The 72,089-nt window shown below is 39.9% G+C and overlaps 2 protein-coding genes across 7 annotated transcripts; one reads left to right on the top strand and one right to left on the bottom strand.

Annotated features, from left to right (window-relative positions):
• Positions 1-13,107: 13,107 nt before the first annotated feature.
• Positions 13,108-64,268, bottom strand: tfec (transcription factor EC). 6 transcript variants are annotated; one of them, XM_046379321.1, is made up of 12 exons: positions 64,054-64,268; positions 62,406-62,541; positions 59,842-60,069; positions 59,531-59,551; positions 49,310-49,554; positions 20,942-21,196; positions 20,055-20,156; positions 17,835-17,955; positions 16,742-16,798; positions 16,529-16,604; positions 15,449-15,596; positions 13,108-14,418 (listed from the first exon to the last, which is right to left on the bottom strand). In XM_046379321.1, exons 5-12 carry the CDS (start codon positions 49,538-49,540, stop codon positions 13,930-13,932), a joined length of 1,479 nt encoding a protein of 492 aa, XP_046235277.1. In that variant the 5' UTR covers positions 49,541-49,554; positions 59,531-59,551; positions 59,842-60,069; positions 62,406-62,541; positions 64,054-64,268; the 3' UTR covers positions 13,108-13,929. The 6 variants fall into 6 exon arrangements, with proteins under 6 accessions (XP_046235277.1, XP_046235278.1, XP_046235279.1 ...); XM_046379322.1 differs by having other exon boundaries at positions 17,910-17,955; XM_046379323.1 differs by lacking the exons at positions 49,310-49,554; positions 59,531-59,551; positions 59,842-60,069; positions 62,406-62,541; positions 64,054-64,268 and adding exons at positions 21,754-23,265; positions 24,294-25,161.
• On the top strand, positions 63,704-68,763 carry LOC124053810 (aldo-keto reductase family 1 member B1-like). Its single transcript, XM_046379327.1, has 10 exons — positions 63,704-63,906; positions 64,895-65,062; positions 65,215-65,331; positions 65,495-65,572; positions 66,509-66,631; positions 67,536-67,642; positions 68,060-68,141; positions 68,350-68,433; positions 68,533-68,615; positions 68,718-68,763. The coding sequence occupies exons 1-10, from the start codon at positions 63,841-63,843 to the stop codon at positions 68,758-68,760; spliced, it is 951 nt and encodes a 316-aa protein (XP_046235283.1). The 5' UTR covers positions 63,704-63,840; the 3' UTR covers positions 68,761-68,763.
• The last annotated feature ends 3,326 nt before the right edge of the window (positions 68,764-72,089 follow it).

Genomic DNA, 72,089 nt, shown 5'->3' with positions numbered 1-72,089 from the left:
GCACTGGGCAAAGACTGGGCACCCTTAGGTACTATGTGAAATTAAGAAAGCTTAAGAAGCAAGAAAGTCCGGAAGCAGTGCTTTGGTACAAGGCTCACTAAATGACCAGTTAGGGAAAAAAGAGCATGTTGGAGACGCAGAGGCTGAGAGACACTCAGAGAAACAGATGTCGGCAAATTAGCAAAAACACATAGAGTTAGTTCGACACTTGCAGTCAAAATGGGGTTCCACTTGAGGTTTCCACCTTACAGAGACCTCCAAAAATCCAAATATACATACAGTCAATGTGTAGAACGTAAGCATAAGCAACAAGAAACAGTGAGTTCCTGCTTTGTCTTCAGATCAGGGTCAGACTGAAATATGGGAGCTTACAGAAAATACAAAAGCCAGATGCTATATTTAGTCTTGGTGAGACATAAGCAAAGGGAGCGTCTTCACCTCTTCTTCTCGTTACTCTCTGTCTGTCTTTACTGATACACACACTAGGTGGTTATGATGACAGCAGCCTTGCATCGCAAGGAATGTAGACACATGTAGTCAAAATGGGGTTCCACTTGAGGTTTCCACCTTACAGAGACCTCCAAAAATCCAAATATACATACAGTCAATGTGTAGAACGTAAGCATAAGCAGCCAACATATGCGATTAATGTCTGAGACAGTGTATTTTCGATTTTTATCCATGTCATTGGCGCTCAGATATCTAAAGCAGGTGGAGTGCCTGCTGAGAGGTAAGCGAGAGGCAAGGAGGTGTTGCATTGTCCATCGGGGGCTGACATTTATTTTGGCTCGGACAGCTGATGTAATTAACTTTTAGACTTTCCTGTTCATGGCTGCTTCTCCGGGCAGGTGTGCCAAAGAAAACAAGCCAAGACTACCCACCCTCCCATTCACCCTTAAAAACACATCCATATTAATTTGCACACACACACACACACTCTCTTCTCTTGTTCCTCTTTCCCCACTTTTCCCTCATTCTTTACCTTCCAGTCTGCCCTTATTCTCACTTTCCTGCTCTGTCTTTCTTCGCGTCTCCCTCACAGTGCAGCGGGGTGTCTTCAGTCTTCGAGTCCTTGCAACCAGCTATAGTAGCTTTCAGTTTCTCTCCATCAACACAAAAGTGCTTCTGTACTTTGTAACAAGTTTGCACTCTTGGGAAAAGTGCTCTGCAGGCCCACAAGTTAACTTCAACTGCCGTGACACTCCAGACTTGCTTAACACAGCATTTTTTTTTTCATCAGTCTGGCACGTTTGCGTTGAAATGACTGACAACATACACCCATCGGCTGCATGTTTGTACGCTGTATGTGTCAGGGAGACTACAAGGCTTCTCCGTAAGTTCAACTTTTCACGGGTTGTGCTCTTCTTAGACTAACTTTGACTTTTGTGTTTAATGACAAGATGAATAATGAATGATTTTCATACGAGATAATCACATATCTTAAAGTCATATCACCTAAACTCGTTGTCAGCAGCAGCATGCGTGGCTCACCACACCTGAGAATAGCACTTGGCGTGGCCCTTGAGAGATGGAGAATGCAGCCTGGGGTCACCGTTGGCACTGCAGGTGTATTTTGTAAACTGCCCCTGCCTAAGCTGTATCATCTTTAATAATGAATAATGATGCCTGAGCTCTTTTGTTTATTTGCTGGCCTGGAAACAGGATCTGGCTTATTTTGCATGAAGGCTGATACGAGGCAGATACTTTGCTTATAATGGTTGGCAGATGCACTGGCCTGTGGCGGGCTACAGTGAAACGGAGGTGTTTGTTTGTATAAGCTGATTTCTCAGACTAAACGGGTATCGTGTCCTACCAGCTGCTTTGGATCAAAACAGTCAGCCGAAGGGGGTGTGGGGTGGGGGGCTATCCACCTGGCAAAACAAGATGGGACCTCGGCGTGACAGCAAGTATAACATCTCCGCTAACAAACGAGCAGTTTACTGAGATGACACATCTGAGAGGCCCACGCTCTGTTGTCTTAGCTGTAAATTTAGGTACAACTCAGTCAGTGGGAGGATGGGTCAGAGAGTTTAAAAAAAAAGAGACAAGAGGAGAAACAGTGAGCTCCTGCTTTGTCTTCAGATCAGGGTCAGACTGAAATATGGGATCTAACAGAAAATACAAAAGCCAGATGCTATATTTAGTCTTGGTGAGACATAAGCAAAGGGAGCGTCTTCACCTCTTCTTCTCGTTACTCTCTGTCTGTCTTTGCTGATGCACGCACTAGGTGGTTATGATGACAGCAGCCTTGCATCACAAATCTACTTCGCTGGGACATGTTAAGTTCAGTAAGAGCACTTGTATAGGCATTTGGTTTACATTAAACCGTGCTTTCATTGCGCACATGAATGCATCGCTGTTTTTGCTGTCATGCACTGCTGGTCGCAGTCAGATGCCATCAATTCGGTGTCGCTGGGTCTGAAAGAAATAGTAAATCACATTAGTTATTCAGGTAAACAAACGCAGCAATGGCACCCCAGAGGACTGTGGAGTTCACTCAGCAATGGCACGACGAGAAAGAAAAACAGAGTGAATGTGCTCATTTAATGGCAAGCCGTGTGTTAATTTTAATGACAGGTTTACTCAGTGCACAGGTGCGTGTAGGCAGAGATCGCGGCAAAGAAGTTAATGCTCTCAGTACCTCGCACAAATTTTAAGCATAGGGAGCAAGCTGGGGGAAAAGTTTGGAAAGAGGAGGAAAAGGGGAAGAGAGGAAGAGGACAAGCAGAAGACTTTGAATGAGTTCTGTGTGTTCCAACAGGTTTCTGCATCTCAAGGAAACCTGCTGGTCTCCTTGGCCAGCAGGCCACTGCCTTGGGGGATACTGAGGAAATGTCCTCATTTTCTGTTTTTGGAGGCACACCTCTGTCTATGTGTGTGCGTTAGTGTGTGTGCAGGTGCAGGTGAGCTCTCTAGAAAATCGTTTGTAAAAGAGAAATAGCACGTTGTAGCTTTTATTGACTCAAGCTCGATTGTCTTTAAGAAATAAGAGCAGCATTTCTTAAGCAATCAAGTGACATTGTTGGTGATTTTTATATTACCAGATACTATATTGTTTATCTCCTTGTTTTCTGGTAAACACAGCTGCATTGACTCCACCAGCATTTTCTTGCCAATTAGCAATGTCAAAACACAATGACTCCTTATACATACAGTTGATGCTTTCGTGAGCTCAGCATTCCTCAATTACTGCATTAAGACGTACTGATGTCAAATTATACACCCTGTCTTTTCACATCGTATTAAGCAGGAAAAATAACTTGATTACAGCTGATTATAAATAAATATCTAATTACCTCAAAACAAGCATATTTCACTCCGCAGTTAGTGAAGAACACAACTAGCGGAAGAGATTATTTCTAAATTCCAGCCAATCCATCCAATCCAAAATAAGACAATGAATAATGAACAGAAAAAATCGTGTTTTAAGTTCAGTGAGCATAATTAGTAAAGTTGATTAAAAGTTATTAGCAACTTTTTTTTTTAATTTCAAGAAAAAACTTGACTAATGAACGTCACATAACAGTTTATTTATATCGCCTTGAAAACCCAAAGTAGTTATGATAGATAAATTCCTGCATCGAGTGAATTATCGCGTCTTCTCCTCTCGGGCAGCAGTATTTACCTCATCCCTCCTGTTCCTCACTCACATGGTGAGCATGCAAACGTCAAATAGTATCAATCTTTTAAAAGCCATAAGGATAGCATGGCTGCAGGCCACGTCATGGCATCCAGCTTTGCTGCTCTATCTCCTGCTTTATTGCCTGCCTGTTACTGCTGGTGCCACTTCATAAATAAAGCCATTACACTGGAGAGAGGCGGGGGACAGGACTGTGTGTTCACATCGACAGACACGCACAAATACGCTGACACCCAAACACACACACATGCACACTCTGGGCAGGTACTCAGTCTCCCGTCACTGGGGAGCTTTAACCCTGACCAGCTTAGTTCAGAGGTAAGGGGCTTTATGGGGCATTGGGGAGCAGCTTGCATGGAGTAAATAGAATATCCAGTGGTGTCTGTCCCAATCTCAGATTAAGCCACCAATATCTCAATGGTTTTTCACTCTGACAGCGGCATGTGAACACTTCCACCACACACTTTGAACACACCAAGAAAAAAAACATACACAGAGCAGTATCTGTGAGTGGTCCCAGTGCAGCTCAGGGTTTTATGCTGACACGAAAGAATGTGTTCATCTAGGAGTGAAGGGCCCCTCTCTCTCTCTCTCTCTCTGTCTGTCTGTCTCTCTCCCTCTCTCTGTCTCTCTCTCTCTTCCCGTCTGTTACCTGTCTCTCTGTCTTGCAGACGAACTAAGTTACTGACTGACTGATTGACTGAAGTGTAGTGTAGTGGGGATCTGACATGGATCTTCATGTGATCCGCTGCAGATCCCGAAGGGCCCAAAGCTAAAGCTGGGCTTGCAGGGTGGGCTCAGAGCTGAGAGAGCTTTGTCCCTCAACTGAAAAGTCCAAAGAACATGTGTGTTTTGTCAAAATGTGCTTTGATGAAAGAAACGCCATTTCCCTTACTGTTTCGGTCACTGGTTGCTCTGGTTGCCTCGACCTTTCTTCTGTATCTGTGCAGTAGCGCAAACCAGGAGGTGAATGATTCAAAGCAAAAGTTGGAGATTGTTTGAAGAGGACTGGCCTTCGTCAGATCTGCGGTCGACAGAAAGAATTGGACTTTGTTAGAGATGGTGGGGAAATGAGAGAAACGGAGCGCACCCAGCAGTTTCAGAGCAAGCACAAGATTAAATCTCAGCCACCTTCTCCGTGTTTTCTACCACCCGGTTGTGGAGACAGCGAGTTAGAGAGAGTAAGGGGTTGAGGAGACGTAATTCATAATGCGAGCGAAGGGAGTTCGTGAACCGATCTTGCTTGAGAACGAAAGAGTCAGGAGCCACAAGCCGTGAGGAAAAGAGTTCAAAAAGGAGCGGAAACTTAGGGACAGAGAGGAGATAACCGGAGCAAAACAGACAAATAGCGGTGATATTACTGAGGAGGGGGGAGATGACAGGAAAGTAGGAGAGGTGGTGTACGTGCACCCCGGAGCATCCCTGCAAGAAATAGCCAGCGAGAGACTGGTAAAAGCTGATTTGGGGGGAAAAAAAATTCAATTTGGTTTGACGCAGTGTAAGATCTAAATATTTATCTTTCTGTCTCCTTGTTAGCTCAGACGGCTCTGGAAATACTTTTACAAGTCACTGATAATATTTATAGTTTTTACATATGGGCTTGCGGCACGTTCACAAGCGGTTTAGATTTCTCCATGACACGGGTTTTCACACAGCGCAGGGCATGATTGAATTCCAGCCTTGCACGTAAATGTTTTTTGATCTACTAGGCTTGATCCTTGCACACCAAGGCACCACCACACATGTTACACTGTTTACACGCATGTGTACACGTACATCACATTATACGGCATCAGCTCAGGCTCAAAGTGGATCATTATTTACTAAACAGGTTGCCTAACAAGAAAAGACTGATTCCCCTGCAGGCTTGCATGAAAACCCTGGAAGCATGGCGGCGGAGCAATATCCATCATAATTGATGTGTTGCAAAGCAGATTACACACATTAACGCACACTGTTCTAGCTATGACAGCTGCAACTGAACATGACAAATTCCATAATGTGGAAAAAAAAAGGCATTTTACTCTCTCTGGGTATTAAAAGGCACGACAACTAACAAAGAGGCATTTGCATTTGCAGCATTAAACGTGAGAGTTTGTGTTTGTGCATGTATATGTTAGTGCGTGTGCGTTCTTGTCGAACTACACCTCCTCCACGCTCTCATCTCTCCTTAATTACATTCTATTTGTTCCACTCGGGGCGGAGGGTCCTGTAAACTCTTCAGAGCTTTGCACAGCTTCCCTCTGTTCGGTGACAAGACTTCATTCAACAATGCTAATCCTAAACATGGCGTTAGCTACGTGGAGGATGTGTTCAAGGCCACCGACAGCCTTGGCATTATTTACTGAACACAGCACAACAGATAAGCCCATTGAAACTGCGGCGGCTCGTTCATTGTGCGGAGGCGTTAAGAGTGTCTGTAGCTGCCTAATCAGTGGGCTGGATGCTGGAGGAATAAATAAGCTTTGGGAAGAGGGGCGGCTTGACTCACTCACTCACTCACTCCCTCCTCTCCTCTTCTCTTACTCACTCACTCGCTCGCTCGCTCTCTCTCAGTCACTCTCCTCTCACTCTTCTAATCAACTCCACAGCATTACGACATATCTGCTACTGGAATTCCTTCTGGCAGCCTCTATTTCTGTTTGAGTGTTATTAAATATGCTATTAAATGTAAATAATGCATCACCGATTTGCACTTGACGACATTTTACTTTTATGTTGTTATTGTTATTGTTGTTGCTGGTTTTATGTTGGGTTTTTGTGGTCTACTCAATGGCAAATAACAGTTACATTTTTTCTTATTTTGGCCAGTAATTTTAAATGACTTTGCTTGCAGCTAACTGTATCAGTACCAAAGAATGTCCTTCTTCACAGCCACAGCTTCATCTTTGCTAAGCCTGACATAGTGTCAAATGGAGTCTGACATGTCAGTTGTTTTTAAATACATGGCTTCTGATATCTGAACAAAAGTAATCATTTAAATATTATTTCTACAATGTTCTTTGAATTTTCTTGAACATATCCCCTCATTCTGTGTGTATGTAGGGATTATTTCATGTTCAGAATTCTGATTCTCTCTCTCCCCCTCTCTTTCTTCTTTTTTTTTTGTTGCCTTTGATTAAACCTAACATACAAAGAGATGTAATTTAAATGATTTTCCTCGGCACTAATTGTAAAACTCATGTTAATTGTAAAAGAAGGCCTGGGCTGCGCTGTGTGTTTATGTGTGACCGAGCTGTTCGGAGCCATGTCGTTAGCCACACACCCACTCCTGACGACCCACTAATTAACACCCCATGTTAATCACCCTCAACCCAGCCAATAACCACTGACATGCCATCATGCAGATCACTACATCATACCACAGCACAGCAGTACCTCCAAGACGAGCCATATTTTCCCTTTCTCGTCAGTGTTTTGCTGTAGAGACATCTCAGTGTGTATTATGACTTATTTGACAGTACAAGAGAGAACAGTTTGAACTGTTTTCCTGAACAAGAAGTTGGTATTTAGCAAAACTGTCATTCACAAGGTGATACTGAGGCGATATTATTGCTTGAACGGTGACAAGGAAACGTATCACCTTCACCTTCTTCTGTTCCCTCCGAATCATCTGTGGCTTCATATTGACCCTGTATGTTTCCCGTAGCACTATGATTTCTAATGGCACATTTATTTTTGTCACCACACAGAGATCCACATGTTTTAGATCTAATCCATCAGCTCGATCCTACTTTACATACACTGGTTTAAGTACATGTTGGCGATATATCTTCCCACTGAATCTGCCGTTCTGGCTGAAAATAATGATTTTGATATAAGTTAAGCTGATTTGCCTAAGCTACCGAGTAATTAACTGAACTTAATCATTTCATTTCAATTCATTTCCATTACCTGAATTATTTTGCCAGTCTCTCCTATCTCCTGTAATGTCTGTGTCTGCTTTCAGCTCACCGTTGTCTGGCAGTGAAAGAGAGGGGCATCTGAACTCTGTTACAATACTGACCTCTAGTGTCAGTTTGGCCCAGCTCTGGCTGCTGTGTGAGTTTTAAATGTGACATTTTAGCAGGCTCATTGGTAGTCCTTTCTAAGGTAATGAATCCGCTTTGGACAAAGTGCCTGGTTTGAAGCTTTAGCCTCCAAACGCCTGGAGCAGGGATTGCCCAGGATAGGGCAGAGGTAGATTAGGAGTCCATGTAATGAGAGGCAAAGCATCTCTTTAGCTCACCCTTTGTCTTTGCCTCCATCCACCAAGCCTTGGAGGAGAAGGAGAGAGATACCTCTCTGGCCAGTGGCAGCCACACGGGCATTGACTTTATTTTTCATCATCCCACTTTCCTCTCCTCTCCACTCCTCCCTGTTGACTTGCTCTTCTTTTCCTATCGGAACCTGTTTTTCCTTTCCTTTTCTCCACCCTCAGCCGTGAATGCTGACACTTGCTCATGCCAGTGCGGCCTCACCTTGTCGATTGGGGATTCTCAGATCTCCTTGAATATGGAGAAACACAGACGCTTGCCAGTCACACTGGTGTGCAGCACATGGGTAATAGACATAATAGGGTCAGGCCTGCATTTAATAAACAATTACCCATCTATAATAGATGAGTCTGGATCCTAAGGCCCAGCGCCCGGCCTGGGTCGAGAGAGGGAACAGGAGGGAGAAAATAAGAGAGAGAGAGAGAAGATGAATGAATAATGCAGACAAGATGCCCATCAGAGCGCTCAAACGCAGGGGCCCATGCAGCGCCAATTATCTTCCCCTGCTAATGATGATCATCTCAATGCTCTCCCCCAACACCCTCCTCACCCTCCCCACCCCGCCAACCAGCCCCCCCCCATGTTGAATTCTGACATTTGCCCAGCTGCCGCAGCACTTCACCAGTGCGTCCCTGCTCCCTAACTCACCCAAATAGATGAGAGAAGAGTCAGCTGTTTTTAAGTATTGCTCTTCATTTTGTTTCTTTTATTTTTGTTTTACCGAGTGACAGAGAGGTGTCCTGGTGGTAGGGTGACGTGGGGTGCTGCGGCCATTGGTCTGCTTTTGAATTACAAATCATTCAGGGACCTCTCTTCAACAGCTTCCATTCAGTCCAAGGTCACCCAGATTACACAAGGTTAAGGTGTGTGTGTGTGTGTGTGTGTGTGTGTGCATGCAAAGAGAGGGAGAGACCTGGGGGTGTAAGGGGGGGTCACTGGTTGGATTAGCATACGACTCTGACAGAGCAGGGGAATTAAAGGCAGCACAGAGGTACGATGGCTGGGCAAAATGATCTCTGCTCTGTACTGTATTTGAATAGGCAGCCTAAGACACGTGAAAACAGAGAGGCACCGAGGAGACGCTCTTTGGCCCCCAGGATCTGAAGGGCGGGGGACCTGTGGTGCTCAGGCAGACTGCTAGTTAAGTAGATAGGGCCTCAGTAGACTGCTTCAGTATGAGCTCTGGGAAAAATACACAGGCATTTGGGCTCCCTCAGGACCCAAGTCTCTGGTAATAATGTGATCAGAGCCATGACCCTCCCAGGACACCGTACCACTTCTGGATATTCTATTAGTTTCCTGTGCTGTGAAAAGAAGTCCGTGCTCAGCTACTTTTCTCACTCAGAATCACATTTGTTTTACTTTTATGTAGTTTTAACAGCGACTAATCAAATTATTTAAAGTTTCCAGGAAGAGACTTCATTAACAATTGAACAGAGTGCAGTGCTGCTTATGACTATTGTAAAACCTTCTAGCATATAAAGCTATGTATTGTGGATATCTTCTAATCATATCTAATGTACTTTATGCATGCAAGGATATTGTAAGCTATTAACATATGCGCCAAAAAAAAGCGAGCCCCATAATTGTTCCTTTTTACCATTTAATCCCGGCACTGGAAGATACAGCAGAGATCACATTAACATTTACATTTGTGAATCCCCCACCTCCTTGATACAGCTCCAGCTTTCAGCCCCAGCATCTCATCTGCCTTTACATAATATCAGGCTGTATTAATGCTACATACGGAGTTCCACTGTCTGGTGCTGTGTAGATTTACATTTTCCTAATGATGTGCTTTCATATTTCCTCCTCTATCCCCCTGTCCTTCCCTTCACCTCGAGCCCACAGCCCACGGTGATTTAAAACACATACAACTGTACTGCCGTTTTACTGCGGAATAACACAAAGCGCGGGTTGAGACACCTTTGGTCGCCCCGGCCCCATCTGTTGCACATCTGGAAGTGGTGCGCCGCACCAATAATTGGGAGTCAATTTGTTTGAAGTTATGTATTTGGCATCTGGTTTGATCCATAAAAACTCTGGAAATCGCATTAATTTTATAGCATCTCAAAAAGGCCTGGCCACTTTTTTTTTTCATCTCTCTTGTGTTCCGTCGTTAATGCACGTGGGGCCTCGCTAGTCTAGTGACGTGGGAGTTTGTCGAGCACTGGTCAGGGTGTGGTCCCTTAATAAAAGCAGCATGGAGACTAACGCCTTATAGAGTCATGGGTTGATTTGCTGTAATGCAGTGGAAAGACAATATAGAAGCTGCTTGGGTTAAATGTAAAGTTCAAATTTTGAGATAAGTTTTTTAATTTTATCTTTAACTTTGACCTTAAGCTCAGATCATTTCTTATTTCTCCTGAAGCGAAAAACTCATCCGGGGCCTGTTTTGCCACATTTCCAGTAGATGGGTTGACTGATTGAGAAGCAGTATGGTATTGTTTGTCACACAGCTCTGAGTCGTGGCTGAAAATAGATATGACACTTGATGTTTGGTGCCTCACTCCCAGCTGTCATATTGTTATTCCCACTCAAATTTCACCTAATTTGTGCACAAGTCTTGTCACAGTCCAGATCCTGATGAGGGCTTTTAGGTGGTTATTTTTTTTCCCCCCTTAGCTTCCTTGTACATGTGCCAGCGAGGTGCAGCGAGATACACACCTGTGCATGTATGTGTCTGTGTGTGTTTGTGCTTGCGTATGCACATTTGTATTTGCACACAAGCACATTTGATTGGGCTTGTTTGTGGGCATGAGTGTGTGCGGCCCTGTGCTCGTGGTTGTGTGTGTGTGTGCGCGTGTGTCTGTGTCTGTATGTTTGTCGTGCTCCGAAGTGAGTCACCTCAGCTGGAGGTGATTAAGAGTTGCCAATGGCAGGCTCGACAGGTGAGCGCATTGTAGCACGCTGGCAGCTGTGGCATCTGCGCAGGTGACAGCTTCTCCAGCTCAGTGGTGGTGTCAGTGTTGGTGGGTGGCAGGAGGTCTGACAACGTTGTTTTGGTGACAGAACGACTCTGCTGTGAGGTTCACGACATCACTTGCCTTCTTCAGATTTGTCTGTTTATACTGGGAAGTATAGGTAGTAGCATGGATTTAAGCATATATTGCCAAGGGACAATTCCATATGAGAAAGTACTGTTTATGAAATATGATTTTAAGATACAAAGGCATTTTACTTTATGATTATTATTATTTTTTTAATAATCCACCACAAAAGTGCTCTGCTGTACCACACTCCTGCCTTGGGTTTCATTTGAACATCTCACTGCCCAGTGTGATGATCACAGCCTATTGCTGCCACCTGCTGTTGGACATTGCACATGGCAGCAGCCCTTTCATCATGGGAGTGAGGTAATTCTTTAAGGGGAACCATTTTGCTGTGCACGCAGTAGTAACAAAAAAAAAAAAAAAGGATGGAAATATTATTTTACAAGGTGTACAGTTTTTGGCAGATATTGTAACAAGCTCGACACCAATCTGTTTCTTATGAAGGGGATTGGGTAAAGAGCAGAGGAAGTGAGGGAGACATGGGGAAGTTTGACAAACTTTCTCAAATTAGTTTTGCATGTTCAGATTTATGCTCTGCTCTTAACACATGCATCTAATGTCTCTAACATGACAGCGTTATCAGACGCCTGTGCCGTTTCCTCAGTCCACTGTAGACACTTTTATTTCCTGCGAGTTTCCAAACCTTGGGTTGATGAACTGTGATATTCAGTATAAAAAGTCACTTGTTCTGATGTCACTGTTGCCTCATCCGACCACATTTCCTTTTGAAGCCTGTGAATGACTGGCCTTGAACTTTGTCCATGATAGCCTTTGATATGGAGAGAAATGAATTAATTAAGGAGTTTAAACAGACTTCCTTTTTCAGGGTAGAATTCTTTGTCTCTTGAGGTAGCCTTTGGAGTGTTATGTGAATATCTCAAGGTAATATTTTTAAATATTCTTTTTTTTTTAAATTTTCTGTCAATAATTTAATTAAAGTAAGCAGTATTCATTTGTATTCTTCTACCTCTGACTTTGATTTAATTTTCAACAGTTCCTGTTCTTCATTAATTGGATTTGTGTATTCTTTTTTTCCAAACCGAGTAAGATTAGAAAGGCAAAAAAATCAAAATGTAACTTGAGCCTTTAGAAATTTCAGTCATGTTGATTTTTTCTTAGATACTTTCTTTTTTAACATAGTGAAAATCTATATTTACCTTCCATAACTGCTCTTGCCAATTACTTGTAAACATCATTCACCACTTTGTAGCTGGAGTGACTTTACTCCGACATGATTGATCGGTTCAGTCTTGTTTGCATCGAAAGAGGAGATGCGAGCGAGGAACGTTTCGATTTCATTCCAGAGAAACATGCGGTAATAACACTCTAAAACATTAATTTGAGGAGGCTTTGATGAGAAATCCATTTGGGAAGTGCTGCCTTGTTTTTTTTTTCTTTTTTTTTAGACTGGCCTGTTTGTTCTATTATTAATGCATGACTTGAAGATTAGAAAACTATGTATATATGATTTTTGAATGATACAGCAGCACAAAACAGTACATTTTTAAGATATGTGGCCATAACTAGGTCAAAGTTTTTGATGACTATCATAAACAAACTTTCTCAGCAAACTGTTCTTATGACGCAGTTTATGATCATATTCCTACAGTATGAAAATTACACATCTCATCATCCCGCTTACCTCAAAAGAAACTTTCTTCAGCTAACAGCTCTCATAGCAACTCTTTATCCCTCGCTGTTATTCATCCTCAAGGGCTCATCAGCTCACAGTAGACTCATCAGAATTATTACTCCTCCTCTACTTGTCTTTATTATCCAATTTCCCTCCTCTCTCCTCTTGTCTGCCACTCGTTGCCAATCAGCCACCTTGTGAGCCAGTCCTTCACCTTCCAGTATGAAACTTTTCAGGCTTTGTTCACACTTTGAGCCCTGTTGTTGTCTTTCAGCAAGAGCAGTTTGCGCTCAGTTTACCACCGGTCACACTGTCCACACCCTGATGTGTTGAGCTTAATAATAGCACTGAGTTACAAGTGAGGGAAAAAATGGGGGAAATTTCTGATTTGTATTTTTGCATTCAGAATTCTATAATTATTATTATGATTTAAGTTTATGATGATATATGTGACAAATGGGACTGTAGTTAAACTTCTATATTCTCTGTGTTTTCGCACACCCTGAGTAAATAATGAAGCCAAAATCAGGTATATCAAAAAAGGGGGTTTATTATATTTTTTCCCACCCCTACTAAGAATAAAAAAGTTAACATGTTAGGTAACATATACATATATATATATATATATATTATGAATACATGGATTAAAACATACATAAATACACAAACACTTATTTAACAAAAACACTTAAAAGGCACGGACAAGACCAACAACATGTTAGGCATCGCAGTGAATACATCAGTTAAATGTTCATATCTTTTTTGTAAGACAGAACTGGAAGTTCCAATAAGGCACATCACACAATCAAAATCCCGACTGTAGTATTTTCATTTTTTTTTTTTTAAAAAAAAAGGACAGTTTTGCATGTTACAGTGTACAGCTACCAAAGTGTTTAAAGGAAAAAAAAAAGGTCATTTACGTAATGTACTTGAAGGCTGCTGAGTGTCTCCCTTTTTCTTGTGAGTCTGTTTCTGCTCTGTATGGGAGGCAGAGAAATATATTGACATTGTAAAGTTGAAAAAAAAAGAGCAGGTGGAGGAGAAGGAGGTCCATCAGCTGTTCCTGGTCTCACTGAGCTTTGGAGAATGCAAGCTTTTGGGCCAGTTGTGCTGTTACACCCACCTGATCAACAAGAACTACACACTTTATATACAAATGTCACTTTGGGGGGCTGTGTCAGGTGTGTTAGCTGTCAATTAAATTACTTGCAACCCTGTGATCGGTCATTATTGTATACCTGGAGCCGCCAGTCAGTCTTTTAAGGGCTCTGTGCATGGCCTTTACCACTGAGGATTACAACCGAGTTGTCATGAGGACATTGGAGCGTTTAACTGAAGAGGGCACCCTTATAGGTCGTCACCCTCAGCAGAGCTGAAGCTGCTCCTGCGGCTGCTATCCTTGGACGCGGCACCAGGCGAGCCTGCCGAGAGTAGTGGGTCGGTACCAAAGGGCGACAGCGGATCATCCATCAAGATCTCATCCAGCCGATGCTCCTCCTTGAGCGTGGCGCTGAAGAAGTCTGTGAAGTGGGAGAGTGGATCAGAGAATGTGGTGCAGCCATCAGCGCCGGGGATGTGATCCTGTGGCCCGCTGGCGGCGGGGACGGATGGCACAGCAGCTAACACTATCCTCTGAAGGTATTCGCTGTTGGGGTCCTCCTGGTAGAGGGGCGGCTGCTGTGGTTGTTGGGCCTGGGGCGACGACTGCTGCTGCTGCTGCTGTTGTTGTTGTTGTTGTTGTTGTTGTTGTTTAAGGAGATGGGAGGATAGTTCAACTGTCCCCAAAGCTGCAGCCATGTTTGGGAGGCCGTGTGCTCTTGCCTGGATCTCAAGCTCCTGGAAAACAAATGAAGAGAAACCATGAGTTAAAGATCTATCTCTGTTGTTGTTATCTCTCTTGTTAGGAAAGTTACCTACATATCTATTGCATGTTAATCTAGATAAGACTTAAATAAATAGCCTCAAAAATGTGTGAATGTCGGAAAAGTAACATCCTAAAAGATGAGCAGATTTGACTACACAATGCGGTGTACCACTGAGACAATGACCACACCTTCTCCACATCCCCTCCACATACTGAGGTTGGGCTGGACTGAGTCACAACTGGGGAGTTTGGGCGATGACACACTCTTCTCCCACACACGCTCTTACCACACAGTATATGATCATCACTTATCAGTGTTATCAAAAAGCTCTGTTTGACCTTTGTAAACTTCTGTTATCATCACTGGTGGTCAGAGTTTCCTGGACAGTTCTGTCATCTTTGAAGATGATTACAGATTTTCTGTTCTTCCCATCAATGGAGGAAACTAAGATAAACCACAATCTGTGTGTGCGTCAAAGAGTGCAGGTGTATGTGCAGTCCACTGTGCATGTATATGCCATTAAGTAGATCTTCAGTTAGTACTCATCTATTTCAGACCTGCTATTTTTCGGCTGAGAGAGCTGTGGTCATTGTCTTCATTCATCAGGTAATTAGCATTGAGCTCTTAGATCAGAACAGAGATGGGGAGGAGTGAAAAGAGCTCGTGTAAACAGTCGGGGGAGGAGGGGGCTGTCAGGTCTAAGGTTTGGGAATTTAAAGCTTTGGAGGTGGAATTTAGTTTACGTTGTAGAATCGTCAAGCTTTAGAGGTGGAAATTAGCAGAGGTGTGAAGTACTTCGGGATGACTGAGTCAGGCAGGGTTGACAGAGTGAGCCCTCTGTCTTTACCAAACTCATCTTTGGCATAATAGAAATAGGTTTGTGATGTGAAAATGGACAGTAACATAACATAACAACAACATAGGACTTGTTTTACTAGAGCAGATACAGATTTAAGAGTTGAGGAACTCCTGATCAGCTTTATACTGTTATAGGTTATTACCTGGATCCTCAGCAGCAGTCTCCTGTTCGCTTGCTCCAGCTTCTTCTGACGGCTCTCCAGCTCCCGAGCATGCTGCTGCTCCTTCTGCAGCCACCTTATGTACTCAACCGAGGCCTTTAGGATAGTGCCTTTGTTCCAGCGCATGTCACTGCAGAAAAGAACGAATGTTAAAGATAACCTTTTACACAGAAGGCCCTGATGTCGGCAGAATACCCTCCACAATAAAATAAAAAAAAAGAAATGGGGATGAAAGTTTTAAGGTTTTTTCCCCCTTTTATGACATGAATAAGAAATGGTGATTTACATTGGGCAATTATTCATCCTTGGACATTACATGGGGACACTGAATGGGAATTTTAATAGAATAGTTAAGTAGCTATGTGGAAAGTCCATTCTCGTACCTCCTTGTTCGGTAAAATTAATCCTCGAGTAAAAATAGGTGAGGTAAAATGAGCTAAGTAGTGAGACGGGGGGAAATGGAGCACTGGACTCGAGGTGTTAGAGTGCAAGTCATTCTTTTGCAGATATTATTGCTTTTTTAAAAAAAAGAAAGGAGAGCTGCAGTAAAATTGTCCTTTTCCATACGAGTGAGACGTCGGTTTGATCAGCGCTAATAATCTCTTTTATCCTGTGTTAATGGTACGACGACAACCCTAACCTCCCCATTTAAATTTGAAGCAAAGTTCAATTGCAAAAGATGGCCGGTGGATTTCAATTCGGCTCCACACTCCATCTCTGTGTTCCAATTGTGCCTCCAACTTTGATTCAAATGGTTTGGCCTGCTTCTTTGCATTTGACCCTTTCCTCATCATTCATGCTTTGAGCTGAACTGCTGGGACCCAGCGAGAGGATGTACAGCTCTTAGAGCGTTAGACTGCAATGGAGGTTCAAGTGCACCCTTGAAATATGACTGAGATGTGAGTGCTCATTTGAATTCAATGAACAAGGTTTAGAGTGTGTTTGTGCTGAGAATTTAATATGCTTCTGAGCCAGACAAGGTCTTGGAGTTGTTTCAGTGACATAAAGTGATGTGAAGCCGGGGCATTGTTTCAATAAATACATTTAGATTTTGCAACTTACGGGTCATTCGACTTTGGTATGAGTGTCCCAAGCTCTTTAATCCTGTAATTGATGTTGTATCTTCTTCTTCTTTCAACTAAACAAGAACAAACGAAAAGGGCACAACATGATTAGGGCATTGTCAGCTGCCGTGCTCAAGGCTAGCCTTAACTCATTTCTCAGATGTTAAACTGAGGAAGGCGAGGGAATTTAAATGCAGCAGGAGACACTTACTCAAATTATGGTTGTCCTTTTTCTGCCTCTCTTTGGCTATCACCCTTGTGTCGTGTTCTGTCAGAAACAAATCACAGAGAGGAACAGATTGATTAGTAACGCACGCTAATTTGGGAACTGAAAGACAATGAAGACAAAACAACGCAAGAAGATCCAGTGAGGAGACACACAGTCAGTTGTTCTGAGGGAGTTCATTGCTGGGGTCAGCCAGAATATGGACTTTCCGTGCATCTTGTGTACAGACACATTTGGCCTCCTTACACACACACTGAAAGAGCCCAGTTTATACCCCTCTAGCATGTCTGAAGCTCATTGTGATAAAAAAGAAAAAATGGTGATCACTTTTAAACTACTTACTTCGTAATCAAGACAGTTTAGCAAATTCACTAATCTGTCTGAGAGAGAGACAAAAATGCCAGTGCATCCATATTTGTATTCACATTCTTCCAAATCACATAATTGGGGACCTGAGATTGGATTTCCCAATTTGTCTCTGTTGATTCAATCAAGACAATTTAAACCTTGTGTAACAGCCCATTGTCCTCTCCGCCCACACTCAAATGAAACAGATGGCAATTTACTTATTTGCCCGTTGAGAGTGAAGGGTTCTTCAGGCATACTTTCTATTTCCTAAATCAATTAGGCTTCTTTGCTTGATGCATGACATTAATAAGAAATGTCTTAAAGGACCCTTTGTCTTTTTTTTTTTTTTAGCACAGTGACAAAAAGTCTACACGTTTCTACGGCCTATTAACAGAACCGGTGACAAGCAGGACAGTGTTTGTCAAACGCTGCACATAAATCAGCTTACACGTTTGTCTGTTATTTGCGTGACATGTGTAATTGGACTAGATTTTTGCAGCAACAGACGCAGACAACCCATTGCCTTTTTTTTAGCTGTTGCCAACGTACTCTGTCATCTTTGAGGAAACTGTTTTTTATGAGAAATATGCTATATTTTTTGTCTTAATTCTGTAAAATGTTTAGTTTAACAACTATAATTTGCGTGATATTAACTTTTACGGCAATATGATCATGGAATAATTCATTAATTGGTTAGCTGTTTGATCAGAGCTATGGTATGAGTTCATACCTGTGTATTCCCTTTTAACAGTGAGCTTTGTGGGGTTAGATGTGGGACTCATTCCATCATTAGGGGCGTTCATACCTTGTTCACCCCCATAGACGTCCAACATGCTGCCACTGAGGGACACCTAGCAAGGAGAAAGGAGGTGGAGAGAGAGAAAGAGAAAGGATTAGTCTCAGGGGAAGCATGCGAAAACATTTGCATTTTACACACATATAAATACAGAGGCTTTCACACTGTAACAAAAGCCACAACACAAATAGTTGTTTTTAGCTGCTGTGTGGCTTTGTTTGGCACTGACAAAAATCACAAGAGGCGAGTGGAGTGATCAGAGCCTTGCAAAATGGTTGCCAGCCCCCAGCCTTCTTGCTTTGGCCTTCCCAGCAGGGAGTTGTGATGTCCACGTCTCCCTCAGCAGGACAGGGTAAAGCGGCACAGCACGGCTTTGTGGTCATGAATTGCTATTCAGATTGACACCACATCTTGTATCACAAAAAGTAAAAACAACTAAAGAAGAACTGCCAGCCTTAGACTTCAACTAAACCTGACCTCTAACCCAGGCTCGCAGCCCTCTGAGCTCTGCCTTGATCTGCTAATGTCACCATTTGCAAACCCCCTCCACTTGAAAGCGCTCCTAACACAGAGATGTGCTCTGTGTTGAAAATAGCATCCTATTAGATGACAAGCTCGCTAGGTCAACTGCTTGAACCGAGGCAAAAGTGTTTTCCTATGGGTCTCTTCTTGACTGGGAAAGCATGCATCAGATCTGCGATAAGTCGTCTTTTCACGGACTGGGGAGATGTCAAGATATAGCGTGCTGACACACATGTGTGTCTAATTCACATTTGCGCATTTATGGGAAAATGCTACTGAAGCCACCATGCATTCCAAGATGCATACAGCCAATTTTATCCATGACATGTGTGTCAAATCTAAGTACAAGACTGGTGAGAGCGATAAGGCTGCGTGTCAAGTCAAGAGACGGAAAGGAACGGAAAGCAAAAGAAAAAAAAAGAGAAGAAACAAAACAGAAGAAACTGCAGACATTTCAGATATCTGCAGCCGGTTTGGTTTGCATGTGCATTTTTTTCTCATTATCTCAACAAGATGGGAGAAGAGGAGGAGGAGGAGGAGGAGGGGACAAAAGTGCTTATCAAAATGAAAGATTGCTACAATTCCCTTACTACTCCTATTGTAATCACTTCAATCCCTCTCCCGTCTGTGTTCCTGGATGTGTTGACACGGCGAAACGACGTGATGCATCGTACTGTATGACTAATTAGGATGAATTGATCCATTTAAGCATGGTATCATTTCTGAACAAGCCCATGGGGAGTGTATGCATTAGTCCAATCCAATGGCTCAGTAACTCTCTCCAACAAAATCTCTAACTCCTCGCTCCTCTGTGGCGCTTCTGTCCTCATTTGAAACCTACTGGCTGTCCCATTCCTCCTCCTCCTTCCCCTCATGCCTTATCATTTTCTGGCCCCCACACCCCCCTCTCATTCCTCCACTGTCACAGTATGTGCAGTGTTTTGCTCCGTTATCTGTGTCTATGTTTCTTTGTTTGCCAGTCTGACTTCCTCTGTATTTAAGGAGTTAAGCCAGATTCCAAGTGCTCCCATCCCCACAAACTCTCTCTGTATTTGGTTCAGGTGTTGTCATTTTCTCTGAGCCAAATGGACCTCTTGTCCCAAGTTTTTTTTTTTTTTCTCAGAGTTTTTGAATTCCTTCTTGGCTAAGAATCTTACTGATAATGCACATCTGCAGTGCCATTTCTAGTTCTCCCAAAGAATTGACCTTACCAAGACATTTACTAAAAAGTTTGCTCTGTTGTCATAATGTCGTTAAGTGTATACCTCCATCCAAAAACTTCTCTCTTAACTGAATCTACATTGTTGATCTTCTTGAGTAATGTGAGAAATGTTGTTAAGCCCCAATGAACTTTGACTCATCTCTAGACTTAAGCTGACCTCAAACTAAAACAGGTCCCCCTTTTCCCAAGCTAGTCAAGCCAAGGGTGGAGAGACCCCACTCTCAAGTCCCCATTCAACTTAAAAATAAAGTCATTAGTTATGGAAGATGACTTGACATTAACCTCACCGCAGTAACGGGAGCAGGATATGTTGCAGAAATCAATACAACAGACCTTCAAACTGTTGACAGTCTGTCGCATTTTACATTACGTGTTAGTATGTAGCTGTAGTTAATGTGATTCATACTTACATTGTTTTGCATTATGATGTTAGGCTCCATGCAATCCAAGCCTCCATCATTGAAACCGGATTCAAGACTAATTAGGTCATCAATAACTTCATCCATTGGAAACTAAAAGAAAACAGTTCATTTCAGTGTACTCATGGACAGACCGATGATGTTTGTACCAGAATTTCAATACTGTCCAAGTGTGACCTTCTGAAGTCTCAACGTTCAAACCAAAATAGACATGAGAAAGGGGAGGGACTGTCCAGAGACTAATCCAATAACAGGCAATTTCTCCACCACCATGTCATTCATAAGTTAGTTAGCAGTGTTGGCGGAAGAAACGCGCATCTGTTATCAAACTAGTTTCCCCCTTTGAAAGGGTTCTCTCATCAGAGACTGCATGTCTGAAGTTATTGATGAGCACATCAGAGATCAACATCAGAGAGGGAGATCAATAATGGCATCACTTTGTTTAAATGATTAGCTGGATCTACTCTCTGAGATTCAAACCCAATTCATATAGAAATTTCACAGATTACTCATACTTGTGAATTATATTACACGTTAATCCAAACAGTCAGCCATGATTTATCTCTCCTAATGACAGAATTTAGAGGGACTAAGACAAAAGTCCTACAGTTGGCGTAAAAAATGAACACATAACAAAATACTTCTTTTGACAGGAATATGAAGTGTTGACAGGAAAATGTGTTAATAATGTTACGAAATCTACAAAAATTCTGACCCACAGTTCATTAGTATGTGACCCAGTCTGTGGTTCAATTTCTTTGATGTAATCTTTTCCTGTCACCAATAGACACATTTTGAGTACTCTCAATTTCAGTTCCATATATTCAGCGACATCACAGTTCACATTCATATGCTTTCTGTTTCAAAAGTCCACTCACCTCACTGTCGTGACTGGCCATAGTGAGCAGAGTAACAGGGCTGTTGGGGTTGCTGCCGTCGCTGACAGAGGCCATGTGTCCATTCCTCATGATCGGCACAGTGGCCAGCGGTTGGCCTGGGGTGTGAGGATGTGAAATGGCGTGACCCTGCCCGGCTGAAGAGGCCAGCTTGGAGCCCAGTGTTAGGTACTGCTTGACCTGCTGATTCTGGGTCTGGTGGAGGTGGAACTTGGAGTTCTCCAGGTGGCTGTGTACCTGCAGAAAAAAAACCAAAAACAAATCATAGACAAGTTCTGTTAGTTGACTGACTAGAGAATGTGTTTGTGAGGTTGGCGAGGGCAATTTTTTTCTCATAGCACAGAGACAATGCTGACAAGCAGCGTATGTACAAGCCATATCCACAGCAGCTGTCATATTTGCGAAAAGATAATCTGATTCAACACACAGAAATAGTTGCGAGTCAGAATTTCCTTCTTATTAGTCAGAGAGCAAACTTACAGACTTACAGCAGTACTGTATTTTGTAGACCTTAACACTCAGATTTAAGTGAGTCATGTTTGACACATGAAGCAAGTGTTTTATGAGAATTAGAACTCATTCTTAAGGCCTTTCCTAAAATACTGACATATTCTTAAAGTTAGTGGCTACTTTTAATTCCGATTAATCTACAATACCACATACATACAGCCAGTAGCCAAGATTGCCAAACCAGTAGCATACGCTTAAAATATATGTTAGAAAACATGATGACACTGTTTAACAAAACATTTTACCAGCTAATTCAGAAATTTTCAAAATTTCAAAATCCTTACATTTGAAGCTCTGGTTGCGTCCCGCATCATGTAGTAACTGCAGTCAGTTAAGTGTGGCATTCTCAGAAAAGCAGATAATCTTCAGATTGGTCTTATTTGGTGTAGCAGCAGGTCAACTTTAGGGATCCAGGTCTGCTGCTATCCTGTTCTGACTCCTCACTGAGTGTCTGTACTATCCAGTCCCTTGCCACTGTCTTATAAAGGGCCCTAAGTGAGCTAATTAGGCCCAAAGCTGGGGGTGAGCCTTTATGTTGCCTAGCATGATAATCACTTCAAACACTGGACTGTCAGATCACCCAGGGTTTGATCACTGCAAGATATCTGCCTTTCATTCGGACCGCCCTTTTCTGTCTCACTGACCAATCAGTGGTTAACTCCCAAAGTCCTCTGCTCCTTGCTCCAGAGCTTGTGGCAGCACAATTGACCCTTGTTCCCCGGTGGGGGGTTTTAAATAACTCCTCTAATGCCATTTTTAACCAAGTCTTTTTCATTCATTCACTTTATTCAGTGTGGACAATTTAGTATTTTCAGTTGCCCAAACAATCACAGCAATAAAGTGATTTTGACGTCTTTATTAGTGTAGATTGAGGGCTTTTTTGAAGTGAACATCTCATTTAAAAACATATAATCCTTGTCTGGTATTCACAAAGAAGCTCACTTTTGTAACTCACTTCATTAGTTCAGCTGCAGAGAATTTCTGTGGGTACTTAAAGATACATCGTTAGCAGTGTTATCATATTAATTTTGTCAGTTGTTGATGGTCTTCTTTTACCCTGATTTCTGTGCAACTTCTTCTTAAAGTAGTCTATTCACTGGTCAAAATAGTGTACCCTGTGGACCAGTGTGGTACTTAAGCAGGTTTAGTAGACTATGCAATGTGACCTAATATGTGTAAATCATTGATAAAGACTAACGTCATATTAAAGAATTCATTTTCTGCATCTGTATTAAGTGTCATTTATCAGATGAAATGACAGAATAATGAAATGCATAAAAAAGCGAGATTATGTAGGAAGAATTGTCATTTATTATCTTAAAAAGTGACACAGAAAGTGGTAACTTTCTGGTAAAAAGTATGTTTTCCGACTCTTCAGACTGCTAAATCTCAGGCACTTTTAGCTAAGGCAACACTAGTAGTTAATACTAAAAGTCAGCATTAAATTCTTCTCGTCAGCTAGACAGGCTGCCCTTATTCACCTCACTAAGAACAGGCTCATCACAATACTCAACTTGTCAGTAGTGACTGAGAGCTCCTATCTGACTTCTCCAGGCCAAACAAGATGCCAGTTGTTAGCCAATCAACATTTTTTTCCACTACGGATAGCAGGAGAGATGCCAGGACTGCTTCACACCGCATCTGCTTTGTGTGACAACAGTTTGTCCTGGTTTCACTTCAGCTTTCTCACTACTGTAAATGCCGGAGACACGCTTGTTATCCACTTAAGGGAATCCGATTAGATTTGAGAGGTAATGGTGCTTCAGTCGCCGACGCCAGCCTTGACAATGGCAGGCCTGTGCATGTGTGAAGAGGATATGCTGTAAATTATGAATGCCCACCATACATATGGAGCAGGAATGAGATAAGAATCTAATCAATCGAGGCTCAAATTTGGGATTGCAGTGACTACTTGACTGTTTGAGACAGCTAAGTTTTTCTCTTTCTTAATATGGCTACCGACACCTGCTGCAACAATTCAGGCAGTATTTGTGGTTACTGGTAGAGAAGAGGTCATAGGTTCACTTTCCATTTACACATATTTGCACAACTATTCTTGACATTCAGTCCAGTAGCAGATCATGTAAGACTAAAACTACTGATATCAGTCAATGCAATGCATTTTTGTCTTTCAAGACAATCAAGATAGCTTTGCTTATGACCACTATCTGATACAATGAAATTATCAATATTATTATTATTGTTACATATTCATTTAATTTTTTTCAGCACAATTTGCTTCAGAAAGTCTGAATAATAATATATTGTCCATTCTGCATTATTGCGTGCAGTTAATACGTCATTAGAAGATCAGCTGCATCTCTGTAACTTCATTATCTTATCCAGTGACATATAAATTACTAAAGACGTCAGAACCATCCAACATTGCTCACACATGGCCTATTTTGCTCTTTCTCTCTCAGTCAAGCTTCTCCTTAGTCTTTCACTAACATAATTTGAGTACTGACAGTGAGCTTAGTGAATGCAACAGGTCAGTCAAGTCCAATATTGCACATGTTTTTCCAGTAGACATATGTATCTGATCACCATCATAAAGCATGTTACAGCAGTGCTCTAATAACAGCTGTCTTTCCCTCAGATGAAAATAACATCCATATCTGCATTATAATGCAGATATTCCCAGTTATCTTCATAATTAAAATTATAAATTCTCTGCTAAAACAAAAACACAATTTTTGATTACAGACACATTCACCTAATGCTAGATCTTCTAAGAATTAAACTTTCTTAGAGATAAATCTTTCAACTTATGATATCTTTAGCTTCTATTCCTAAGACATATTGAGCAGTGTGTGCGATTTACCTCTGAGTAAAAAGGTGTATTTCTCTAGTCCCACTGAAATGCTGCACTCGCAATGCCATTGTAACAGACAAACTCACAGGTGTTTCTCCTAAATGAAAAACTCTTGCCTAACTCAGTTTCAGTCTTGCCAAAGTTCTCCTTTCACTTCAGAAAAATCCAGCAACTTATGAAACACTGGGTGATGGTGACATTAACTAGCTGTACAAATTAGGGACAAAACCCAGCATGAGGGTTGGATTCATTTCTGCAAAATGCTGCATTTTACAGCTTATTGACACAGTTAGGGAATGCAGGGTGGTAATGCTCAGTTATCTTTTTTTTCCCATCTTGAATCTACAGAGATAAGATGAAAGTGGAACAAAAAGCCTTCTCAAACACGCTTACTGTATTTTTGCTGAGCCTGCTAACCAGTAAATAGCTTTAACCACACACCCTAGATTGTGAAATATGAGGGAAGATAAGACTGAGATAGCTAACTGATCCCAAAGTTTGCATTCCACAGTGGCTACTCAGTTTTTCTGGTTGTAGATGCATGAGTTTTAATAAAGCATAGACAGTTTCTCTTGCATGCACTTACAAACAAACACACATGCGTTTCTAAAGCTGATGTTCCCGATATATATTCCCGATTTCCCTGGCCTGCAGTTAAGTCGCTCCCCCTACCTGTAGAAGCTGGATCTCTGTCAAGGTGATCACTTTGACCACACAACAACGACTCATGGCTCCCAGAGTGGCAGCGTCTCCCACCACAGGAGCTGCAAATTCTTACAGAAGAACACAAACTGTCACGGCTACAGCTGTGCCTCACTGAGATGGGGGGAGAAGAATAAGAGGAAGAAGAAGAAGAGGGGTTGCAGCCTTTTTCCTGAGCTTTTGCAGAAATATCAGAAGGCAAGACATGACACATCAGCCTATTTGGAAGCCACACGAGCTGTTTCCTGTGTGTGTGTGTGTGTGTGTGTGTGTGTGTGTGTGTGTGTGTGTGTGTGTGTGTGTGTGTGTGTGTGTTTGGTCAGGGAAAGGCCTGACAGAGGCAGAAATACAGATGACAGTTGGGGGGGGCTGGGAGTGTGTGTGTGTGTGTGTGTGTGTGTGTGTAGGGGTGTAATAAGTTGACAGAATGTGAGTTCCTGCTTGTGGATCACCACACTTTCCTTCCTGTAGAACATCCAGTCCAGCTCAGCACATTCTCCCAGGTTATCTTCATGACACCCACTTCCCTTGGAAGGCCCAACCATCAAACGACAGTCACAGATTCAACTCGGGGCAAATGTGCAAAAATGCAATCTGCGTATGTGTGCAAATATGCTAAAGCACACAGATGTACACTCACACAAAGTTGTTATCATGTCCCAGTCACTGTCAGGCCACAACAGACCTTCCCAGAATGGCTCTCAGAGAATTCCTCAACACAGCAAAACTGAACGAGGTCATTGTAAATCCTCTCCTGTAGTCCCAGATAACAAAAACAATCAACTAAATCAGAAGCCAAGAACTTTAGGACAGTACAGGACACTGAAGTCAAACTTTAAATTTAAAATATAAACGTTCTAATTCTAGGTTGGAAAAACAGATAGTTGAGATATTTCTGCTAAAGTAAATGCTGTAATAACTTTTGCTTTTGTTTCACTTGCATCATGTTCACCTATTAAAGTGTCAGCATTATCATTTATGGCGCTGACTGAAATCCCACAGTGACTTCAATGGGTGGTCCTGTGTCCTGAGTAATTGACAACTACAGTTTTATGCTCAACCGATTTAGTGATTACTGCAAACATTAACTGAGGGCTTTAAACATTTTGATATTCTTACTAACAAACACATCACAACATGAATTTAGTACACTGAATGTAATAAGGCAAATCCAATCACAGTGGTTCATAAATCAGGCCAGTATAGATAATGTTTAAAAGATAAAGGATCGTTTCAACACTGCAATGCACAGAGGTCTCTTCTCAGCTGTCAAATTGCAATTTGTCCTACACGTGTCCATGGTGGATGATTTTATTAAATATATGATGCCAGTTTTGATATTATCTTTACAAAAGATGTTCTCATCTCATTTAATACCCTGTGCAGTCAGCTGGACTGAACTTTATGCTGCTGTTAATACTCGATATTTCAAAGTACACAAGGCGACTCTTATGCGTACTTTGTTTTCTGCCTGTGTCCACACATGACTGCGTTTTGTGTTCTTACGACTGAACCTTTACCCACGTGTATATTTTCTTTATTTGATGTCTCCTGTATGGGCACTCTGTCAGATCTAGAAAAAAATCCTTGCTGGCCATTTTTGACTCAGCTTGGGGAAGGCCACAAGTGCTCACCTTTGTTAGTCCCCCTGCATGGCATGTTTTAAACATCAGGGACTTCCTGTAAGAGTTGGCCTGCTTCTGAGACAACACATCAAAGTGCAGCTCCCACATCTGAGGACTGTTTTATCCTGCTAGAAAAGGAATGCATAATGGACACGGCACCAGTGCACTTTTAATGATTCTCATATGAATTAAATATTACAGCCATTTTAACTGGATTACATGTGAAACTATGTGTGTGCGTATGTGCTTGTTACCTTGATGAAATATTGAATTAGTGAAAATAGTCTGCCGCGGCTGTGGTGTAAAAAATAGTCAAGTAAAGACAGAATGGACCTTAGGTAACCGATGAATCCTAACTGTAAGCATTTATTTACGTTTAACATTTTTCCAAAAAAACAAAAAACAAAAAACAACACACTGGGCATATTATTAAAGCCAAAAGGAGTTTCAAAGAGTATTTCCTACATCCACATAAACATTTGCCAGGCATTTCTTTGTTATTGTTGTTTTGTAATGCTAGAACACCAAATACAAAAAAATATATATTATCTTTAAGCTGTGACTCTGAGAAAAGAGAAAAGTGGTCTGCCTGTGCCATGATGTTAAAAATCTCAACTACTTTGTAAACAAGCAGCTGTTTCGTTGATTATCTCATTCCGTGGCTACAAATTTGATAAGAGGATAAACCTGTCAGAACAGTGTGTTAGTTATTAGAAAACAAGCACATTTGTTCGTAAGTAGTAGTTTGAGTGATTGTGTCAATGTTTTTGTTCTGCTTTGTTAGACTGTCCGTCAGCATGAAACTTGTTGGAAGGCTGTGGGATGGGCAAAGGAAGAACCCATTATATTTTGGAGCAGATCTGAATCATAGGGCTGATACACAAGTTATTTTTTGCTTTCACATGAGTTGTGAATGAGTTGGATTGGGTTGAGCTCACCTCGCCGCCTGGAGAGAGCAGTGTCAGAGTGAGCTAGACCGTTCGGGACAACAAATCATTGAAATAAAAAGTTATTTGCTGATTATTTCATACTTCATAACAGATACCACGACACAGACAGAACAGAGGAGAGAGACAGAGATAGCAATGTAACTTGGTCATGTCGTTTTTAGCCTGTAGTCTGATCTCACACCCTGCGTGCTGCTACTGGCTGGGGGCTACAAGCCTTGGCTGACACCCAAAAACCTCCAGAAGATAGCAAAATAATGATAGGAAGAAAATGCATGCACACCTAGGGTCTCTGCACTTTCAGACTGCATATTACAGAAGACTGGACTATTGGCCCTGGCGGTGCTCTCCAAGGGCCTTTCTTGTTTTAGAAATGTAGTGATGATGTACCTTAAATAACATACTAAGGTATGCTGATGAAGCATTTTAGTTTTATTTCTGATTCATATACATTACAACTTTTTCAGTCAACTGAAAAGACTTCACAAAGCTGAAAGAGAGAGGAAGGGGAAAGATGAAGAGGAGAATGCAGTGCAGCCTGTAGAGGAGATGTAATTAGTGGAAATGGAATAATATAATTTTTGCTGCTAAATCAGTTAGAACACATTTTTCTCTGAGCAGTGAAAAAGAGCTTGTTCACAGAACACCTGACAGATTGCAGACCCTATACACACATGCCTGTATGTACACACAGTCCTTCACAGACACTCATAAATTTTAGCTTCTCATATACATTCTTGTGTGACCTGCTGTCAGATTAGCTTGTGGAACTGTATACAGTATGCCACAACAAAGGGTGTTCATGTGTTGTCAGCGTTGTCACTAATGGTTTACTATATTCTTTAACCCTCTGGTGAAGGCTACCACACTCACAATAGTTTCAGTATCTAAGACTACTAAGAGTACGCTAACATTCTTTATCGTGCTCTTCCTGATATATGGCTTACTTATATCTTTGATTGAGCTTACAGATATGATCATGCAATGACGCGCAATGGCTAAGCGCTCCTTAGCTAACCCCAAGCTAACAAAGTAAACAGCAGATGATAACATCTTAACATGCAACATGTTAAGATGATAACATCTTAACATGTTGCATGGCATCATGTCTTTACTTGGACAGAGCCTTTGAACAATTTGATTATAGCAGTTTAGTGTTTTGTTCAGTGCATATGGATAGGGCATATGGAAGTCAGTAAGCTGAAACTTTACTTCGACAAAAAAAAGCTCATCTCTTAAGCTGTGTTCAAATAGAACATGAAAGAAGTTGTAGACACAACACAATTGCATTCAAAGTCAAATGGGGACATGTGAGAGGCAGCAGATCGACGTACGCAGCTTCACAGCACAACTACGACAGCCAACTACCAACATAAGTTATGCTTCAGAATGATTCAACTTAACCTAAAAGATGTTCGCTTTTAACAAGGCTGAACTGAATCAACTTCACAAATGTAAAGGAAAAAGAAGAGAGACTGAAGTAAAATAACAAAGAACTTGAGTTCCCAATGAGTCCTGATATCTATCTGTCTATCTACAGAGTCACTATTCTGTCCTGTTTAGGGTGATGACACATATAAAAACAGGCAAATTTACAGGAATAAGACAAAAATTCAGTTTGTATCTGTTTGCACACTTTGATTAGGCTTTTAGTCAGCTTTTCCACCTAATTATAAAATATGCTGTCATACACTACAGTCTTCTGTAGCTGCATTGTGTTTGTTGGAACAGCCTAAAAAAGTTGTTATCCCAAAGGTGTAAAGGTGCATGTAATTCTTCAACTTTAGTGAAAATTTTGTGAAAGTTTTATTAATTTATATGTAAATATTAAATCACACAGCTTGGATTCAGAGTGAGAACATGACACATACAAGTAACCAAAAAATAGGATATAATCTTCACTCTTTAATTGGGATTTTGAAGCCACAGTCAGAAAGCTGCTGAGCAGTACAGAGCAGAAGATTGTGGGTAAACTGCTGTGTAGTGGTCGTGGTCCTGAAAGGGGCACCTCATCCTTGACCCTCACTGTCCAGTGAGCTAGAACAGGATAGGCTGGTTGTTAGCGTAGCCTCCCTGAATGATGTCAGACAGCTGTACTGCAGACAGCTTTAATCTCTCACTTTGGCAGACAGTGAAAAGAAGCCCTGGTGGGCTCCAACTATAATTATAAAGATGAAGTCTTATTAAAATTATTCACCTGATTGATTGTGAAACAGTCCCAGCTCACCAAAGTAAAGGACTTTCAAACCTGGGCAACAGTCTAAACACTGCTTAATGCTTAATTCTTAGAGAAACAAATCCATGCCAATATACCTCACTAGTTTCATGCTTTCAAAACAAAGCCCACATAAAAAGGTGGGACCCTGTTTCATAAATGAAACTACGCAATAATCCTTTTTGAGTTGTACTCAGTGAAAACATTTTTTTTAACCTTTTTTGTAAATGTATGCTTATTCTAAATTTAAGGCTATCAACACATTTCAGACCAGTTTGGACAGGAGCAACAAAAGACTGAGAAACTTGTGTACTGCTCAAAAAACACTTGCCTGAAACATTCCACAGGTACTGGAACTGGTTAACTGGTAGCAGGTGATAGTATAATGACTAGGTATGAGAGGAGCATCCTTGAAAGGCTCCGTGTAAAGGATATCGCTGTGTCAGTTCAAGAACTGACTGCTGGTAACAGTTTCTATATATATATAATGGTATATTATATATATCAGGAAATAATGGAGTGATTAAGAAATATATTGATATATTGGAACGGAAAATGAGAAGAATACAGAAAACCAATCTTATTAGTCATCATTAAACTGAGCAAGCAAAAAAATGCATTGTTTACCTTTAAAAACCTTTGGTCTGACAGCACCTCTACAATTATTACATAACATAATGTAAAAAGGAGTTTTTTTGACATATGGGCTTTGACTCATTAGTTGTAAAAAAAGAAAAAAAAACATTTTTTCTGACTTGAAATACAGTGATAAATTCATAGTAATATTCTCTTTTATTCATTTTTATGAATATGGTAATGGTCATGTGAAGGAATTGTCCAGACTGAAGCAGAGAACATGGGAAGAATCAATGATCAGGACTCAATTAAAGAGATGAACTGGGCATACACTTATTACTCCCCCCTCCTCCTTTTACTTGATTGTGGGAAATTAAATAATGCAAGAGCAGAAAATTAAATCAACTTTGACCTTACTAGAACCAATAACATATAGTTTGTGCTGGGAACAAAGAACTGTTTGTTTGCTCTGTCCCCGTTCAAAGGATGGAGGTTTCAAGCTTCCAAGTTACACTTGGGTTAGTTGCAGAATGGACCATGGCTAGCTTCGAGATTAGTTTTGATGTCACAAAACCATTTTTGCACACTTTTTAAAGATTTAAGGTGAACACAGCAGAGAACATGGCAGGAATTTAAAAAAAGATCAAGACACATGGCCTAAAATATCCAATAATATCACTGCCACAGAGAGACAGAAAGAGAGAGAGGAAATGCAAAATAAATAAAAAATATATAACTAAATCAAAGTGGAGGAAGTTTTCCAAGCTGTTTAATTTAGTCTTGTGTTCCCTATTAAAACTGATAAAATTAGGCTTTTGTATTCTAACTCAATATAATTTTTAGACAATATGATGTAACAAGTAAGTGGATTATTAGGAATCTTTTATTGCTTATGTGCAATAAAAGAAACTTTGTAATATATTACTCAAAATAAGTCTCTCAACAGTACAGGTACTAGTGTTGCCAGTGGAACTGACTTTTGGAATTACTAAAGCTTTATCTAAAATCATTCACTGTTTCACTGTTCTATTAAGAACAATGTAGTGAATTACATGTACAATATCATAATGTAAAATAGTATATTGGATTGTGTTTTCACACTCTGCTCCTTGCTTTTATCTGTAGAAGTTGTGTTTACTGATTTTGAAAAGCAGTGCAGAAATTGAGCAGAACAACAAATGCATGGGAAAAACAACAGCAACAAAAGAGGAATAGTAAACACTGGTGGTAACACAAAGGATGAATAATTTATCACAAAAGAAACAACGTATTGACATTTAACCCAGTTAACCTATTGGGCCATCAAACGTTCACTCTAATTCTTCAGTAGGAAGAATGACAGGTTGCCAGATTTTCTGAAAGTCTCTCTCTGTTTCATGTAGTGAATCTAATTTTCTCTCGATGAATTTTATTTCCTAATTCCTTCAGCCTCATATCAAGCATTGGAAACTTGTCAGATTTCCAGAATTGTGGAAGTTTTCAAGACAGATTTTCACTTATCCTTCACTCTTACTTGGCTCAGCCACCTCAAACAGTGTGGTTAGTCCAAGAAATCTGCCTGACCCCATGACACTGTAGGACTTTTTTAATTTTCTAGATCTTTTGAACCTTTCACTGAGAAGGTTGAAGTATCTTTGATTATTTTTTGTGATCTCGTGCAATCAGCAGCTATGCAGGTATTTATTCCAGAATACTTCTGGGATGGTAACCATGCTGTTGAAAAAAATGTTGAAATGGACAGCCACATAGTACAGTTTAAACTGAGGAAGACCACATCCACTTTCACTTGTACCTTTGCTGAAATACTTCCTCCAAATTTGCAGTACTTTGCCAGGCCAAATGAAAGATGAAACAAGAGTTGATGATTGAAAGGAGTTTGATATTAAAGCACTAAAGCAAGTTAGTAATTCTGATTTTATACTGTTTACAGTGCATTCTGATCTAATTTACTCCACCTTTAATAATTTGCACTACACACTTGGACGAACCACTTTGACCACTTATGCACTATTTTTAGCTATTTAACTTTAAATTACTTAAGCTTTTTAACCAATTATCATTTACTTTTTAGTGTTTATGCTGTTAGGCAATTCATCAGTTTCAACCATTTCTCTATTACGTTTAGCTAACAATTTCAACTGAAACAATGAATTACTTTTATTTCAGCCATCTATCTGTTAGCAAGCTGTTCAGACTCCTCTGCTTGCTTGCAAACAAATTGGCATGAGGCCTCAATCGCAGCATGTCGAGGAGACCAGGGTTGCTTACCACAATCTTGAAATACTGTAGTCACAAAAGTTTAAGCAGCCAGTTGACTTTGGCCACTGACCACTGAAGCTGAAAACAATTAACTAACAGTGTAAACATTGCTTTAATCTTTCAGAATACATTTTAATCTCTCGAAATACCTTAGCAAAATACTAGCAATCTATAACAAAGGAAACTCCCTTTAAAACGTTTATCATTGAAAATGTTGTTGTTAAGACATGCAGTTTAAAACAATTTAAAAATGTGCACTTGAGTAAAAATATTGATTAGCTAATGAAGCTAATTACACAGCCTGTGCGAGCCTAAATAAACCTATAATAATATCTTTCTGTGCGTGTGTGTGTGTGTGTGTGTAAGAGAGAGAGAGAGAGAGAGAGAGAGACCTTGGCAACTAGTAGTGTTTCTGATCAAACCAGCAAATATGAAATTTGATTAGCCATTATTAACAAATAAAATTTGGGATTATGAAATTTGGTTCAACGTTCATTTTATTTTGGCCTATCTGTGTTGGAATGTGAAAGAAATAGAAATAGCGTTCACTTTGCTGCTGACTAAATATGAGGAATTATTTTTAGAATCAAATCATATTTTTTTTATATTTTATTGTATTAGTTTATATTTATATTATATATATTATATATATATTTATATTCAAACTTACTTATCTTTGCACAAATCTTGTAAGAACTTTAAAAATATATATATATGTATTTTCAAGATTCCTGTCGGGCAAGTCAAATAAGCAAAGCTCAAATGCTCAATATTTTGATTCAGCTGTTTTCAATGCAGACCTTTGAAGATTAGCATGGCATCAAAAAGAGGATCCTGCTCCCCGTAACCAACAACCAAAGTGCATTTGTGGGCTAAATTTGCCAGATACTGTTCAAAAGCTTTGGGTGGAGATATATTGATCCCTCTCAAATCCCTTAACTTGATTGTGGGAAATTAAATAATGCAATAGCTGTTTAATAAGAACTAAGCAGAAAATTAAATCAGTTCTGACCTTGCCAGAAATAATAATGTATGGTTTGTGCTGTGGACAAAGAGCTGTTTGTTTGCTCTGTTTGGCTATCTTTGTGCCCCTGCTGTTTGAACGAGTGAGCTTCTATGACGAATGCTGGCAGTTCTCCTCTTCCCAGCAGTGCATGAGAGGAAGACTGAGAGTTTAAATGAGAGGTAAGGGCCAGAAGATCTCAGGCTTTTAACAGAGGCAGTAGTCTTTGGTTTTTATATCAACCTGAATGCAGATCTTGTCATTACAACACATTCCCCATGTATTAGCTCGAATCCCTCTCTCATGCACTATTATGATTATGTATTTTCCCAAAAATGTGACTCTACTCTCATGCAGCTTACAAAAACCCCCACCTATATTCTGACCTAAATCACATAAATCTCTTTTATTTTATTATTTTCTGTAATGTAATCAATATGATTTTTTTTTTTTTTCAGAATTTATTCTCCAGTCCCCTTATTGCATCATGGCACTCTGACAGCTGTCCCCTCTCATCACTCCAATAGCCAGACTGGGGTAATTTGGGTAACTAGCTGTGCCTGAGTTCAATTTCTCCATCATTTAGTCGCTGCCAGTTCCAAGCGTATTACAGAGTTCCTATATCATTTGAAATTTGGCATTGTAGACTAGCATGTGCCTCCTTCAACACACATGCCAGCCACTTCTTTTTGCCAAATACAATTCACCAAAGCTAAACAGGTCAAATCAGGACTCAACCCTTACAGGCCTTATCTGATAGCAAGAGTGGAAGCCTCTGTGTAAGTCATCTAGCAGCCCTTTTTCCCAAACCTTAACCAAATGTTTTAATTGCACAAACCTAATGAATCCACACCTAATGACTGATGTCCACTGTCAATGTACAGTTCCAGTGCAGGAAGCAGTGTGCGAAAATGTCTGACTTTTATGCAATGGACTGGAATTTGCTATGCACAGAAAATCATTACTAAAATCTGAACCAAATTCCTAATCAAATGTTTTAGTTGCTTAATCCCAACCAGATTAAATATATGAGATTTTGAACACTGATAAAGCAACAAATAACAATTTACTATGAAAAGATCTAGTAGAGTATTTATGAGTGTAGTAACTGGGCTGGCCACACATGCATGTTAATGCATGCGAGTCAATGCATGTAATGCATGTGTATGCATGATGTCACAAAACCATCTTGTATGTGCAGTACACAAAGTCAGCCTTCAGTTAGGTGTAGTTTTAAATCTATCAAGCGCAGATGTTTTTGACCAAACCCAACCGATTATCCCTGAATAATCCTCACTCTCCTCTGCTCCCAGCAATGTCAGTGTTTAAGCATGCGTTGCATTTATTCTATTTATGTGTTGATAATGCCTGCATGAACTGAAACCAAAGCTGCTTTACGTTTTTTTTTTTCCTGCAGTCTGTGAAGTTTTCATAATGACAGTTCTTATCAGTGAGGCAAATATGACCAAGAAACTTTGTTGCAGTAATGAAAATATCTGATCACTTTCATCTCAGTTTATTTGATCGACACGATCCAAACTGTGCACATGGAGGGGTGCACCATTTTTAACAGTGTAATTGCATTAGGGATCACGGACCTTGCTGATGGTTGTGCATGTTTAAGCTCATTACATACAAATTGTATGTTCTTTACTGCAAACCATCAGTTTTTAAATATCTTACTTTACAAGCAGCCATTGGTCTCGGTTCATCTTACAGAAATAAGCTATGTGGTAATGTGGTTGTGAGCGCATTGATCTACTGCAGCTTTTGAACATGATGCACAGAAGTCCTGGATCTGAAAAAATGGCTGGTTCATCCTTTTGTCTTTTGTGCAACATGATCATGTGTCATCAAGTAAATTTGAAAAATGTGTGCCAATTTTGGAAAATGGTTGTCAGTAAACATAAATGTTGAGCAGTTGCTATGGTAAAATGTGAAAATGTGAAAATCCTTTAATCCTGAAGGTATTTGAGCTGTTGCAAATCATGAGTGGAGTTTGCGTAGCCCACATTAATGTCCCTCATTTTGTGTGTGTCTGAACTATTCAGAGGTCATGGGTGCAGTCTGTGCTACAGAAAGACTTAAAGTAAGTCCAACAAAAGCAAAAAAATCTTGATTTATCCCGCTATTTTTTTCTTCCTCCCTCTGTCTTTCTCTATCTGGGCTTCATCTCACTCACTGTCTGCCTGCTCCTTTATCTATATCAGTATCTCTCTCCATCTCTGGCTGTGTTAATGATCTGATGTGCAGGCAGAGAAGGCACCTGTGCGAGGCTAACGTGAGATGACACCAATCGTTTCATCACAATGGGGAGTCCTGGAGACCAAAAGACTCACTTAAAAGGGGTATTTCAGGGTATTAATTGCTTGACATGTCTCACCCAGGTATGGGAAACCTTTTGTGTGGCAATTAAAGGACCAGTAGAGAGAAATGACTGTGGTTGGCCAAAAGGGAAGGCTGAAATATTTTTGTGTAACAAGCGGTGAGGTATATGTCACAAAATCACGTGCCATGAGCAGACAGAGTTCCAGTGATTGAGTTAGCAACCCCACCTCCTCCTCACCCTCCTTCCCCACTCTTTCATGGTTTGTCTGGTTCTGTACATGAGTGGGAGTATTTCATATGACCTGTGGTTTTGGCAGGGTGTGGGGATTTTTAATCCCACCACCTAGGGGTCATACCTGGTGTCATAGGTAGTAGGATTAATAGTGAATACACAATACAACTTGAGTACACAAACTTCACCCTCAAACATTTCAACATGCTATTCTAAAAAGCATATGAGAATGCTGTAAACTCTACCGAAGCCAGGGAAAAATGTGTAAATACTACTGAATTTTCTACTTTGCATTGCATTAAAAGGGAATGAAAGCCAGTATTTTTCAGTATGAACATTAAAAGCACAGGGTTCCATTACTGTTTCTTTACTTTTGCCAAATGTGATTTGAAATGTTGCCTTTTAAATGACAAGTCACTTTTGTTCTTGTCTAGTACAGTATAGATGTTCCATAAATTTAATCCAATGAAAGACGAAAACTGTTTTCAGCTGTGTGACAATGCATCATCCAGTGAGTTCTTAAATGTTTCTTGTCACATAGAAAATTAGACATTTCGCAGACCATTATCACCAAATTTGTGTGGTTTTTATTAGAAAACTAAGTTATTTTTTCTAACTGTTTCGTATGATTAGCATCATTATAGAGAATTAGACATAGTGCTCAAGCATCTGTGCCCATACAGACAAGTTGGCGAGTGCTATAATAACTACAGAAACTATTTTTCCACGTCTTACGTCATCACTGTTAGTGCCGCACTTTGATTGTGCGTAGTTTAGTATTATCATTCTACTAGAGTTTTCAGGGTTGAATTATCTTAATGCCACTCTGAATTCTGTTGCGTCTGATGCCATTTAAATCACAAGGGAATGATGCACTTAAATCTGACATGGGTGACTTTTTCATTATATTTTCACATGTAACTGTGGCCATAATCCTATTGAAGTTATCTGCCATAAATGTGCTCTTTGTCTGAACACATGACACAAACATATTGTTTGGAAATTTGATTTGAAGCCATGGAAATATAGCTGGAAGTCCTGCACATTGGAAAATGATTCGATTATTTTACGCTGTGTGTCATGCATCAACTGTCATCTTGTGATCGCCTACACGCTGTTTATTTCTGAAAGCATCATCGCAAGAGCAGGTCTGTCAATGTCACTTACCTGTCCGTACCAGTTATATTCCAGCATGGTGACGCCACTTGCAGCATTCACAAAATACCTGCGATTAAAAACTGCAATCGTATGCTTAAAAAAAAAAAAAAAAAAATTGCCTTGATAATTGCGGCCTGTTGCTCTTTTCTCAACCCAACTATACAACTCTTAGTTTCCCCTGCAAGGAATTGATGTCGTCAGGACTTTGGGGGGCCAGGCGAAAGCTAAGCCTTTACACACACACACACACACACACACACAGAGGCATTTTTGTACACATGCACTGGCAAGCTTGCACACACACACACACACACACACACACACACACCTAACCCTCCCGTTGAATTTTGGCACTCCCAGGGCTTACGACCTGTTGATAATGAACCTGAACCCATTATTTTGAGTCAATGAATTGAAAGAAATAGGGCAAAGAATGAAAGCCACAGGGCCAATTAACGGCATTCTTTGATGTATTACCCTTGCTCACCACTCAACCAGACCGCTCTGCGCTTTTTTGTCTTTATCCCCTCTGTTATTCATTAATTATTCTGAGCGGGGTCAGAGTTCGTGTGGCTAATTGTGCAGACCGTCTCTCTTTGAGGATGGCAAAAGATTCGCCCAACACTGACACTCCCCCTGACTGTGCCCAGCCACCTTGAATCATGCCAATTATTCCAATTCTTTGATATTTTTTTTTTTTTTAAAACAAAGCTGTGTCTCGTTTTCCCTCTCTCTTCTGACTTTTCATAGCCTCCTTCATTGGAATTGTCCTTTTTCTCTCTCTTTCATAAACACAAACAAAAGCATAATATGTCAGGGACAGTCAAGGTATTCTAAATTTAAATTCTAGCTCAGATCTTATAGACCTCAGGCCACTTTGCATTATGAATTACCATTTAACACAGACGTTCTACTCATTGTATACTGCTGTGTATAACTCCGCACAATCACATCCTATTTGAAACCTATTCCAAGATATTAAACGTATTGCTTTTTTAAAAATTTTTGCATGTGTTCAAGAGCAGCGGATGTTCTTCAGCCATGTTTTCAAAATGCGTGAAAGAAAAACTTGAAAAATTGAGAAATGCGTTTATACACATGCTTGACAAGACTTAAGATTGATACTGCTTTAATGTGTGTATGTTAAATATGAAGCTACAACAGCAGCTGGTTAGTCTAGAAAGAATCCTTTGAATAACCACAAATGTCTCTTTTTACACTTAGGTTTATGTACATTTTGTTCAAACAATATTTTGACTAGCTGTTTCCTTCTGTTTTCCAAAGAAAGCAGTTATGCAGAGCCAAAGATTGTTGGCTTGATCTTTTCATATCTGAAAAAACATGGATGACACTCTATAATCATTTAGATTAAAAAAATATACTCCTCCACTGAAAACACTTATCGTCAAACTGAACGAAGTCTTGTTTCCCAAGTTCCCATAACTGCTGAGAAGAGTTTGTGCCTGTGGATTTTTCACAGTCTGAGGCAGTTTTAACGGGCCATTGGAAACGCATTACTCAGTTTAGGATGAAGATAAACTGTTGCATCACTGTTTGCACATTTTTACAAAATACAATGTGCTTATCTCAAATATGGGAATAGATAAACAGCTTTTTATTTGAGGCACATACTGTGCCTATTTTGTTTCAGTTTGGATTGAATTTCTTCCTTATTGTCACGCGAAAAGGAAAGTTGTGCAGACTGGCTTAGAGCAAAAATAATTCATAAAAATACAGAAAAAAAGGCAACTACTACTAGTGATGTCAGATGAGAGATGTAATCAGATTATCTATGAAGGCCACCCATCTTTAACATGATTAGGATAATAGACAGCATCTAATGGTTTAATTATCTGTTAGAGAGTTTGTAATTCCCTTCACCCTGACTTTGAATTTGGAGTCTCAAGACAAACCCCACAGCCTGCTACACTGTAAAAAACAGAGAAATTCAGGTGTGGTGTGGGGCTGTTTTTCAGGGGTTGGGCTCAGCCCCTTACTTCCAGTGAAGGGAAATCTTAATATGTAAGTATACCAAGACATTTTTAACAATGCTATGCTTCCAAGTTTGGGGAAGGCCCTTTTTCATGACTGTGCATCAGTATACAAAGCAAGGTACATGAAGACATGGTTGGATGAGTTTGGTGTGAAAGAATTTGTCTGGCCCACACAGAGTCTTGACCTCAACCCCATCCAACACCTTTGGGATGAACTGGAATAGAGACTGTGAGCCAGGCCTTTTGGTCCAACGTCAGTGCCTGAACAGTGGAAGCTGTTACAGCCGCAAAGCTGTCTGTATTTAGGATGCAATGCCATTAATGTCCCTGTTGGTGTAATGACCTTTGTCATTTTTCACCCACTCCTTAAAACTAAGGAATGGCAGACAGATTAATAGACAAATGGATCCTATCTGAGTCAAATATTTTCATGTGTTATATTCATGGGTATCTACAGAACATCTGTAACCATGGTAACTGTAAACATAAAAGATGGCAACAGCTATAGTCCCAGGACGCTTAAAAGAAATAAAAATTAAATTAAAAAAAAAACAACCACGCAAAAACTACACAAAAAAAGTCTTTTGTTGACTAAAATTTGACTAAAATGGAAAACAATGAAATGGCTAAAATATGACTAATTTACATTTTGATTAAAAGCTTAAGGTCAACACTAACACTTAGGTGTCAAAGTTAGCACTGCTGTGAGAAATCAGAATTGTGTACTCATAAAACAATTATTAATCCGTTAACTCAGTGCTATTACTTACTTATTACTTACTAAAACCTAGATTACAGCTGTTTTATCACTTCAAGTTGTATGTCAAATACCTCTTCAGTCCCTTTGTTGCTCATTTGTCCCTGAAGGCCATGTAAGAACACTGAAAGCCTATGCTAACCTTTTGTCTCTCAAGTCCTTTTGGATGTGCTTTCTTCAAAGGGAGTCCCTTGTTATACCTCTGGCCATGGGCACCCTTGAAAGGTTAGGTCCTCAGGCCATGTCTGTCTCAGTGACGCCACTAGCTAAATACTCTGTCCTTTTCTGACCTTCTTAATTTGTTGTGTGTGTGTGAGTGGATGAAGCTTTTCCTATCGCGACTGCTCATCTTGTCTTTCAGCAGGAAACAAAGGGAGGGGGGAAATGTTAATAAAGGGACCTGATAAGATCATGTAGTAGCCACAAGCCAAAAACAAAAAGGATTCAATGAGGTGACAAGCTTTTGATTTTATTTAAATACATAGCCTGTTGGTTTTTCACTGTCTTTTGGCTTGAGAACTTATCACTGTAGATCATATCATGTGGTTGCTTTCTTACCAGGAAGTTTTTGATTCTAATGTGTATCCTTGTATAAATAATGAGAAAGTGATTGAGACAGTGAAGTGCTGTCTCAATCATTTTTTTCCCCATTCCCAGACTGTCTGCAGTATATGCTATTATCTGCATTATGTTTGTGTCTGCTGTACAAACATGCCAGCTCTTAAACTGAGCCAGGTACAGTTGCACATATAATTATTATTCCTAAATTACTGCCCTTGTTTGACAATGAAGATTTCTTTGAAAACTAGAATTACTGACTCACGGTTGTATGTCTCTGCCAGCCAGTCAAGTAGCAATTTACATCTATGTCTGTCCACACTCATGTAGTACTTGACGAAATGGAATTATCATTACACTGGCATGTATAATTCCACTGAATGATTTCGAGTGAGAAACATGTTTTCCACGTTTGGAGACTATTTTTAAAGTGGAATAGAGAGGACTGACAGAGAGCTCCATCATTTAGTGCAATGACTGTCACCTGAAGCTCAGTATCAGCACTACTAATGAGCCTGTGGTGGACTACAGTGCTTCACATGTTGCTACAAAAGAAAAACAGACATTCTAAAATGCGGATGCTTCACTCACATCTTCATCCCTGTAGCACAGAATAAATGTGAAATATGGCCACAATCTTCCATTTTGTTCCTGAGTTGTGGTGTTAAATAATGGCCAAATGTGTTTTTGGTCTTAATGGTCTCACAGTGAGGTTGACCTTTGACCTTTTTAATGTAAAATGTTAGACATTTTTGTGAAATTTTGTAATAAATTGCATCTAAATCTTTGAGATATTGCATAAATAGTGTTTTGTGAAGTTGCAGTGACCTTGACCTTTGACCTTTGAGTCCAAGTGGACTGCCAAATTTTTAATAAATTATCTCAAGACATTCCTAAAATATCACATTCACGAGAATGGGACTGATGGATAAACTGAAAACATTGCCTTGCCTCCGGTCAAAGCTGTCGCGTTCATGGAGGCATAGCGGTTAAATTCCCTTGTGATTTGCTTAATGTTGTGTAATATAATATGTCACACTATTCTAACTCTACAAAAACAACAGGGAAGGAAGAGATAGATTCACTGACGCTCATCAGTTGTTTCATTTCCTCTGCAGAACATTATTTTTTTACTGTTTCCTGCGATGTGACCGTGTGATTTTATGATGCATACCATACACACTCAAACTCACACACAAACATAAATGAGATTCTTTACACCTAAAACCTTTAAAGTATGCATGGATACATTTCACATGAATCATAAACACAAACTTGTAGACACACACAAACACACTAGGGGTTCCCAAACACTAATTATGTTGTCCCCCCGCTTATCTAGCCTCTGAGGAGACCTACAGCCCACTACCTCCCTCTTCCTTAAATACAGATCCCAAACCCAGTAGGCAGCCTCTACTGGTCCCAGCACACAGTCCCTGCTTACACGCTCCCTGATGCACACTGTCCACTTCCCCAGCTACACACTAATACTACTACTCTCTACACATTGTACCTTTTTTTGCCCCCTTTTGAATCCTATTAGTGCGTGAACTTAGTTTAACTGAAAAAGACTGTCGACTTCACTCAATTAGACCTAATAGGATTAAGTTGCCGGTATGGGCCTGGAGGTTTAAATAGGAATGGAATTTTGGCAGACACCTGTTTCATCCACTACATTAATCTTATAAAGGCTATGGAGTATGCAGGGGCCCTGATGTCTAGAGTTGAATGGTTGGATAACTGGCTGTATGAGGTGCATGGGTTTTAGCACTGATGGTATCAGTACCACAGGAAGTGTGGCCCACTGGTGAAAGTGGTCATCAGTGAAAAGGTCGAGCGGGCACTTGGTCTCTACAGCAGCCAAAATGCATGTTTTTAACCATGGCAGTAAATCATTGTTCTGTAAAAGTAAATGTATGGATAGATCATGGGAAGTTTAATTAAGTATTATTCCTCATCAGCTTTCAGCAAATTGTATCATGAAAATATGATCATACAATGTTATTTTGTTACATATTATGATTAAAAACTGACCATAGTTTTCGTTTTTATATGTGAAATTTAAAGCTCTTGACACCAACGAATCTCTTGCCAAACCTTTGATTGCCTTTATTAGCAAGGAGCAATGAAAAACATATGTGGAGCAGACAGTCTTTTTTCCTGGAATTTCCACATTTATCAGACTTTGTTAATGAAGAAACAGACAGGAAACAAGGGAAGCAAGAAGGGTATGACATGCAGCAGAGGTTCCCACGACTGAACAGCGGACATTGCGGTTAGGAGAGCGTTCCAACAGGCGTCTATTTTCTGGACGAGGGTTGCTGTTTTAGTTGAAAATAGACATATTAGATCAGCTCTGTCAGTTGTAGATAATTGTCATTAGTTCTGTAACAGCTAAAATGAAAAGCAGGCATCTGTATTCAGCCAAAGATTGGTTGTGAGTGAGGTTTCTTGTGCGACCAACAGAATGGCGTCTCTTCTCTCTCAAGAAATTATCTATCTGATCAAAGCACATCAATTTAAGAATCTCTCAGTCACACTCTGAGTCATGTCATGTCAATGTTTTAATCTGGTCAGTTTAACTGATGTAAATAAACTGCAGTGAAATTGGAGAAACGCCTGAAGAACCGGTCAGCAACACTGCCACAGGACAGAAACCGATTCTGGAGATGTTTGGGATGGTGGTCAAGGGGAAGGAAGGTGTAAATGTAAAAGAAATGGGAATAGATAAGAGTGGCAGTATAGAGTAGAGGGCTTGATGAGGCCCTTGTTGTTAAGATAATTACTAACAGTCATTGTCTTTTAATGGACTGAGAACAGTGGCCTTTTACCATGTCACTGATTGCTTTACTGCTTCATCTTATCCACACAAAACCTAATCACTTAAACACTTAGGCCATCCACCTCTATGAGATGTAAAACATTTTAAAATATTATTTTAGGTCCTTATCTTTGTATGTTGCAGTAATGCAGATTAATAGGAATACATAACATGAAAAGCATCACAATGAGGTTTACAAAAATAGAACATTAACTGTGAAAATTAAACAGCGCATGCAGAGCAATATAGCTCAGGTAAAGAAAAAAGAAACAAGGAAACATTAAAAAAGCAGGTCAAGAGTGATGCTCAGGAAGGTGACCGCAGCCACCTCATTCATTTTATTGGGACCGCTACATTGGCTCAGTGAGAGTGTAGAAGGGTCATCCTTTAAAACACTGAACTCCACTCGGCTTTTCAAAGTAGCACTATCGTCAGATAACATCTCGGTTTTGATCGCACCTGCTAGATCAACCTGTCAGTTTGTTGGATTCTCAATTCCATGCACTGCCTTGGCCCAGATGTTTATGTGTATCTTTGGAAAAACAGAATTCCAGCTAAAGGGAGAACCAGCTTGCTCTTAAAGTGCGTTTGAGAGATCATCCTCAATGCAAAGGTCCTCAACATCATAATGTTATAATTGACTGCCAAATCCAGCTTAAAATGAAGTGTTTAATTAAAAAAAAATCAAACGTGTAGTTTCCCCCTTTATTCTTTTCTGTTATCTACATTTCATCTGTTTGTTGTCATGTTTTTGACCAGTTTTGCAAAAAAAACAATCTTTCCCCTCTGTGTATGCATCTGACTCAAATGGCAATGCTTGTCTCAACGAAAAAATCTGATTGGCTGACTAGTCATTTAAGATGATTTACAACCACTGCAACTGATCTGTGAACTTCCTTTGCTGGTTACCGTAAATACCGTAAACTATTTAATCACTTAATTTTAAGTGATAATTTTTCAGCTATAGAGCTGGGTCCAGATAGGATGACGTTGGACCCTCACTGCATCCATTTACATGGCCCCAAAGTGTAGTCAATCCTCTTCGTTACTAATCACCATTTTTCCCAGGGGTGTCATACCAAGTCTCATACCAACACCTCACAATGTCTTTCCCGGAGGTCTCTCCATGTGTCTGGATGCTGTGAATAGCTATCTTGGTGGCCTTGAAACCCCCCACTGCCCCACCTTGAGGGATTATGATATGTTTTATCCAAAAGTGCCCTGTGTTTTTGTTCTGCGTGTCAATTATCGAGATAGTCCAATGGCTTGATCTCTGCTGTTGTAAGAACAGTCTGTGCAGGAGGAGGAGGAGGTCAAGGGTGAGCTGGTGGGGTGGTGATGTGTGTGTATGTGTGTGTTGTTAGGATGGAGTTATGTCCAGTGTGAGACACTAAACAATTGAACATGAAAGATTTGAAGGACCACTCTGTCTAATCCTATTAGTATGTTAGATAACGCCATATCACAGGTGGTCGGGGGATAACCTCTGGAAAATATCTCCAAAAGAGAGCAGCGTCATCACCCAATTGTGGACAAAATTGGTTTGAAATTTCTGTTATAGAAAACATAAAGGTGGTTGTAATGGTGTCTGTAAGTATGTGTTAGGCCAGGCTCCATCTTTACTCTGGATAATGATGTGGAAACATTCATGTTAATCTACACATTCGTGTACTGGTAGCATCACTTATTCTAAACTTGGAATTTGTTTAATTTCTTTTTTTTGTCATAAAATGATGATGTTTGGGGCCCCTAAATATTTTCTGAGAATTTACATAATTGTTGATTTTTTGTTATGATGGATATGGTTATGGTGGAATATGAACTTTTCACTAATTAATGCCAGCTAATTTATGCTGACAGGAACCCTGTTATTGTACTACAGTGTTTGTGAGCAAATACTGAGAATATAGAGAATATGAGCTATTCAAAAGGAAAACCCTGTTTCCATTGCATGTGTTCCATTCCAACAACTGTCATGATCTTGACCAAGGCTTCATTTTTATCCCCTTTTCCTTGTGCTTTTCCTGTTTCTTCCTCGCCCACTTTTGTTCTGGTCTCCCTTGTCTATGATTCATCACCACAACCTACTCTATCTGGAATGCCTTCACAGTAAATCCAATTCAATTTGATCACCTGAGCCTGTGCTCTGCTTCTGGGTCCAAACAGATGTTGGCTTTAACAACAACTTTTTTTTTTTTTAAAGCCTTCTTCATTAGCTCTCTAAATATAGTACATTACCTATGTGTAGTTCTGCCTTTATAGGAGGTAAATGAAGAAAAACAGTAAGACTGTTGTTTCTTCATGGATAATCTTTTCAGGTCACAAAATGCAATTTAAGTCTTGGGCTTCATTTGATTAGCTAATTTCATTCACAGCATGCTGTGTAAATTGGTCTGCTAGTTGAGCATGCAGAACGGGTCAAAAATCAGGTTAATGTTATGGTTCTGTTAAAGAAAAGTCTTAAAACTATTAGATGTGATTTAATAATTAACATTTTTAGGCAGATCTAATTAGCAATTATACATCAACGTAACTAATTCATTCTCTGCCCTTATTCCTTACAGCATCAACTTCTTGAATGTCTGAGGACTGAATTAGACAGTTACATCACTATATTGTCGATACAATATTCAGAACTTATGAAAAAAAAATGCACCTATATATAGTTATAGTAAGTCATACATCATATAAGGGGCTCTCTGCTTTGACCACCCTGCATTTCGGGTTACTGGGTTGAAATATGGTTGACATGGGATGACATTTTCATGGGATGTGAGCAGATTAAGTTGAACCTTGCTGGACTGATACACCACATGTGGAGCAAAACTTTAATTTCATGTAATTGCTGGTGATAACATTTGTGCTTTCCATGGATACACTTTCCAGCACATTGTTCTGTCGATGTGAATCATTACATGGGCCCTCTGTCTGTCTCTATCCCTCCATTCATTCATGCAGACATCCAGTCCAGCAAGCAAACAGCAGACTAGGCAGCCCAGGCACTCAGCCAGTCCAGATGGGTGGTCTAAGCCAATCACTGCTGCTCTCCCATGCCTTGGCTTGCTAGCGTCCCTGCTGCCCTGACACCTTCCTGGTTGTCTCACGCATTCCTCTGATTTCTTCACCTCTCCTCCTTTGCGACAGTCTCAGTCAAGTCTTGATTTTCTTTATTACATTGCCCTCAGTATCTCAGTTCTTCTCTTTCCTTTTCCATCTTTATATTAGCAACAGCCTTAGCTCCCTTCTCTCACTACTTTTTCACCATTTTCTTCAGAATCAGAATCAGAATTCCTTTATTTATCCCCAAGGGGAAATATAAAATAAAAGTAAAATATAAAATAAAATTTTAAATATAAGATGTTTATATAAATAATGTATGTCCATGTCCGTTAAAGTACAGAGTGCAGTAGTTTAATGCACCTTCTCTCTTCTCTCCCCGTCTGTGATCAGTAAAGCAGAGTACTCTCATCCAAAACCTGACCTCAGGGCTCAATTGTAAGTTCTTGTTTTTTGCTAGAGTGTTCTTAAGTTAATTACTGAATGTCTGAATTACTGGTTTTGATGGAGCTGTAGGTGACCTTGTGGAGGAACTGTTAATGGCTCGAAATAATGTTTTGTTGAGTCAAGTGTGTTTGCACATTTGTCTTTGTTTCCATAGTGTGTACAGGCTTGCCAGCTAAGGTTGTGGAGATTTTCCACATGGCTTCATTCACTACCCGACAACTAACTGAAGTTATGCATCTGTTTCCACCATGACTCACAGGCTCTGCCATGCATATTAGACAAATAGACCTTGAGCTGTAGTGTTACTCGCAATGTTGTGTGTGACAGTTACTGGTCTAATACCACAGCACCACCAATACACAAACAGAATACTGACATGACTGTATACCAAGCAGTTTTTATCATAAAAACCCACAGAATGTAAAACTACAGTTGTGCTGTAAATTTGTTGAAGTAGATGACATCCACTGTGATTTAGATGACAGGCTTCCAAGCCGTGCCCTCAGTGTGATGCATGCACATGAAGAGCAGATAACAAACCTTCAGTGATCTGGTCAGAACCCTCTATGGTACACAGTTGGAGAGTTGGTGGATAGGTTTTATCTATTTTTATAGTTTTTATTTATTTTTTGTTGAGTGTGTAGGATTTAAGTACATCACAGAAGGTACCCCTTAGTGTGGGTGAGACACAGAGGGATATGCCAAAATGGCAGTATTTGACACGCTGGGAATGAGACCAAGCTTGTATTTGCAGGCTGTGAAATGACATGATCAGAGTGTCCTTCTTTTAGTCACAACAGCTTGCAAATAAACTAAGTAGACCTATTTTTTCTTTAATAGCATCATGTCAGGCAGTTGTTTTATTTGGGGAAGTGTTCTTCCCCCTCACCTTCATCTGAATCTACCTAACCTCTCTTCCTCAGGCACTGAAGGGGACAGCTTGTACCTTGAGGCAGTAGTACCCACATTTGCACATGCACACAAACACGCATATTATGCACCAAAGCAACTTTAGCACATGAAAGGTCTCTCACAGAAGAGAAACATGCTGCAACCATGCTTTGAAGTCTATCAGTCATTCATCTCATGTAGGGATGTTTTCTGTTCCTTTTCCTCTAATAGTCTGATTCTTATCTCCCTTCCAGAGATTCCTCTCCCTAAAGCTTCGACAGCTACAGTTGATCTGGGACTCATTTGGCTCTTTTCAGTATAGTCGCAAACATCCAATATTCAGTCTCACTTTTGCATCAAAGCAAAGCAGGAAAATAGATCTGATTTTTTTTAAATCCCAAATGAGGTCTGCAATCGTCGTGCAATCGAAAAAAAACATGCACATATACAGTATGCAAGAGCACATGAATACACACAGAGTGCATACATTGAATGGCATACAGTAGTTGCAGTAACCAGTTATGGCTCAGTGAGCTGTCAGCACATAGTGTGGGGTTCCTGGACAATAGTGCTACAATTCCCAGAGACAAAATTCCAAAGAAGCGACCCCTAAAACACAGGGTTCATTCAAATGATTCCTGACATGTGTGAACAACAGCAATATGGTCACAATAAGTCTAGTATGTACAGTATGATCAGCAGATGGTCACACACATGCTGTAAACACACAAATGTACCGAAATGAAAACAGCACTTGAGGAGATTGAACTCCAGCAATCTTCACTGTAACCTTTTTTTTTTTTAAAAGACTTCGACAACAATGCATCATTGTGTTTGTTTACATGCAAGAGGAGGTTCACTAAAGGATGCCTGCTGTGTTTACGACCTGGTTGGGTTTCATATTTATGATTGCTGATGCGTTTGCTTGAGCTCTGTAATTATACATGTGACAAAATTGTTTTAATCTGACAGCTCAGTAATTATATACCTGTGGTGATGTATGGGCTATTAGGGGAGGTGTGTGAATAAGAAAAACTCATGTTAAGGTTGGATCGTTTAAACTGGAGGTGGCAGTTGTTTGCATTGTGATCACAGTTTTCTTTGTCTTGACACCATATAAATATAATGTGCCCATATAAAGAGACTAAGAGGAATAAAAGGAGGGTAACACAATTAAAAAACAAAAGCCACAAGTGATACAGAACAGCTATTTGGAGGCCAGCTGATATACAAACAAAAGCAAAATAGAGATCTTACAGTGGACCACATCATTGTAGAGTGCACAGGATTAAAAAATAAATAAATGATGTGTGAAATATGAGAATATTCTGTGTGTAATTGAGAATCTTCAGGCTGATTAGCAAATGTTATCATACTGACACAACAGGCCCAAGATGCTGAACATCACAAACATTACATGCTAAACATCAACATGTTAACATGGAGGCTACCTACCTTCCATGTGTTTTGGGGTTGGCACCAAACAGGGGGTCGTGCTCTGTGTGCTCTGGTGTAACCTCCTCCATAAGGATAGTGAGAACGGTGATGATGGATGGTGCTGCTAACCCGAGGGGGGCACACTTGAGGCCAGCTATGTGGATGTGGTCCAGAATTATATAAAGCCTGTCCGTCATTTCCCTGGCTCACCACCCAGTGGTTGTCTGGGCCAGAACATGACTGGAGCATATTTCTGATTGGATCTAAGCAACAGAAAAATGAAATAAAAATGAATCACTAAATGAACCAGTTATGTAGTGAATTTGTTATATTGTCCTGATTATATTTGATATATTATCTTATATTATCTATCTAAATCATGCCATATTCTTGTATTTCTCAGTGAATGTCTTGTTAAAGAGAGGACAGAGTAACACATAAGGGTAGAAGGGAGACACACAGGTGGATGTTGTGTGCATATGCTTGTGAATTTGACAAGTTTTATGCACTTATGTTCATTAGTTTAAAAAATGTTTAAAAAGTACGTTCCACCAGTCACTTCAGACAGCTGAAGACTGGAGCTGAATACAACGGTTTCTATAGGTTGACTGGTAGCTGATCTTGAAAACTGACAGTTTCTTACAACAGTAAAGCGTTCCTTTACTGTTGACGCACTACAGATTTTCAGCCACATTAGCACAGCGTGATATGTCTGTCATGTCCCCACTGTTGACTTTTGTTCTCTGTAGCCATCTGTAACAGAATCATTTACTTCTGCCTTCAGTTGAGGCTATTAACATCAATGGATACCAAAAGAGCATGAACTTTGTGCCTGGGAGCCTTAATGTCTACCATCAGATTCGAAAACTTCGTGATAGCAATATTTTCCTTTAAGCTATTCCAGTATTCAGCAGTTATCCACTTTCCAAGGTTTCCCACAAATCTGTTCAGTCCAGGCACCACAGTATCTTTCTGGGGTTTATTTGTGAAATGAGTAAATGGCTCTTTATTAGATTTATCATTGCATAAAATGTAGGTATTTACATCATGGAGTGAAGGGATGAACAAACTTGATCATTGGCGTGACTGAGGTAACAACAAGCTGCATGCCCCAGGTCAAACATCTTGAGGGTTTAACCAGAATCATTTGATATATTTTTATCATCAAAAGCAAATATAATTGAAAAACATCGCTGCCAATCATTCTTTTTCTGTTGTTCACCCATTCAGATAAAAATGGCCAAGAAAGGTATTTTCTGATTTTCTTGTTACATTAATATTCCATCATTTTTGCCACTAAACAGGCCAAAGAGGCTCAAGTCTGAGATAAGGAGAAATAAAAATACAGTGCAGATGTATCATTTTTATTGGATGCAGTGCTTTGCTTTCTGCTTTTAATTATCTTGAAATTCAGGCTTTTTCAGTTCGTTTTACCCGACGAAATATGCATAAAAAGGTCTTGTACTGAGCACGATGCAAATTAAAACATGCCACTTAATTTCTTTGTAGAAAGCTGAAGCAAAAGGTGATGGGCCGCACCAAATCACACCGGAGAAACATGCCCGGAAGAGATGGGAAGAAGACGTCAATAGCCGAAGGTCCTGGGGGAGCCGAGGGCGCAAGTATGAAAGTAAGTATTTCCTATTTAAATTACAATTTTTGAGTGCAAATTAGCTGTCACTGGCACTGGGGTACTAATGGACGATACATGCAAAATAGAAGACTCATACATTTGCTACAATGCAGAACTGATTGAACACAAAGAGAGCATAGGTAAGAAAGTGGTAGAATGTGTGTGATTCTAATCCAGTTCAGTTTCTGGCTCTCTCTTTTTTCTTTTTCTCTTTCCTTATGTGCTAGGCTAATTGGTAAGACATATGGCTGCCTGGCTGTCCAAGCATGGTGCTAACAGCATTTAATTGCCTTTATTCTGTCGCTAACATTGCAGAGTACCTTTGCTGCAGAATTATGTCAGGCAGTTCTAGGCACTGTGTAAAAATGTGTAGATTACGTGGAGAGGGCATGAGAAAACAGGTTTTTGTAGACATAGAGAAAGGGTTTTGTCCACCTAGCTGCATTCCTGCAAGAATGTTCATTCAGAACAACTGGCTTATTTGTGTGGGTTTAGCCTGAGTCTTTGTTTGTGGTTTGTGAGCTTCTCTGTTAGCCCACGAGCAAGGCATCTTTTTTAAATAGCAGTTAAATGGCTTAACACACTAAGAGTGTTTTATGGGTATGGGAATGTCACTCGACTAGACCTTTGTCACCCAGTTGCTCCTGCTCCACTGCTAACCCGTAAAGTGTGTGTGTGTGTGTGTAGGTCAAACGCCTCAGAGTCAGAGATGAAACACATACCTGCAAGGTTTATATTTTAGCTTCCTGCATTTGAATTTTGCAGCCTACACTGAGCCACTGACTTTTTAGTGATTATTTTATTAAAGATATCAATCCAGGAGTTTATTTGCATGATTACAGTGGCTGAAGATAGAAGGTGATTATTTCTGAACACATTTTTGCATTTCAATGCCAGCTTCCCAAATTCAAATAAAGTTTAATAAATAATAAATAAAGTTAAATTTTTTTCATGATACAAGGGATTTTGAGGAGAGCAGGACCACCAGCTGAGAAGAGGAGAAAATTTAATCAAACACATGGCACAATTCTCGATTAATACCCTGGGTTTTAGGTCTGTCAGAGCTTTGGTACAACAGTGAACTCAGGTTTTGTAATACCTTTAGGTTTAACCACTTACTCATCATCACTCATCATCTTTGGTATAAAACATTTTTCCTTAGTCAACAACCACAAATGCATTTACCCAGACCCAACCAAACCCAGTCTGGTATGGACGGTTACGGTTACATGTAGATCTGAAATTGAACTTGTGTTTATTATCTCACATCACACGCATACAGTGTGGGTGTGTGTGAAATTGTTATAAGTGAGGAATGTTAATCCACCGTTGGCAGCAATGGAAAAGGCAGCTGCCTTCCAATTGTCATTCAGCCAATGAAAATCTTTTGTGTGTTTCAGCAAGCTGAATCTCAAGTTCAAAAAGTTCATTGTGGAATTTGAAATTGTGCCTCACATCAGTAATCATAAATGTCTGGTAATCCTCTTACTTTATATCATGTCGTCTCATATGTTTATACTGAGTTAGAATACGAGGGCCTAAGTTTTTCTGCCTCTAATTGGTTACCAAAGACTAAATTAAATAGTTCAAAACTTCCGCCAGTTTTTTTAATTCATTTTTTCTTGCATTTCTTGGTTTTGTTTAAGAATCTCTTTCCCTCTTTCCGTCAGGGGGCCAGTTGTCTATTACAATACTTAATACTTCCATCTTTTTTAGTAGTGTGTTTATGTTTTTATCTGTTTTCATTGTTTTGTCTGTCTTTACTTGTCCATTTCCACCAAACGGTGGATTTTCTTTGATCAGGCAGGGCTGCATGCTCACACTCTTACTACCAAGGACTAACATAGGTTGTTGTAGTTTATCTCATCTCACTTAGTCCAGGGTTTCAAAGGGAAGAAGTCAAAATTTGGGATGTCTTTCAAAAAGCTACTTTTTAGGGAATTATTAACTACTTTAGAACAAGGCCTGACCTTTATTTTATGTAAACTCTGACCAGGAAGCTGACCCTGTGAGTCTCAGGTGTCCTGTCCTCCACCCTAATTAGCCTTCCTCGGCTAATGTGTCTCATTACTGATTGTCTGTTGAATGACCGTGTAATGCTGTAAACAGTGTGACTGTGATGTCTTGAACTCATGATGCTACCTTATGATTTCCCTGGTTGTTCAACAAGTGTTCTTTATATTGTTATTTATTTGAGTTTGTTTGACTTCCTCTCAGTCCAACTGAGAACTGACGGTGGACCTAAACGTCTCCTGCTGCTCTGAGGACACAGACTACAGATATGCAAAGTCCTGGAGCCGTGGGAAGACAACAGGTAACTGTTCTGGTCACACTACTTATGGCTGCAGGCTTAAGTCATAGTCTCTTGAGTCAATTTGAATAAATTGTGGTACAGGGTAAAGGAGTGAGTTGATTTATTACAGGACACTCAATAACTATTTTGAAACGCGTTACTTTTAGGTAGAATACAAAAATAATAAACACAATATGTTTCTGAGGAAGTTTCCCTAAACATATGTCATAACACAATGAAATAGGGTTTGCTTTTAATCGAATCACACTGAGTTATTTAACCTATTCGCATTTACTCTACAAAATTAGATGGCGATCATACATGGATTTCAGCTCGTTAAACAATGTGGGGTTTTTTTGTTTGTTTTTGTGCATTAGGAAGTTTTGGGGCGTCTTCTTGTTTGGATTGTCTGTTGTGCACATTATGTCAATGATAAATCAGTGAATCGCAGTGAAGATATAGATATAAACAATGATATGGATGACGGAGAACTCGAGGTGTAAACTGTCAGAAGATGCACTGCGATTTTGGTCCAGTACGTTGCCAGGTGTCGCATCTTTCTGTTTGGCTGGCTTAGCTAGCAGCACTGCTGAAATTGTGCCTGCATTGGTTACAAGCAGTACTTTCCGACAGCATCAAAACAATAGCCATGAACTTTCTGGGTCACGTACTTTGAGTATGAATGTGGAAGTGAAATGTTGAAAGAATCCCTGGGCTGTCCATCTGTTCTACCTGAGCAGGTGTTTTAGCATCTGGACTAGCTTCAGTGAACAAAAACCCTATTCATGTGGTTAAGGTATGCTATATATAACCAGCAAGTCTGTTTCTAAGAGACTGGTGTAAACCTTATGCTTACTTAATTAACACAGTGTTGTCACATAAAAACATAAAATTGAAAACTGTTGAGTTGAAACATGAAGAAATAGATAGCTTCAACAAATCCACATAAAAAATAGAGAAACATCTGATACCAGCATTTATTTTGCTGAATCGGGTTATTTTTTGTCGATACAAGAACATTGGGATAAACTTATTTCTAATGTTCATGCTTGGTCTTTCAGCTTATTCTAATTTACATCCGCTAATGAACTCTGTCAGTCTGTCTGTCTGTCCCTCTGTCCGTCCATGTTGCACACTTAGACAAATCCTCACCCAGCCATGTGGAGACAGGAAGTTTGCAATATCATTGCTGAGGATTTTCTGAGTGTCTGTGTCACACATGAGAAAACACACACACACACACACGCAGTCTGCCTCATTAAAACCTTTCCCATAGATGTACTACTTTGTACAGCTCTCCACTCATCATCACCTCCAATCCGCTCAACCCTTGCCTCCCTTTGAGCTCCACTATTTATTTTCATCAAGGCCTCTCTCCCTTCTTTCTCTCTGTCTCTCTCGCTCTCCCTCTCATCCACAGTGGGCTTTGTTGCTGAGCTGTCATGTATTGAAGCACCTATTTATTTTCTTCTTTTCACTGCTAATTCTCTCTTATTGTCCCTCCTGGTGTCCTGTTGGGTCGGGGACATGGCCGCCACAAGACTTTTTTGTTCCCTGTGTTCAAGACATGAGCCAGCGAGCCAAGATAATGATGAAGAGCTCAGACACGGAGGAGATACAGCCTCTATCACTGATCACACTGACAAAGTCTTCTTAACGTACACCCCTCACACAATGTCATTATTACAGAGTGTATTCAGTTTGTGCGAAGGACTGAGGTCACCATTGCAGGTTGTGTTGTTAACCTGCATAGTGTAGCTGTTCCTTGACTGTTTGTTCTGAATCTAATCACTTTAACAGGGACGCATGTGTATGGAAAAAAGTTTTCTATTTCATTGTGTCGTTTTAGTTTGACTTCGTTTTACTTTTGTAAAAAATGTGTTGCACTGAAGTCCAAATTCAGGAGAGGTGCAGGTTCTTCTGTCTGCACTGTATGTATGATGATAAATAATACATTGTATGTTCAGTGAACTTTAGCTTTCATCTCAACAGTTGCCTCTGAACAATTGTAACTGCATTAGACTTGAGAATTAACAGAATTGAAACTCATAATTAATATTATATCTCTTTCGATCTTGGGAATAATGATGTTGCACCAGCTAATCTCCTGTCTGGGGCATCTTAAATAGGGGCAGTGGGTCATAAAGAAGCATATACTACAAACTAGAGGATAGACAAATTGGTTAAACACGTGATAGGCATGTTATTCACATAGTAAACAGTAACACAGTCAAAACCACATTTTTAAAAATTCTTTCATGTGGTTATATTTTGATTACGCTTCTAAAACAGACTAATCAAGTAGATGGGAAAAACGTGTATTATCATTTTATATTGTCCAACTAAATATGAAACTGGTGGGGATTTTCCACAAAGAGAGCAGACATCTTAATACCACTGTCCAGTCATCTCTGTGTCACACACTGTTGATGAATGTTTTTCATCTATTTGAGCTGTATTAATGTATGAGAAACCAGGTTTCTATTAATAGTTGTTAATGTGCCAAATGCATTCGTAGAAGTAAAAAACTGTAAGGTTATCCCACTTCTTTTTAAGTCCTTTAACAGCATTTTTTTAGACTTTAAAAGCCAAGATTATATTTTAACATGAACAAATAACAAATACATATTTCTGAGATGCATCTCTTGGATTTTTTTTTTACATTAATATCTAATGTAGATGTTCACAAGATGAAATTCATTTTAATTCTTAACATTTCATGATCTATTGCTTGTAATATGTATTAAACATCCATGTAGTGTGCACATGCAGCCAAGTCTGAAACTGCATTTATAATATTATATCAAACAGGTATGATCTGTATAAACAAAATTGGTTTTAATTCAGTCATTTTCCTTGCATTAAGTAATTAATATCTTTGCTTGCTCTTGTACATTTAATTTAAATGTCCTGGAACTTTAAGCTTGCAAGTCTGTATGATCAAATGTTGAAACTATTAGCTCTCATGAAACAACTTGCGCTCTCACCTGTCACATAAAACCGCGACAAAATTGCTAGCCTGAAGATTTATTGTAGTCTTTCTAGCCTACTGCATTGACTGCCTACAGTGGGAAAAGGGCACAGCACAAAGGAGCATTAATATGCTTATATACAACGTCATGCTGCTTAAACCGTGGAAGAAACACAGACAGCATGTGCAGGGTCAAATACAGGTTCATCCTATTCTACATACGTGTCTACTTCACAAGTCAATCATATCTATTTTGTGACTTCAAAGAGTGGTTTCAGGAAGAGGCTGTAGACCGTGGATGAACATTCACATTCACTTTTCATCGGTCAAGGGTGCTCGCCACCGCTGAGAGGGGGTTACCCCAGCCTCGCTTCGAAGTCGGCCTGCGGAGCAGACAATGTTTACATTCTTCCAGCACATTACACCCTCCAGCCCATCACTTCTTACACTTATCTCTCCATCACGCTGCCTAAATTATTCATATTATGAAAATCTCAGATAAATAATATTAAGGGGCATAGATAAATGTACTAATGCACTTCTGTGAAAAGGTAAATCAAATCCAAGTTGTTATTTCCAGATTGACCACAAGATGGTGCTGTAAGCACCTATTCAACTTCTCAAAAAGACATTGTTCATACTCGTGTTTCCTTCTTGAAACTGTTACTAATGCCCCCTCAAAGTATGATTTAAAATAAAAAAATTTGAAAAGGCACGTGTGTGTCATATGTCATAAACTGTTTATATATGATATTACTGGCAAAACATGACTCAGAGAAGAGTGAGTTCTCCAATTGCAAAACTCCTGGAGTACCCTGTGCAAAAATCTTAATGTCAAAATATCGCTGCACACTTTCCTTTTTGCTGCACACTGTTCTATGTCTGCACACACCACAATGACACAAATTCGTTCACCTGGGCCCATCTTTCATAAAAAAACATACAAAGCAATGAAATCTGTGCTTTAAAGTCCTTTTCCCTAAAATTAAGCATTTGTCTCGTGCATTTTTCGCACTCTCCTTTTTCTCTTTGTGGCATTTATCTCAACATTCTTCAGGAAAAATTACTACTTAGTCATCTTCGCTGTGACTCATCGTCCCATGAGGCCTTCACACACATCCACCTTCTGTGCCGTGTAGCTCATTCTGTCCACACGGTTTTTCCCCCAGCCCAGCCCCAAACCGGCACACGCACAGCTCTGAAAACAGCATTCCCGTGATGCAAGATTAGAGAAGTTCACTGGGTTTTTTTCTCCATGTATTGTAAATAATATCAGGTGACTAAAAATTAGGAAGTAGCACATGAGGAACTTAAAAGATTTTCCCGCTGTGTCACTCTGATGTTTCAAAGCTACACTCACACAAACCTACAACACGCCCACGCCGGGACAAGATGTTGTCAAAATGACACTTGGAAACAACAAAGGATGCTATGAGACCTAATGAAACGAGGTCATCTTTTGCAAAGACAATAAATAAACATAGGCAGAAATAAATGGTGTATAGAGGAGTAAATGTCTGTTATTTTTACATTTAAATACATTTGATAACAATGCATAGAAGAATTAAGTGTTATTACATGGTGCTGATTGTAAAAACTTTTTGAAATAAATCATGTAGGAAAACAGTAATAATGCAGTTATAGTCATTAACTTTAAATTCAGATGACTGAAACTGTGTACGTTAAATAAATGACAGACAGTTATTTGGACACAACTATAACCGGGAACAAACTCTGCGTCCCCTCTGAAGTCTGAAGTTGTCCTGCCTAAAATGGGTTCACATAAAACTTTCATCTGCAAAGATTTAAAGATGAGCACTGATTTACTTTATGAACGTAAAAATCGTTTGTTCGCTTGTTCTTATCTGCCCAAAATAAATTATTTAATAATTATTATTTATCAAATAATGATTCTTGAATTTGGAATTATTTCTACATTTATATGAACAAGAAATATATGTATTTCAGAGCCATTATAGTCAGTAACATTCCTAGTTGCCGTTAACGAACTTCCTGTTAAACAGGATGTTGCTTGTAGAGAAATGAAGGTGAGGGACTTCTTTGCCTCTTCACCGTATAAAATGCACATTAAGTTACATTATAACACACGTCAAATTGCAGGACAATATCATTTGCACTTCAGTGTAGTTACCTGTAGTCTGGAGGCTATGGAAGACAGGTCTCCTTGGTTTACTGTATGTCTACTTATCTATCCGAGTCCAACAAATTATCCAAATTTTCCACAAACTTGCTGGTTGAGCTATACCTCCTCTTGTTGTTTAATCATTACTCAAGGCATGGACTAGTGAAAGGGCCCCAGATTTAAACCAAATTGTGTTTCCTCTTTTCTAATGCCAAGGAGCAGGGTGCAAAGGGAAGCTTTTACGTAAACTGTCCCGAAACCTGAGACAGAAATAATCACAGATTCTGGCAAGTCATCGTATTTCATAATCACGACTGGCCATAAATGAATCAAATAAAAATAAAAAACGATATATATATCTATATATAGATATATATATATAAAGAAATGACAACAAAATAAGCTTCAGTCTTTAAATGCTTTTTGTGATGAGGATTTTCTGGAAATTCTCAACAAAATCATGGTACTTACCTGGTAAATTACAACAGACACTTCAGCTGATAATGCAGCCTGCACACTTTGATATTGTTGTCAAGGTCTTTACTAAAAATAACGTCTTGACTTTCAAGTGCAGACTGAATGCTGTTAATTTCCTATTCTTGAGACAGTTTTTCCATAACTGATCGCTGCTCGACTTGTAAGAACAAAACACACAAGTGTTTTTGGTCAGCTTTATGGAACGGTGACATTTCATTCCAGGGGAAAAGGGCTCCGATATTGCATTCACGGTCACACTGTAATCTGCATAATGACAATGATGAACAACTCATGAGCAACGATTTGAGAGAAAAAGCCTCCAAATTCCCCTTCAGATGCATGTTGATTGTGTTTATTCACGGCAGTTAGGTTGATGAGGGAGCAATATGGAGGAGGCTGGATGGACACTTGTTATGTGTTACCGTTAAAATAGCAGACATCTCTTGACAAAGAACAAACACCAAAGGCAGACTGAAATCAAGGCGTCTGTGAAAGCTCTCAGGAATGCAAATTCAAAAGCACTTCATTACTTGCTTTTTCCCTGCAATCTTGTGTCTGAGAGACTGAACTAAGTGGTTAATCAAGCCAAAAACCAACCATGTCTGAGGGGCCAGAGAGGAGACACCTATACTGACAGACAAGGCCAAGGCGTGCGTGCTCACAATATGTATGTTAGTGCATGTTAAAGTGTGTGTGTGTGTGTGTGTGTGTTGGATCCATACCAGATCAGAAGTATCTAGTAGCTAAAAGAAATGCAAATGAAAGGATAACAAGTTAAGTAATAACGAAAGATGAACAGATTGTGCAATCAAATAAATTTTGAGCTCTCGTGGTAGATATTTACATGAGTTACTTTCTTTGTACTGCTTTTGTAGTTGAAAAAGGTCATTATTAAATAATTGGGATTTGGTAAGAATAAAACAAGACCTTGTACCCATGCTAGCAACCCTGTGAGGATATACTTTGACAGAGCAGTGCTTTGAGCTAAATGCTAACATTAGCATGTCCACAAAAAGATGTGTGTGAGACCCACCTCTCAACTCTGACACCTTCCAATCTTTAGACTTTCCTGCCTTGCCAGTTAGGTCCTGTTATGCAGTTGCAGGTACATTAACTCCAGGTGTGTTGCATCCAGTCACACAATGGTACCTTCTGTGTCTGGATGAGACACCCAGGGACATGCCAAAATGGTGGCATCTGACACAGATGCAGATGTCCTCTCCATTGCAAGGGGTAACATGAAATATTTCTGCAACATGTACTGTAAACAGGACAATGAAAGGAAGTAAATACTGTACTGCAAGAGTATATTAAAGTGTTAAAAACATGAAGGGAATCCAGGAAATTAACAGGAACTCCAAACATGCTGCAGGGTTACCTTAGCATAGAGGTTCTTTCATTCAGACATTCCGTAACATTAACTGAAGAAACTGCCTGAACTATTCTGGTGGAGGCAGCAGCTTCTCCTGTTTACATAACCAAAGTTTTTAACACAATTTTAATGCTATGTGACCATTCACACACCAACTCCAACGGCTTTAAGTCCTCTGCTGCCTTAAATTAGACGTGTTTTACATCGATGCATGATGGTACATGTTTGTGGTGGATGATTCTCCTCACATAAGTATAGAATTTGCAGTATAGAACGTTAGTTGTTGTATTACATTGTCAAAATTACCTTATTTGATCAAGTGCTATAGAAACATTACATTGTTTTTCACACATAACTGTGAACAAAAGACTGCTATGAAATTAGAGCATGAGCCATATCTTGCATAATTTTTGTCACAAACGGTTAAAAATGCACGTCACATTTCCTCTGAATCTTCAGATTGCTTGTTTTGTTTCACCAGTAGACCAATATCAATTCAATCAAAAAAAAACATATTCTAGTGGCTGGAATGAGTGGATTTTTTTTTTTTTTTGACTTATGTGCTTGAAAAAAATGACAAAAAATAATCAATTATAAAAATTGCTTTCTGCACACTGACTAATCAAATAATTTACTGACCATTTCAGCTCTGCATCAATTTAGAAAATGATTAATGGAACTAGAACAACACGTCCTTCAGCCATTGCAGCCTTTTTTCCTTCACCCTCCTCTGACCATCTTTGCTTTCTGACTCGACCCCTCAAAAATATGCTGCAGACAGTAATGGTGAATTTGGGAGGGATGTGATGTCATGTCTGAAAAAAAAAATCACACAACTCTCATGTTGTAGTGCTGTTACAATGATGATAATAATAATGAAGTATTTGTATGTTCACATCATAGACAGTGTAGGAGGTTCTGGCATCTTATTTAGGTTGAAAGGTGTGAAGTGGATTCTTCTGTAGTTGGATTTGTGATCACCAAGACCTCTTGCAGAACATGCAGACTATCCATCCATCTTCGGTGTGTGAAATTGAACTGCGTGTATGACCTGTGGAGTTGTCTTCAGTAATTTCAGAAAATATTTAATTTTCAATGAGTTGTTTTTTTTTTTAACTTCTTCTCCTTCTTCTTAATGTGAAATTATAGCCGCATAATTAAGGCCATGTTAGGCCCTGCATGCCAACAGCTGGATTCCAATGTAAAAAGTAAAACTTTTGAGTATTTAACATTAAAAAATGAAATGAAATGATAACAACAGATGAATAACACTGTATGTAAAGTCTGTCCCCCTGACCCCTGTCTGGAGGGAACTGGAGGAACAGACAGATACAACAGACACAAACTGCTCTCCAATTTGAGAAGTAGGATTACTGAAAATTTTTGATAATTTTCCTTGATGTCTGCAGGGCTCAGATCAGCTGCAATAATCTCCAGTGTGTCCAAGACCATGTAATGCACTTGACAAATGGACCATGATTTACTTATGACGTAGGGATTTCTCTCCCTGATCTTGTTGTTGTTCGACAGGCGGAATGTGCAGAATGCGAGTGCATGAGTGAACTCAGCAGGAGCTGACACTCAACATTAGATTTATGGGTGGAGATTATGACCCAGGGCACTGTGGTAGAAACAGAGAGAAAGACAAGCAAAGCCAAGGCCAATGGGAGAGAGCAGAGGTGGGAGAGAGAGGGAGGGAGGGAAGCAGGGAGAATGGAGCAAAGGCCATGAAATGAAATGAGGTGTTTGATCTCCCCAGGACAGGTCAGGTCTTACCAGGGGATTGTCTGATCTGATGAAGAGCCTATGAGAGAATGGACATCCCTAGCCGCACTGCGCATACATTATGGCCAAACATTATGGGAAAGGAGACAGTGTTTGATTGTGATCTGTATGTTTGTCACAACACCATCTATTCTCCGTCCAGCCCACTAGTATATGAATCATTTCCACTTTTCTCTTCAAATTCTTGGAGCAACATACTCTGAAATCTCACCCACGTCTACACTCTTTGTGCGAAGGTTTCCTTGAGAGGCACTTGGTTTGACACCAGGCCTCTGTTGTATCTTCAAATGTCTGGTCATTTCTTTGTTCGTTCTAATCGATGCAGTCAGTACAGTGAAAAGGCATCTGCCTGCAGACACCAAATAAGAACCTCTGAAAAATGAAAACTTTCCCCCCTCTTTTAGATGACAATTGTATGTCTGTGCCTTCGTCTGGTTTACCTGTGGGTCTTTGATCATGACAGCACGCGACGGTGTTTGATTCCTGGGGAACTTTGACAGTTTTCAGGCTGGCAAAAGGCCCTCCAGTGTCTGAAGTTAGATCAGAGGAGACGGGGCCTGAAAAGCAGGTGTCCAGCTGGGAGAAGATCAGAAGAGACACAAACTTTAGTGAGAGCCATTGTGAGGTACACAGTGGCTGCTGGCTCCCATAACTTTTCCCTTTGTATGTTTTTTATATCACTCCCTTCTCTCTCTCTTATCTTCCGCTCAGTGTGCTGAATGGCTCAGTTAAAGGTCTGTGAGGTTTTATCTGATTCTGACAAAAGAAAAGACACCTTGTATTTGTTCCCTCTTTCAGCTGTGTCTTGCGATTTAAAGCTGGTCTCACAAAGTGCACATCTTCTTTACAGTGTAAGTACAAAGCCATTAAAATTTGTCATCAGAATGTTAAAGACTAATCAAAAATCTACATCACATGCTGGACAATGAACATACACAAGGCTTGCTTAAGTTAAATCAAAAACTGGGTGAGTTCGTGAGGGTTTCGAGAGCCTTAAGTGAAATGAACAGTCAAGATCAATCATTTCAGTGACTGTAATTACTGACCATATTGGCTCATGTGTGAAATGATGTGACTATTTTACTGTTGAGCTTCGGTCGGTTGGTTTGAGGAGACGGTCTCACATGTTTGGCATACGTGGTAATGGTGCCCTCTAGTGGTTCAATGATGGAACCGACAAAAGTTGCAAAACTGCTACAGGCAGGTGCTGTTTTGCCAAATGGTTCTCAGGTGTGATTGGTCTTGGAGCTATCTTCTTCAAAGTCTTTTGAAAGTTTAGGGGTATATAAAACAGCTTACAAAATTAGCTCCATCATGCATATTGCATTTATGTAATGCATTCAACATTTTTTGACGTTATTGTAGAATCACTCCTCAAAACACACTTACATAAAGGTGCTTTTCATTCTTCTTTCTGATACTTTTATCTATATTTGGCTTGGTTTTTACTCATACATACTTTTGTTCCCCATGTCTTTACTCAAGTATTTGAACTTAATTTGAATCTTTCATTTTACCTTGTACCTTATATTTTAGGAACTAACACTTTTTACATTTATGTGACAAATGTAGGTACTACTAGTTACTTTAAGCACACAAAACATTACATCATTATTAAACCAGCTGGAAATGCAGTTCGTATTAGTAGTGCAGGTGCATGTATTAAGACAAAATAAGAACTGATGGACAGCCGCGTGTGGCTCTGCAGGCTGTGGCCTCAGCTGACCTAAACGAATTAAAAGGCATCATTAATCGATCGACGATGCTGCGGTTCTGCTCTCACTAACGTTTTCCTTGTACGGGTGTTCCCCACCTTTGCTCTCTGCACTTCTCCGATAACAGCCACAGCCGGCGATCTGTTCGTCATTTGGAGAGATGGCAACAACAGTGAAACTGAACACCGGTGCACAGATGCCCATTGTGGGACTGGGGACGTGGAAGGTGGGCTTATTTTTTTCCTTTTTTATTTTGTTCCACCTTGTTAGCACGTTACGCAAGCTAGCTGGACGTCAAAAGAAAGCATTTCTGAAGATAACATCTGTTACATATATGAGTCGTCAAAACGTTAACTTTCGACTGCTCACTTACCTTAATTTTGATATTAAAATCGCCGGTAATTGCGTTTTAAGCAAGTTACTGTGGGTTGGCTTTCTTCACTTTGTGCAACATAACCGGTACCAACCGTGGCTAATTCACTGCAAGAGCAGCTTTATAAAGGCATGAGGATCGTGTACGGTAGTTTACTGGATCTGACCTTGAGCTAATGTGGCGTTGTTCATTGCACTGTAATGCACAACAGATTACAAAATTACTTAAGTTCATGTGTTATTATAGACAACAACATTGTAATCTCATGCTTAAAGTGCTTATTCTAATCGAACATGCAATCAGAAGCGTTTTCAGGGTTGGAAGATGCGGGGCTGAGCCCGGGTGTCCATAGGGGGCTCAGGCACATCCTCTTCAGGGGACAAACAAAAGCAAACGTATCTAGCCTACATTCTTGTACATGTCTTAAGAATTCAAAAAATGCATTTTAAAACTGTCCATCTCCTCCTCAGTTAAATCCATTTTGCAGAGGTGTCCTGTTGTATGTGTTTTATCCATGCATGATTTTGTTAATTTAAGGCATTACTTGACTGAACTGCTTTCAGCCAAATAGTGAGGGTGGGATAAATAGAGAGGACGCATTACTCCAAGAACAAAAGTGTAACTTGGCTAATCCTTTGGCCCTTTTCTAGTTCCCCAAAGGGCCTCAAATCGGGAGGCCCTTTGGGGAGGGCCTTTTGCCAGCCTTAGAAAAAGAACATTTGGATTTTTGCACAATTTGAATATGAGTTACACTGAAGCCAAACATGAGGCTTTAATATACTTCATACTGACACCATATAAAGTTTGTATACCACAGTAATTAACCATTCCTGTTTGTTAGTCTCCCCCTGGCAAGGTTGCAGAGGCGGTGAAAGCAGCCATCTCAGCGGGCTACAGGCATATTGATGGAGCATATGTCTACCAGAATGAGACAGAGGTAGGAGAGGGTGTCCAGGCCGTGATCAAGGATGGTATAGTCAAGAGAGAGGATCTTTTCATTGTTAGCAAGGTAAGTTGTGGGTGCAATATGTACATATGTATGTCCTTATTATTTTTTTTCTTCCACAAACAGGTATTGGAACTAATGTTGCCTATTTATTTAATGTCTTTGTTTTAATTGTACATTCTTGAACATGCATGTTTTTGTTATTCTCTTCGTAGCTGTGGTGCACTTTCCATGGAAAGTCACTGGTGAGGCAAGCCTGTGAGAAGACTCTCAGTGATCTTAAACTGGACTATCTAGACCTCTATCTAGTGCACTGGCCCATGGGTTTCAAGGTAGGCACACATTTGCTCTGTCTGCAGTGAGAGAGAATGTGAGTAGTCTTTCCACCCGAGAGCAGGCGAAATTTTATGTTAAACTTTCCCTTTCCCTAGTAATGTGGTGTAAATCTGAAGTCTATTCGTCCCTTTTTCATGTTTTCATGTTGTCATGTTGCAGGCTGGCGGTGACCTTTTTCCTGTGGACGGCACAGGACAGACAATCAGTGATAATACTCACTTCCTGGAGACGTGGGAGGTGAGTTTAAAAAAACCAAGCTTTCCATGGCACCAGAATGGAAACAATCTATTTAAAATTTCTCGCCAAATCTTTCGGACTTCTGAAGGGTATCTAATCTTGATCTGTTTCGATAAACAAAGTATCTCAGCGGATTAATATTTTACCCTTAAATTATGAGTTTGTTATCCATTTACAAAGCTGGCCAGATAGTATTTTGTGTGGTTCATCGCCATTTTGTTGGAACCCTTTGCATAGGTAAGAAAGAGCACTGTGTTTAGTTATTAATATTTAGTTCCAGGATCTTATTGTGTCTTTCCTGTGTTGTTTTTCTTCTTTTTGTTGTTTTATCTGTTTTCTTACATCTACCTGTTCTGGCAAACCTTTATTGCTCCCTAATAAGTATTTGAGAAGTTTCCCAAAGCAAACATAGAGGGGTTTCTTCATTTTCATTTGAAAGAACTCAGTCTCTTTAGCATAACCCATAAATCCCTTATAAGATATTCACAGAGGCTCCAATCTCCATGGTCTGTTTTCTCCTTGGCATGTTGTTTGAATTTATCAGAAAGTAATCAGTTCTGGAAAGTACAGTGCTAAAATCACCACAAATTATTACATTTTGTCTGCAAAACATCTGAATTTAAAACAAAACAGAGCAAAGCTAAATACTGATATTTGCTCTACCTGCCAGAGAGTAGATGCATGACTTCTGCACAAGTCAGCAGGGTGGTGGGCTGTAGCATCAGAGTTAGAATTTGCTTCCAAATTTAAGTAAATCAGCTGAGTAAGTCTCAACAGTAAGTCTCCCAAGAAAGAAGCTTTAACAAAACACAGAGTTGCTAGAGTTTTATGGATCTTCAGCAAGTATTTTGAGATAGGTTTAGACCAGAGCAAACATAAAATTTGATCACTGATGTAGCCTTAAGAAAATGCGTATTTTATTGTCAATCTTCTCAGGGGATGGAAGAACTGGTGGATGCTGGTTTGGTCAAAGCTATCGGCATTTCCAACTTCAACAAGGATCAGACTGAAGCCATTCTCAACAAACCAGGCCTCAAATACAAGCCTGCCAACAATCAGGTACACCTGGATATGTGCTTACCAAAGTGAAGTCATCTTCCAAGTGACTGCCCAGTTCACCTGTGTAGAATAGAGATAACGCCAGCTGCTCATAGGCCAGCCTCTTTAATACACTTTCATCAGATGAAACAAAAAGCACTCAGCTGTAGGAACAAGGGGGGGAACTTGTCTTTGACTGGAGGGGGTCTTTAAAGGGCAAGAGGCCATAATGGCAGTATCTGTCTCCTCTTATCAGGACTGAGAAAATGAGTGTCTTGTTGAGTCATAATGGGCAAGAGCAGTTCTCCCTCAGGCTAAACCAATCAGCTGAGGTGACCTTATATTTTTGCTGTTTTTCAGACCACCATTCTCCATGAACAATCTTGCTTTGTGTGTTTGTATTGAATATTTGATTACAGCTCCATTTTTCATCTGTCCTTTGTCACCATACAGACAAAACACAAAACAAAAGATAAATTTGTGAACCAGTTTATCCCTAAAAATAATGTCAGTAACTGCAGCAGGTTCTGTAGGCTTATATTTAATGCAGTTAGACTAATGTTCTCTCGTCCCTCTCTTCAAAACAGAGGATAGAATGCTTTTTAGCTATGTTTTGCAAAGTAGGAAATGATTCCAGAAAACTAGATGGATTTTTAAAACACGTTAGAGAATGTGTCCTCCAAAAAAAACCTCTAATTTGAGCATTTTAAAGTAAAATTTTATAATTCTTTTAATATGAAACTCAAATTTCAAGGGCTGAACAGTTAAATATATGAAGTACTACTTCAGCTTGTATTGTACATACCCTAATAACATATCTTTTGATGATGTCAGTAACCTCACATGTGTTTCTCACTTTATTACGTTTTATTTAGTCACATGGCTTCTGCAATGCATGCCAAGAGTTTTGTGTTTGTTCCACCAGATCGAGTGCCACCCATACCTGACCCAGGAGAAGCTGATCAACTACTGTCACTCCAAGGGCATCACAGTGACAGCTTACAGCCCCCTGGGCTCCCCTGACAGACCCTGGTCAGTTAGCATGAGTACAGCTGTGTTGTAACACGCGAAAAGACTTTTTATCACCACAAAGTGGGTCATATTTTATGCCTACTCAGTATTTGTTAAACTCATTGTGCCTGTCACATTCCCGTGGTTAGTTTCAACTTGTGACTGCTGTTCCTCTTTGTCTCTGGAGTTTGTGTGTGTGTGTGTGTGGCATAGTTTAGTATGATTTAAGGAATTACCCCTTTTTGTTTTGTTTTTAATCATGAAATCTTTACTAATTGTAGAGAATTTGCTTGAAACCACGTGTAAAGATGTTGATGGTTCAACCTCTTTAACAGCTGCTCTCCTTTCAAGCAGTGTTTGAATGTGTTAAATTCAGAGATTTGCATTGATTTGACCATAGTCCCGTAGATTATACTGGATGATGTGTTTAAATTGCAGGGCTAAACCTGAAGATCCCTTACTGCTGGACGACCCGAACATCAAAGCCATTGCTGAGAAGCACAAGAAGACCTCTGCTCAGGTACAGTCCTCACGTGGGCTCAAGCAACTGAAAAACTCTTTCTCTTGCATGTGTAATCTGAGTTTATTCTCAGTCACAGCAAAGTGGAAATGGACATAAATGCAAGAGAGAAAAATGCGGTTGATTTAAATACTATCCAAATGGCTCTTGTTGTCACTTCAAGTCATTACACGTTCACATGTTGATACTCTTTCTTCTTGCCTGCCAGGTCCTGATCCGCTTCCACATCCAAAGGAACGTGATCGTGATCCCAAAGTCGATCACACCTCAGCGCATTCAGGAGAATTTCCAGGTAATTAGCTGGAAAATTGTTCAGATATTTTCAAGGATTAGCCCTTCATCTGATTGACTTACTTGCATGCATGGAGACCCATTGTTTACATCTTTGCAGGTGTTTGACTTTGAACTAACTGAGGATGAAATGAAGACTATATTGGGATTTAACAGGAAATGGAGAATCTGTCCCATGGAATGGTGAGCACGTACATTATGTTTTTTTTTGGATTGTTTACAACATTGTTAAGAAGCTGTTGTGTCCCTGGAGAACGTTTTAACTTTTTTTTTTTCTTTCTGCAGTGGCAAGAATCACAAGGATTATCCATTTGATGCTGAATTCTGAAAGGAAAAAAAAATCCACAGCAGTTTATGGAGCTTACTTCTGTAATCATGAGATTGCTCGCTTTTCCGTTCAGTTTTCAATGATAGTGGGGCCTTGGATCAGATGTTTATTTTTATGTTAAACTTGAAGAGAATAATTGACTTTGTTTGTTACCGGTTTTATGCACACTCCAAAGATCACACATCAAAGGTAAAGTTTACAATTTGGTTTCGAACATGATTTATTTATTTACTTTATCCCTGAGACTTAGTATAGAGTATAGAGTAAACTGAACTGCATTGCTTTGTTACTGAAGAAGCTACATGTGTGCCACATGCACTACAGATAAAGATAAACTATTTTTCAAGTGAGTAACAGCTCGAAGTTAGTTCTCAGCACTCCTCGTGTAGCTAGAATTGTTATAAATTTCTGTCAAGGTAAGTGTGTGACTACACTGTAAACAGTTTTTTCGTATGAAAACGGGAAAGAGCTGACAGCACAGACGCCACAACTTTACTGTTATTTTACAGTACAGTCTATTACCGTAAAACTGAAATATATATATTTCTGTATTTGACAATTTACAGTAAAATACTGACAGGTAAAGCCCCAGCAAGATATTGTAATTTTACAGCACTGAAATGACTACATTATATTACTGTTTTTCTGAAATATAGTGTATTTCTGTAATTGAACAAATTATAATACAGCACTGACAACAAATGTGCCAGGACTCTAGTATAATTCTGCGATGTCCAATGTTTTCACACTCTATTCCTGTAATCCATATATGAGTCTTCAATGTCTTCAATAATTTTATTGTTTTGCTTCAGCTTAAAATGTTCATTCAGAATGTTTTGCTAAATAAATAAAGGACAGAAATCAAATGAACGTATCTAACATGTTGCGTTAATGCAAATATTATCACAGTACACAACAGAATACAAAAAAGCAGTGCATACATTCTTCAAACAATGATAATACAATTTTTTTTACTTTTTACAATTCTTGTAAAAAGAGTCCTATTAAAAGATAGACTTTTGTTTGTGTTTTACCTTTTTTGGTCCTGTAAGGTAGGTGCATGAAGAACTTCGAGGGGGAAGATTGGGTGTTGGGTGGAGATGACATTGTTTGGCTCTGTTCTTGCTAGTGTTATTCTAGCATTGCCACTGTAAAGAAAAGAAATCACAAAATGAATAAAAGTGCACAATACTCATTTAACAACAATAATAACCAACATCACCATAAATGTTTATAAAGCAAATAAAGTAAAAGTCTTTTGTTCACGAATGTAGCAATGTTCTGCCAAACAATGACTGACACAGAAATGAAAGAGCTTACTTACCTATATGGAGTCCCATTCCTTTGCCTCTGGTAGCCTTTGTACCTCTGGATTTATACCAATTAAATACCAGAAGTCAGTGGAAGACATTTTTGTTATTCAACAAAAAAAGTGTCTGGAGAGCCCATGCAGGATCATTGTGTGCCAGTGTGATTTGAAAAATATTAATCCCAGCTTTTCTGAAAAAAAGTGTGATTTTTTAAATATTCGGTTGCAGTCTGGCAAAATGCACCTAAAAGTTAAATTAGGTCTATTTTTATGAATTCTCATGTCTCCAAGATGGCGCTGATGAGGCCGGCTGCTGTTGTACCTGCCCCCGGAGATTTGTTTGTATATAGTCGTTTTTAGTGTTATTTTTAACTTGTTAAGCCATCCCATAGTAGGTTGTAACACATACAACAGACAGACCCTATTTAATCTTGGAGCATAGCACTCAAACTGTGCTCCTATCAACCTAATCCTGGACCCGACCTGGCCCATCAACATCCTACGGGCAAGCTACAGCAACAACAACAACGCACAGGCCGCAGGTCACGGAGGAAGCCCTGAGGGAAACGAGCCGGCCTTAGGAACAGACTGAGATGCAGAGCACACCATTCACCTCTGCACAGCGTTCTAATCGCTAATCTCCAGTCACTGGAAAACAAACTTGATGAACTCAGGGCCAGAATGAAGTTCCAGAGGGACACACAGGACTGTAATGTCATCTGCCTCACTGAGACATGGCTGACCCCCCCTGACTCTGGACCACGCCGTTCAAGCAGTGCACTGGATTCAGCGGACTGGGCAGGCAAGAAGATGCGCTCCCAGCCGGAGGAGAGGTGTCTGAGAGGTCACTGTGATGGAGCTGGAGGTGAGGAGGATGTTTAGCTCGCACCGGTGTTTACAACGATGTTCAACCTCTCCCTCTCACAGTGTGCGATTTCCACCTGCTTTAAAAAGTCTGTTGTAGTCCCCGTCCCAAAAACAGCCCAGCCCAGCAACCCCAATGACTATCGCCCCATAGCCCTTACATCTGCGGTGATGAAATGCTTTGAGAAGCTGGTCAAAACATTCATCCCCTCCTCTCTGCTACACACCCAGGACCCCCTTCAGTTTGCATACCGCCCAGACAGATCCACAGATGATGCCATAACCTTCCAGCTGCACAAGACACTTTCCCACGTGAACACTAGGATGGGGAACTATGTGAGAATGCTGTTTGTGGACTACAGCTCAGCATTCAATACCATAGTCCAGGCTGGTCACTAAGCTGTGTGATCTTGGACTGAACTCCTCCCTGTGCAGGTGGGTCCACAGCTTCCTAACCAGACAACTGGTGGTACTTATGGGCACCCATAGCTCATCCTCCCCTCGCTCTCAACACTGGATCCCCTCAAGGCTGTGTGCTGAGTACCCTGATGTACTCCCTGTACACACATGACTGTGTGTCCACATGGTGCCGGGAGAATAACCTCCTGCTGAACGTCAGCAAAACTAAGGAGCTGATTGTGGACTACAGGAAGAAGCAGCAGAGGGACATCCGTCCACTCTGCATCGGCGGGTCTGAAGTGGAGAGGCTGGACAGTTTTAAATACCTCGGTGTGACCGTCACACGGGACCTGTCCTGGTCACTGGACTGTTAGGAAGACCAGACAGTGTCTGTTCCACCTCAGACGCCTCAGAGACTTCAGGCTCCCCCTCAAGGTGCTCAGAAACTTTTACACCTGCACCACTGAGAGCATCTTGAGTGGGAGCTTCACATTTTTAATTTTATTATTTTCATCAGGTTTCTAGTTTATAATATTTAATTTTTGCTCATTTTATTTTTCTTACTTTATTTTGGTAGCAGGGACAAAAAGAATTTCACTGCACATTGTACCGTGTATGATTGTGTGTTTGACAAATAAACCTTGTAATCTTGTAATCTTATACTGTAAATAAGCTGATATAGAATTGTGACAGCAGAACTGACAAGTGAACATAGTGCCTGATGGGAAAAATTAATAAGAAAATGTTCCTTTTGCAC

This window comes from Scatophagus argus, chromosome 22 (assembly GCF_020382885.2).
Source record: "Scatophagus argus isolate fScaArg1 chromosome 22, fScaArg1.pri, whole genome shotgun sequence".
Taxonomy (NCBI): Eukaryota; Metazoa; Chordata; class Actinopteri; family Scatophagidae; genus Scatophagus; species Scatophagus argus.
Note: the sequence above shows the minus strand (reverse complement) of the source record. Positions and strands in the feature narration are given on the sequence as shown.

What these genes read in the sequence shown, in the direction of transcription:
- tfec (XM_046379321.1), bottom strand. Translation starts at nt 49,540, where the DNA reads ATGCTCCAGTCATGTTCTGGCCCAGACAACCACTGGGTGGTGAGCCAG. An exon ending in ACATCATAATGCAAAACAAT is followed by an intron (nt 17,956 to 20,054) that starts GTAAGTATGAAT and finishes TCTCCTTGCTAG; the next exon opens with GTGTCCCTCAGTGGCAGCAT. An exon ending in GACTGCTGCTGAGGATCCAG is followed by an intron (nt 14,419 to 15,448) that starts GTAATAACCTAT and finishes TTTGTTTTCCAG; the next exon opens with GAGCTTGAGATCCAGGCAAG.
- LOC124053810 (XM_046379327.1), top strand. Translation starts at nt 63,841, where the DNA reads ATGGCAACAACAGTGAAACTGAACACCGGTGCACAGATGCCCATTGTG. An exon ending in TGGGACTGGGGACGTGGAAG is followed by an intron (nt 63,907 to 64,894) that starts GTGGGCTTATTT and finishes CCTGTTTGTTAG; the next exon opens with TCTCCCCCTGGCAAGGTTGC. An exon ending in ACAAGCCTGCCAACAATCAG is followed by an intron (nt 66,632 to 67,535) that starts GTACACCTGGAT and finishes TTGTTCCACCAG; the next exon opens with ATCGAGTGCCACCCATACCT.